Source organism: Delphinapterus leucas, chromosome 3, assembly GCF_059928025.1.
Source record: "Delphinapterus leucas isolate spDelLeu-1000000601 "Yukka" chromosome 3, BTC_Dleu_Yukka2, whole genome shotgun sequence".
NCBI classification, from domain to species: Eukaryota; Metazoa; Chordata; class Mammalia; order Artiodactyla; family Monodontidae; genus Delphinapterus; species Delphinapterus leucas.
This window is the reverse complement of record NC_143131.1, coordinates 62,253,316-62,325,404: the sequence shown is the minus strand read 5'-3', so window position 1 is coordinate 62,325,404 and position 72,089 is coordinate 62,253,316.

Below are 72,089 nucleotides of genomic sequence, written 5' to 3'. Positions count from 1 at the left end.
TCCTTTCTTTTTCTCAGCTTAGTGGCAATAAAATGTAGTAGTTGAAAACATACTCAGGATCCAGACCACCTGAGTTAGAATCCTATTTTCACCACTAACTAGTCTGTGATACTACACAAACTACCTAAACTTTCAGTGCCTCAGTTTCCTTATCTATAGGATAGGAATAATAATAATACTTACTTCCTCGTAGGGCTGTTACAGGGATAAATTAAATTAACATGTATAAATTATTTAATGAGAATATACAAATGTTGGCTATTGTTTTTCATATCATCATTTGATAGTATGATGTCATACTATCAAACTTAATCCATCAGAAATTATGTCATCTGTGTCTTCCAAATACATATGGAATCTGACCACTTCTTACCATCTCTTGCCATTACCACTCTCATCCAAGCCATGGACATTTCTCTCCTGAATTATTCCAGTGAGCTCCTAACTTGTCTCTTTCAGACTATTCTCAATGCATCAGGCAGAATGATCCTAGTAAAATAAATCACTCCTGTGGTTAGAAGGTGGTTCAAAGTAAACACCAGAGTCCTTAAGATAGATTAAACTGACACATGATGTGCCCACCGGTCATCTCTCTGACCTCACCTCCCCTACCCCTCCCTCTCACTTATTCCACTCCAAAAATACAGACCTGCTTGTGGTTCTCTCAAAATGCCAAACCCATTCCAGACTGAGGGACTCCCTCTGTCTGCATCACTCTTCCTCCAGACATCCTCATGGCTTGCCCCTTCACCTCTTTCAAGTCTTTTCTCAAAAGTCACCTTCCCAAAGACCCTCTCTGGCAATACATCACAGCAGTTAAGACCCCAGACTCCACAACCAGCCTGGGTTCCAATCCTGACTTTGCCACTTCCTTCAGTAAATTACCTTCAGTAAATTACTTAATCTCTGGGCTTTCAGTTTCCTCATCTTTAAATGGAGAATAATAGTAATACCAACCTAAATAAGGTTGTTGGGAGGATTCAACGAATTAACAAATTGCTTAGAATGGTACCTGGTACATGGTAAGGGTCATATTTATTAAGTCTAAGAAGCTATGCATTATAAGACACACCATTATTTTATCTGCCATTTTAAATACTGTCAATTAAATTAGTAAATGCTATCAATTACAAGATGCATACCAATTTTAGAGCTGCAAAAATGTTTTTTGAAAAAGTGCATCTTAACATCAGTGAAATGTGATATGAAATGTGATGTAAGTGTTGGCTATTTCAGAAGGTCATTTCCTTTCCTCTTCCCTGAATTGTTTTCCTCCCTAAGACTTATCTCTAACTAACATATTTGTCTTAGTCAATCTGGGCTGCTATAATGAAGTACCATAGACTGGGGGGCTTATAAACAAAAGAAATTTATTTCTTACAGTTCTAGAGGCTGGAAGTCCAAGATCAAGGTCCCAAGCACAGTCGAGTTCTGGTAAGAGTCCTCTTATGGGCTGCAGACTGTCAACTCCTAATTGTGTCCTCACATGGCAGAAAAGAGGGTATGAGAGTTCTCTGGGGTCCCTTTTATAAGAGCGCAGATCCCTTTCATGAAGGCTCCACCCTCATGACCATATCAATTCCCAAAGGCAAAGGCCCTATCTCCTAATACCATCACACTGGGGGTTAGGATTTCAACATATGAATTGGGAGGGAGGACACAAACATTCAGTCCATAACAATATTTACATTTCACTTACTTGTTTTTTCTATTGGTAGTCTCCCCCAACTAGAATGTAGCTCTAAGAAGACAGAAAGTTTTGCCTTTTTTTTTTTTTTTTTTTTTGCTGCTAGAACCCAGTATCTTGGACATTGCCTGACACATAATCGGCCCCCAATCAATATTTGCTCAATAGATGAATGAAAGTATAAGTGAAAAAAAAGGACATGAAAGAAATATTTCTCATTGATCAGAAGATGAACACAGAATTTCAAGATGTGCTGAATGCATGAATGAAAATGGTGACTGAATTATAGCAGAGTAAAGATCTTGTTTGTAGTCCCTGAACTGAGGACACAGTAGGTAGTCAACAAATACTTGCTGCATAACTGAATGAATGAATGCCCTGTATGCAATCTCCTGGTCCTTGATCGGCAAGAGTGAGTCCCTAAGAGGAGAGCACAAGCCTAGCCCAGAGGATCTTATTCCCATGCTGACAGGCCAAGTGCTGAGGTACACACAGGAAATGGGGAAAAAATGCTGAACATTTTACAGCAAAGGTTACTCTGAATACTTCACCAATTGAATGATGTACTAAAAGATCAATAAACACAGTCATTTTTAGTCTATACCCCCACTTTTATGTTTCCCAACTTGGAGTTCATACATGCACACACACACAGACATCACATCACAACATACAGATAAATACTGGAAGGCAGGCAGGGCCATGGGTTTACTCTGTGATACAAGAGGGGCCCTGAGGCAGCCATGGCATAGGACAATGATTATCGTAGTTATGCTGAGGCCAGGAGCACTAAGGATGGTCCTCATAGATGGGGGTTGGGGTGATGGTGGAAAATGACTAGAAGGGGAGGTCTTTGCAGTAATGTGATGATCACAAGCATTTACCAAGTGTCAGGCACTCCACTACACTTTGCATGCATACTCTCGTTTAATCCTCACTACTCCCAAAGGACAGAGGTATCACTCTTACCGCGTTAAGCAGATGAGAAAACAGCCTAAGCAAGAATCATATATTCTCAAAGATGACACATATCCTAGGAAAGTCTTAGTCTCATCTGGTCTGGACTTCAGGGGTCTAGGAATCTGGGGGAGGATTCTGGAGGAGAAAGGATAAAGGTCAAGCTGCTACGGAGGGGCCCTGGGAAGGCAAGACCAGCCTGAGGCCTCTGGTAGACTGAACAAGAGCTGCCATGGCCCGAGAGCGAACCAGAGGGTCTGGTCTCTGAGCAGCCACTCCGCTTGTTCTCTTTCATCATTCCTGAATCTTCAACCAAGTCCTCTTGAATATGACAGTCTTGTCTCATCTCCACTCTGGGGAAGCACAGACAGAACCTTAAGTGTATGGGTTGGCTAGACTCTTAAAGTGGGGAGGAGGGCCCCACTCCCACCCTGAGGCCTGCACAGAGGTGGAAGCAGTGTGGATCAAAGCAGAAGACAAAACGTCATGGTATGCAGTCAAGAGCCATGCAGTCCTTCAGGTGCTAGGTTCTGGGTGCCATTTTATCAGTAAAGGTGACATTCCCTACAGAAGGTCAATACTGGAAGGACATAAAGAAATGCTGGGCATGTGTTCCACCTTGTCATCAAGGGCTGCAGCCAAGACTCTGGAACTGGAGAAACAGCCAAAATTATAAGAAGCAAGTCATGGGAATGCAGGGACCTCAGCAAGGGGATCCCAGTACGGCTGCCAGATGGCACCCTCCTGGCTGTGGCCACTCTGGACAGGCCTTGGGCTCTGGCTAGCCTCTGCCTTCAGTTCCTCAAAGGCACCTCCTGACACCTGACAACTGTTTTGTAAAAACAATAGATGCACCGGAAGTACCCAAAACAAAGTAGGTACTCATTAAAAACATATATATGCTATATGAATGAATGAATGAATGAACAAAGGAAGGAATGAATGAAAATAGATTTGGGTCTTAAATGCCGCTCAGTGAAATACTTATTTAAATTGGCTTATTTCCATTGTCAATCTAAGGACTCATGTCAAACTTTTCCCCCTTAAATGCAAAAAACTCAAATATATTAAATTTGGAAATATTAATAAAAGATATTTTGCAAAGGTCGAAAACAAACAAGCAGATTTATTCCAATGCAACAAAAGTCTATTACACACACACACAGCTGGGGAGTGGGAAATGAAATCCCAGGAGCTCAATCTCCATGGAGGCAGGTGAACCATTAAACACAGTATAAAGTCTCTTTTCAGTTCAGTTCTCCTATCCTAAGTACTTTCATTTGAAAGTTTATCCTAATAAGCTAGTGATCAAAATATAAGCAGCATTCATCATACCTACAACACTAGAAGGTTCTGTCCTCAATATGCAGAAGAGGAGGATCTTGCTTCGTTATAGGGCCCTTGTAACAACCACAGGAGGTCAGGGCAGACTCTGCTCCAGGATCTGCTCCAGGGATGTGCAGGTATCTGAGTGCTTAGCGAAGAGCAAGTAGGGCTATCACCGTCACCCCACAGGCCTGTTCTTGGGGGAAGGGGGCTGGACAGGGTAAGGGAGATGTAAAACCAATCAACCAACCAAAGAACCAACCCTGGCAACCTCGCTGGCACTCACAGTGTGGGTGTGCTGCCTCCTACCTTGCATAAAAGCTCAGGAGCTGGAGTTGGTAATAAAACCCCACAGCAAAAAGCCACAGGGTGAAATCATGGTTTTCTTACTCTGAAGACAAGAAGGAAAACAAACTGATTAGCTCCCATCACTTCACACAGCCAAGCCCTGACCAACGTTGAATTACACTGCCAGTGAAATCTTCCGATTCAAAAGATGTGCTACTTGCAGCAGCATTCCCCCTCAAGTTACAGGTTTTAACATTTCACTTTTTTATCATTTTTAATCCCTTAACCCTGGATTACAATTTTTATCATTAAAAGATACATTAGTCAGACAAGGCAATGATGTACTTGGTTTCCATGACAACCCTTCACAAAAAAGTTCAACCTCCTGCATCACCATGAAGCACTTTGAAACCCATTTCCTAGCAACCCCATAGGCACCCAGAGACACAGACCTTCATCTGCCCTTTACTTAGACCTAGAAGAATTACATACAGGATGACAGAGAAAGCAGGTCACTAGGTTACCACCAACACTGCAAGTCAGCATATCTCATCAATGTATGAAGCAGAATAGTTCCCAGCTGGGTCTGCAGGGAGACATACGCGGCTATCTGGATGTCTTTAACACACTAGGGGTTACAAAAACGCTCAATTAAATTCCACTTTGACTCATTTGACTTGAAGACCAGTGAACACCTTAGAATAACTCACTAATATCTATGCATTCATCTGAAAAGGGAAATTTAAAAATCACCCCCTGCCAATTATGAAAGCATGGCACCCTCTGTTTTAGGCTTATCACTGTATAATGATATGCACAAATGTATTAGGAAAATAAGAAAAATGTGCAAAGTTTAAGAGACTTCATAACAAAGTTACGACCTAGAAGATAAGAAGCTTCTGCTGGAGTAAATGTAAAATAGAGTGGAATTTTTTAAAAATGAGAAACAGACGTTTTTCTATACTTGCACTATTTCTCAACGTTCTCCAAAATAACACCTTCTAAAATTAACAAAAAATAGAATGTGCTCACTGTAAAATAGTTGGTTATTGTGCAAACTGGTCTCCAACTGCAACCCACCACCCCCATCCACTGCTCCGTACCCGGGGAAGCTCACCTCTGCAGCCTGCACCCCCAGCCTCCTTTCCCAGCTGGCTTCACGCTGGCAAGGCAGTGGAGGACGAGAGGAAACTGAGGTTGGGGCATTCCTTCCCCACTCCTCCCTGCTTCAGTGCCCTGGCCTGGAAATACCTGGTGCCATCATGAGCACAGCTCCTGCCAGGGGCCCTACGGCCCGCAATGCTCTCTCCTCTCTTGGCCCCTTCGGCCCTAGATCTGGTGAGGGCTACCCACGGTTGCTAGTCGGGGCACCTCACTGTTTCCTGTCTTCACTAATCTCTGCTCACACCTTTTCTCCATTTAAGTCTTTTCATTAGAACCATGTGAGTTGAATTGTTTCCCTGACTGATGCAACTTTGACAACTGCAATCAATTCTGAATTAACATGCAGCAAAATCTTTTGTCAGAGCTCCCTTTTGACATTTTTACCATTATCATTCCTACCTTCTCTGATTATCATACAAAAGAAGCTAGAAAAGAAGGTGATTTTAAATTCCCTCCTTTTAAGCATAAATCCAATTCATTCCACTATAACCCGGGAAAAGGCAGCCTAAAGAAAGAATGTTTCCTTAGGAACTTTATTTCCTTCTACAAAGCAATGCTACTTAATCAAAATAAGAACTGGAAAAGTAGAAAGGGCAGTTTTCCACAGACCACCTCCAAGTCTTTCTTAGCTGGGTCTTCACAGCCTGGCTTGTTTAACTTGCTGTATTGGGAATTTCCACAGCCGGCAGCTGCATTCACATGAGCAGGTAGAATACGCATTCCAAAACATCTACACATGAATTTTGCATGAGCCACCATTTGGGAATTATCTTTACCTCCATTCCCTCTAAATTAGCAAAACAAATATCAAGAACCAACACACAATGTGTGGCTCATTGTGCCCAAACCGGAAACCTGGCCCTACATTTAATTCCAGTGTTCCAAAGATTTCATACTGATACTAAGCTCCTGAACCAAATCCAAACCTTAGTTTCTGCACTTGTAAAAATGGTGACTAACCCTCTCAGGTGTTACTGTGAGGTCTGAATGGCATGTACTCAATGGCGCCTCCTGTGGCAGCAAAAGAAAGTGCCACTTAACCCCAAGTTGTTTGCCTTTCCTCAAAATCCTACCAACTACTTCTCTTAGACGGGAACTGGGGCAGTGATTCAAATGTGTAGGTTTTTTCTAATGCACAGGTTGGGGCCCATTAGACTTTTTTTTTTTTTATCTGGTTTTTAAGTTTTTTTTTTTTTTTTTTTGGCTGCGTTGGGTCTTCGTTGCTGAACGCGGGCCCTCTCTAGTTGCGGCGAGCAGGGGCCACTTCACTGCGGAGGTCTCTCCCGTCGCAGAGCACGGGCTCTAGGCGCACGGGCTTCAGCAGTTGTGGCATGCAGGCTCAGTAGTTGTGGCTCACAGGTTTAGTTGCTCCACGGCATGTGGGATCTTCCCGGACCAGGGCTCAAACCCACGTCCCCTGCATTGGCAGGCAGACTCCCAACCACTGCTCCACCAGGGAAGTCCCGGCCCGTTGGATTGTGATTCTAGAGCTCTGGGATAGAATCCACATGGGATTCTGGCATACTTGGGTATATGAATATATTACATGAGCGTAAAGCCCAGTGTGGGCGTTAGGCCTGTGCTCTGCCTTCCTGAGCTAAAAGGCTACAGAGCAAATAAAAATGACAGGAAGCACTAACACAGTTATTCCGGGGGTTCCCTGAATGTAGCATAGAACTGAGACCCAAATTCGTATCAGATTTCACCTACGGTATCTTGTTTAATTCTTTAAAACAACCTTGAATTAGCCACTAGGGGAATACAAATCAAAACCGCCATAAGATCTACCTCACATCCACCTGAATGTCTCTCATAAAAAAGACAGGTAACAAGTGTTGGTGAGGATGTGGAGAAACAGAGACACCCCCCTCCATACCTGGTAGTAGAAATGTAAAATGATGTGGCTGCAATGGAAAACAGTTTGATGGTTCCTCAAAAAGTTAAACAGAGAGTTATCATATGATCCAGCAATTCTACTCCTACTATATACCCAAGAGAAATGAAAGTATATGTTCATACAAAAACCTGTACAGGATGTTCATAGCAGCATTATTCAAAATAACCAAAAAGTGGAAACATCCCAAATGTCCATCAGTGAATAAATGGATGAACAAAATGTGGTATATCCATACAATGGAATTTTATTGGGCAATAATGAGGGATAAAATATACTGATACATAGTACAACACAGAAGAACCATGAAAACATTATGCTAAGTGAAAGAAGCCAGACACAAAAGGCCACATATTGTATGAGTCCATTTATATGAAATGTCCAGAATAAGCAAATCCATAGAGACATAAAATAGATTAATGGTTGCCAAGAGTTGGGGAAATAAGGAATTGGGACTGACTGCTAATAGGCATGGAGTTCCTCTTGGGTAGGATGGAAATATTTTAGAATTAGACATTGGTGATAGTTGCACAACATAATGAATGTATTAAAAACCACTATATTGGGCTTCCCTGGTGGCACAGTGGTTGAGAGTCCGCCTGCCGATGCAGGGGACACGGGTTCGTGCCCCGGTCTGGGAAGATCCCACATGCCGCGGAGCAGCTGGGCCCGTGAGCCATGGCCGCTGAGCCTGCGCGTCCAGAGCCTGTGCTCCGCAACGGGAGAGGCCATAACGGTGAGAGGCCCGCGTACCGCAAAAAAAAAAAAAAAAAAAAACCACTATATTATACACTTTAAAGTGGTGACTTTTATGTTATATGAATTGTAACTCAATTGAAGAAAAAGTCAGTGACGTGACACTTTGTACCAAGTGTTCTGGAGTAGTACTTGTTCTGGAGTAGTAGTATTTTAAGTAACAGTACTTACAATGTTCCAAGCACTAGACAGGACTGGACAGGGGGCCCCACCTGCGGTCTAGGCTTACTAAAATTCTAACACCAACTTTTCTTTTATCAAACTGTTTGCAAGGAAAATGAATTCTGTATTTGATTCTACTTCCTATCACTGAGGCATATGGTTTGACTAGAAAGTAAATTTACATAGTTACACTGATTACGTTGAGAATATAAACATTGTAAAGAATATTTGGAGTTAAGCTCCTCTGCAGTCAGTCACTAAATCTACAAACCTACATAAATTTACAAACACACTTTATAGACCTCTTCCTTCCACCCATCCTTTCTGTCTTCCCATTTCTCTCTCCCCTGCCCCCAGCAAGGATGTTCTGACAAAACTATGCCAAAACTTGGGCATCACTCCAGATTATTCCATCTCCCACCTCTGCCTTATCCAAACATCAGATCACTTCCTGATTTAAAAAATAAAAATGTATTCCCTCCACTCTATTGCCACTACTTTAATCCAGGCCCTTTTTAATCTCTTGCCTGAATTATTGTAAAAGCTATCAAAGTCAATCTCCCACAATCTTCCCAGATCAAGAAACCACAACCCTATGTCACTACCCTGCTTCAAACCTTCCCTGTGATCCCCTTGATAAAGTCCTCACTTTTTTAGCCTGGCAAAGGAGAAACCCCCAAACTGGCCCTTGCCTTACATTTGACTCTTTTGCATGTCTTCCACCCACAGTTTACACTAAACTGTTGGATGGTAGCCCTCAGACGTACCATCCTATTTCACCCACCCAGCTCCCATGTCTGTGCACACTGTTCCTTCTGTTTTAAAATTCCCTCCTCCTCTCCCTATTACCATATACACACCAAGTTAATCCTTATTTGTCGTTCAAGGTGACACTCAAGTTTGCATTATTTGAGAGGCCATTTCCATGCCAGGCTGGGTTAGATGCTCTTCCTCTTGCTTCTGCAGAACCCTACCTCTCGCAGACATTAGCAAACTATAGTAAACACCTGTATGGCAGGCAGACTAACATCTCCCGCAACGATTCCCACCTCCTAGTATTCATAACCCTCTGAATCCCGTCCTCTTGAGTGTGGGCTGGCCTAGCGACTTGCTTCTAATCAATAGAATACAGCAGAGATGACTGGCTATCACACCTGTAATTAAGATACACAAGATTGTGACTGACATCTTACTAAAAGACGGTCTCTCTTGGGACTTCTTTGATGGTCCAGTGGCTAAGACTCCATGCTCCCAATGCAGGGGGCCCGGGTTCAATCCCCGGTCAGGGAACTAGATCCCACATGCCGCAACTAAAAGTTTGCGTGCTGCAACTAAGAGTTCACATGCTGCAACTAAGGATCCTGCACGATACAACTGAAGATCTCACATGACGCAACTGAAGATCCTGCACATGGATCCTGCACGTGGCAACAGAGATCTCACATGCTGCAACTAAGACTGGTACAGCCAAATACATAAATTAATTAATTTAATAAAATAAAAGACGGTCCCTCTTGCTGGTTTTGATGAAGCATGCTGCCATATCTGACCGGTCCATGTGGCAAGGAACTGAGGGTAGCCTATGGCCAACAGCCTGCAAGGAACAGAGTCTCTCAGTGTAAGACGCACTGAAGAACTGAATCCTGCCAACAACCATGTCAGTAAGCCAATCAAACCTTCAGATGAGACCTAGCCCTAGCCAACACCTTACAGGCTTGTAAGAGACCCTGAAGTAGAGGACACAGATGAGCTGTGCCTGGATTCCTGACCCACAGAAACTAAAAACAAATTTGTGTATCTTAAGCCACTTAATCTGTGGTATTTTTACACAGCAATAAATACAGGCATACCTCATTTTACTGTGCTTCACTTTACTGTACTTCACAGATATTGTGTTCTTTACAAATTGAAAGTTTGTGGCAACCCTACACTGAGCAAGTCTATCAGTGCATTTGTTCACTTCACGTCTCTTGTCACACTTTGTTAATCCTCGCGCTATTTCAAACTTTACGTTGTATTTGTTATGGTGATCTGTGATCAGAGATCGTCAATGTTATAACTGCAAAATGATTATGACTTGAACGCTCAGCTGATGGTTAGCACGCTTTTAGCAATTAAGTGTTTTGTTTTTTTAGACATAATGCTTTTGCACACTTACTAGACTACAGTATAGTGTAAACATAACTTTTATATGTACTAGGAAACAAAAAAATTCATGTGACTTGCTTTATTGCAATAGTTACTTTATTTCAGTGGTGTGGAACTGAACTTGAGATATCTCCAAGGTATGCCTGTACCTGTTCCCCATCCCAACTAGAATATAAACTCCCCTAAGGAAGGGATCATCTTATTCATCTTTGTATCCTAAATCTAACACAGAGCCTTGATGCTCAGTTAGACTCTCAATAAATATTTATGAACTGTTGTTGAATTGCCCCAATCTACCCTAATGCTTCTGCATGTTTGACAACCAAGCTGCCCTAGTTTGATAGCACCACCTGATGGCCCGCAGAAGGAACCATGACCCAACCTTGCTTCTCTCTCCTAAACTGAGGCAGGTAAACAACTCTGTCTTCCTTCTTTCGTGACACACAATAAAGTTACCCTACCTTCAAGAGTATCTCTTCTGGACATGCACAGGCACACAGCCACTTTTTATATCACTTTCTCCATCTTTCAGTTTCTAATCTGCACCCCCAAAATCTGTCTCATTCTGACACGTTTGCTCTCTCTCTTGATAGCGCCCCTGCTTCTCTCTTTCTTCCCCTGTGCCACTCCAACTTCATCACACTTTCTCATTCACTCATATACAACTCAGGAGCCACCCTAAGCATTGCTCACTGATAAAGCTGATACATCTGTATAAGGAAAAAAAACAAGATCAATTTACAAATGACATTAACATAAGAAAGCACTTCAGTAAAAGTATCTGTAGATCAGATATGTGATTCTAGCACAGAAAAGAGAATCACATTTTTAAACATACGAAAGAATACACATCTGTGCATTCAATTTCTAAAATGGAAAAAAACAACCTTGATTTTAGGTCTCGATGACTAAAAATTAAGATAAGGTATTAATTATGTTCTAAGTCCTCATGAAGATGCAAGGGAATTCTTTAAAACAATCAGTGATGCTCAGCCGCCTGTGGGTGTATTCTGTGGGTGTTGACAGGGTTAATGATAATGTAACTGCTGAACTTTAAGGTAAGTGGAGAGACAGAAGTGAAGGTGAAAAGGCAGTCGCGACTCTTCCAAAACCATTTTGCTGCCATGAAAAGGTGAGGAGAATTACAGTGTCCAACAGACATTTACCATTGAGAGGACCAACCTCCTCTAAATTTTTCTCAAAGATCTCACACCTCCATGAAAGCGAAACTATAGCTGGGGTAAAAACAGAAAAAAGCAGGTTTTACTCACAAAGAACCCTCTGCTAGAGATTTTACGCTTGAGAAAAACTACATTACGGGCTTCCCTGGTGGCGCAGTGGTTGGGAATCCGCCTGCCGATGCAGGGGACACGGGTTCGTGCCCCGGTCCGGGAGGATCCCACATGCCACAGAGCAGCTGGGCAAGCTGCGCCATGGCCGCTGAGCCTGCGCGTCCAGAGCCTGTGCTCCGCAAGGGGAGAGGCCACAACAGTGAGAGGCCCGCGTACCACAAAAAAAAAAAAACTACATTACTATTTTACAATTTCTAGAGAACTAAAGGGCCCAAAGAAATTCTCTATATGATGGGCAGAAGTTAACGTCCCAGATTAGATAAATAAGCCCTTTCTGGAAAAAAATTATTTCATTATTGCACTAAAAATAAGATATCATAATATGAAAAGATATCAGCATAGGACCATTCTCTTCAGCAACAGTTATAATAGCAAAAAATAATTCAAAAATTATCAATAGCAGACTGGATGAATAAGCTATTGTACAACCATACAATGGAATATTATACAGCTATAAAAAGGAATGAGGAACATCTTTATGAATTATGGTGGAGTGATCTCTAGGATATATTGTTAAATGAAAGAAGCAAAATGCAGAAAAGTGAGTTAGTATGCTACCATTTATCTAAGAAATGGAGGATACAAACATGGTTGTATGTAATTAAAACAATATTATAAAAAGCACAAACATTTTAAATACAGTTACTTTTTGATGGAGGGCATACTATGTAGAAGACAGGGATAAAATCTAAACTTCTCTGAATATACCACATCATAAAGATTTTACTTTGTAACATGTAAATAATTTACATTATTATTAAAAAATCAAATTTTTAAAAAGAGCAAATCAAAAGTAAAATGAAACAAATGAATATAACTGTATTGAATTAATCACCATTCCACTGTTAATAGGATTGCTACATAAAAAGGAACATTCAAATGACTTAAAACACAATAATTTGCCTGTTCATCCCTAGTAGGATATACTCTAATGTAAAAAATTACTGGGAAAAAATACTAAACTGTTTTCAGCGATGATTCTGAGACTGTTGCATGTGTGTTGTGGGATACAACAAATGAGGAATTATCTTGGTGTTGTTAAGAACCAGGATTTATGTTATGGGAAGACGAAATAATGTTAAGACTGATGAGGTCAAAGTAAAGGTCCTAAATCTGAACTGGAAGTGTTAGTATAAACTCATGATGCATTTTATCTTTAAAAACATTTATCTTCTGTCTATGTCCACTTAAAAAGCAAGAAGACAATGACCCGTCCATTAGCAATGATCACTCCACTGCCCAGATCATGTCTCTAAGTACCATCTTTCAATAAGAAGAATTAGGGTCCTGAGAGAAATGACTAACTCCATAGCAGGGAATGAACATGATGAAACTGGAATATCCTGTCACACCATCAGGCAAACGACCTATCAGAGATAACTAGGAGACAACATGGCTATTTCCAGTTGCCAAAGATAGATGAGTTGAGCATCAGTAGGAACAATAACTGGAACTGACTGGGACACAGCTGACATTTATAAACTGATAAGTTTGTAACAATACTAAGAACATCACTGGTTATCTTTGGAGGATGCTGGGGAATCAAACCACTATTTTGAAAATTGCTAGGTAAAAGAGAAGTCTCAAGCATTTACCCCATCTTTCCCATATGAACTGTACCTCAGGACAGTCAAATCGTTGATGAGGGGAGTTTCTCTTTATAGAAGCATTCCAGAAGTTTTGTAGAAAGAATGGACCACAGACTTCTGCAACGCTAATAAATTAATGGATCTAGGCATCAATCATGAAACATCACAAAAACAGAAAACCAGACATTATATGCCTCCTAATGGACGTACACAACACTACCTATAAAGAAGTCTGAATAAATAAGCCTGAATCCAACCAAGCAATATACCTCTGGATCTAACTAACAATATACAGAGAATATAGGTCCAGAAGAATGGGGTACATGATACCACAGGGCTGTAATCAGCCAAATCCAGACTATGGGAAACTCTGCCAGACAAATGACCCGATTTCCTCAACCAACAAATCTTAAGGGGAAAAAAGAGAAAGGGGCACCTACAGATTAAAAGATACTTAAGAAACATATCAACCAATTGCAATCGGTGGGTCTTATTTCAACCATGATTCAAACAACATTTTTTAAACACAAAAACATTTATGAGCTAATTAGGGAAATTTGAGCATTGTCTTGGTATCTGATGAAATCAAGCAATTATCTTAATTTTTATATATGCTAATAGTATTATGGTTGTTTTTCCAACAGTCCTTCACTCAAAGTTACGTGCTGAAATAGTTACGGCTGAAATAAGATGATGTTTTAGATTTGCTTTAAAATAATCCCAGAGTAGGGGGAAGAGTGGGTGGTATATATAAAAGAATAGCCTTAATTTTATAACTGTTGAAACTGGGTAATGTTTGCATGAAGTTTCATTATACTCTTCTATTTTTGTATATATTTGAACTTTTCCATAATAAAAAAATGTTAAATGACGAGCCTTCAAAAATTGGTCTGTGTCTTGCAGACACGTATTAAGAGTTATGTTCAAAGCTAACAACATGTGTCTGTGTGTGTGTGTGTGTGTGTGTGTGTGAGTGTATAATATATTCATACAACTCTGTGAGGCAGTTACTTCTACGATTCTCCTTAGACAGAGGAAGAAACTGAAAATTAAAGAAGTTAAGCCACAGAACAAAGTTAAGTGGCACAGAGATTATAACCTAGCTCTCTCTGACCTGAGACTCCAAGTGTCCAGTGGGAGAAACGGAAATTCCTCTACATATGTAGAAGGAGATCCTCTACATATGTAGAAGGAGATTGGTGTAGAGAATTGTTTACGAGGTGCTGGAAGGTATAGAAGAGCAAAAAGGAGGTGGAGATAAAAACTGGAGAAACAGAAGATGAAAGGGTAACATCCAGAGACCAGAAACTGTTAACACCCTGGGCTGGTACCCACAAGCCCATACTTGTACTCATCAGTGATGATGGCACCATCACTGTGAAAGTTGTACCACTGCCACTTAGAAGTAGCCACTGCTATTGTCTCCTCCTTTCTCCCACATCCCAATTTCCTACCAGTACCTCCTACTTGCAGAATCTAAGAGTAGACCAGCTGGCAAAGAAGTCTGGAAGATGCAGTTTGCAGGCTTCTAGCCCCCCATAATACAAAGGAAAATATGGAAAAGCAGGAATGGAGCTGAGACCCAAGAGACAAATAACCAGCACAACTACTGGTTGTGTACTTCTTGTGAACTACTGTGCTGTACTTCTTGTCGAGTTACAATGTCAAATTGTAATTTTTTGATTTAGAACTCACGTGTAGGTGAAATAGGTGAAGGGAATTAAAAGGTACAGACTTCCAGTTGTAAAAAAAATAAGTCATGGGGATGTAATGTACAGCACAGGGAATGCAGTTAATAATATTGTAATAACTTTGTATGGTGACAGATGGTTATGAGACTTATTGTGGTGATCAATTCATAATGTATATAAATATTGAATCACTATGTTGTACACCTAAAACTAATACAATATTGTATGCCAACTATACTTCAATTAAAAAAAAAGAAAATGGAAAAGAAAGAACTCTAATGGGAAGTTTTACTTTCTTCCTTGCTTCTTCCATTTTAATAGCTGCCATGTGGCCATTAAGCACTTGAAATGTGCTGATCCATATTGAGATGCCCTGTTAAGTGTAAAATACATTCTGAGTTTCAAAGACTTAGACTCACACACACATATTCATGAGAACCTAGAAGGTTTACAGGGACCGTACGTCTGTTATAGCTGTACCAATCCTTTTGACAGTGTATTATTCCCACCATACAAACAGTTCGGCAGCATCTCCAAGGCCACAAAGCTTGTGTAGGGCAGAGTTGGAACTCAAGCCTGGGTCAGTGAGTATCTTTCCATCACACCAGGTTGCCTTTTTATAGCCACCAAGATTAGGAGCTGGAGCCTAGGAAAGGAGCTGCAGCCAGGCCCTGTGCAATGGCTCCCCTCAAAATCTCCATGATGTTTGAGGCTTGGTATGACTAGGGATGGCTAGGCAGGCACCAAGTCATGCCTCCACCTCCAGGTGGTCAGCAAGCCTCATCTACAAAGAATGTTTATAAAAGAAGAACATAACTTAGTCAACTTGGCTGGAACTATTTCTTCAAGAAAAATGCCTCGGGTGTCCCTGGTGGTGCAGTGGTTGAGAATCTGCCTGCCAATGCAAGGGACACGGGTTCGAGCCCTGGTCCGGGAAGATCCCACGTGCCGTGGAGCATCTAAGCCTGTGCGCCACAACTACTGAGCCTGTGCTCTAGAGCCCGCGAGCCACAAGTTCTGAGCCCATGTGCTGCAACTACTGAAGCCCACGTGCCTAGAGCCCGTGCTCCGCAACAAGAGAAGCCACCACAATGAGAAGCCCGCGCACCGCAACGAAGAGTAGCCCCCGCTCACTGCAACTAGAGAAAGCGTGCAAGCAGCAACGAAGACCCAATGCAGCCAAAAATAAATCAATTAAATAAATTTATAAAAAAAGAAAAATGCCTCACCAACTTGAAAAAGCTCCCTCCAGCCAAAAATGGACAACTTGAGCATCCAAGTATAAGAACTGCAATGGGTTGACACACATCGATTATATGTGTTAAAATAAGCTACAAGGATATATTGTACAACACAGGGAATATGGCCAATATTTTATAACAACTATAAATGGAGTATAACCCTTAAAACTTGTGAATCACTATATTGTATACCTGCAACGTATATGATTAGTACATCAACTATACTTCAATTTAAAAAAAGTATGTGTGAGCCAAACTGATTCATAATGTTACTAAGCAAGCAAACAGAGGAACAAGTGAAACATCCTTGTTACCTTAGGAGGATGGTAGAGAATCAACTCATTATTTTGATAACTGGAAATAAGAGGGAAGACTGACGCATTTAACCTGCCTTTCGCATATAAATTGTATCCCAGGGAAACCAACTAACTGATGAGGGGAAGTTTTTCTTCTTAGAGATGTTGCAGCTCATAAGTGAAGGAAAGGATGCAACAGGAATATCACCATTTGACACCCCCAATGATAAATGGATGTAAACAAAGATCGTTAATACTGGTTAGCATCACAGCAAAAAGACAGGCACAGTGAAAACAAACAAAACAAACAAACAACCCAAGAAGCAAAAAAAGCAAACATTGTATATTTCCTGCTGTAAGAACATGGTATCACTGAAAATGTATTCTCGCCCCACTTCCACCCCTCAAAATTGAGCATAATTGAACCAAAACTCTAAAAATAACTGCAAGTTTCTAACAAACAGAGAAGACAGGGAAACATGTTAGACACATGCCACAGGAATGCAAAAAGCAAAGTGCAGACTGGGGGAATATCCACAGGACAAACAACCCAAGGTCCTGAACAAAGTAACCGCAAGTGGAAAAAGAGAGAGCGATGGGGAACCTATAGATTAAGAGAGACTTAAGAAATAAACCAACCAATCGCGATGAATGAGTCTTATTTGGATAGCAACAAATTGTAAAAAATAATAAGACAATTAGAGACAATTAGAAAAATGTAATTGATATTAAATGTAATTGACTGAATGTTTGTGCCCCTCCCCAGTTCATATGTTGAAATCCTAACCCGCAATGTGATATTAGGAGGTAGGACCTTTGGGAGGTGATTGGATCATGAGGGCAGATGCCCTTATAAAAGTGACCCCAGAGAGCTCCTTCACCCCTTCCTCCATGTGAGGACACAATGAGGTGATGGCTGTCTGTGAACTAGGAAGCAGTTCCTCACCAGACGCCGAATCTGCTGGCACCTTGACGTTGGACTTCCCAGCCTCCAGATGTAAATTTCTGTTGTCCATAAGCCACACAGTCTATGGGATTTTTGTTATAGCAGCCAGAACTAAGACAGTAGCTATTAAATTTTTTGGTGTAGAGTGGTTTTATGACTTTTTAAAACAAAGAATTCTTAGATTTTAAAGATACAGACTGAAATATTTGTAGATGAAACAGAAAATAAGTACCTAAAAGAAACGAGACAATTCAGTGCCTTTGGAGGTGAAACAGCACAATGAGGAGTACTGGCAGTAGCTCTGAGTCCCTAGTTGCGGGGTCCTGGTCAAGTCACTAGAGCCCCCGGCACCCCAGCTCTCTCCCTACCAATGTGGGGCAAAAACACCACCTGAGCCCCTCACCTCCTCAGAACACCGAGGATCACTTAGGATAACGACTCCCTGAGGGAACTGCACAGGTTCTTCCTCATCTGCTTCATCACCTTCTAATTAAACCCACTTCTCCCAAAGGACATGCGTACAAACGAAACGCTAGTTCTAATTCAATTTTGTTTCTCTCACAACACTGTAAATATATTCCAGCCACATAATGGGCTAACTACTTTTTTTGAGCTAACCTAGAAACCTAAATGCCATGTATAACACTGTTTCTATATGAAAACCCTTTCCCAATACCAACTGGATTCTTTACAAAGTATGTTTGTCATATAATCTGCATATAAGAGTGAGCGTTACATTTTACATTAATCCAAAGCATTTCCTGATTCTTTTTTCAGATTCAACTTTCTCACCTTTGACACACAGAATTGGTTCTAGTCTTGGGCTCCTCCTCCATTTCCCTTCTTGAAAATCTCAACCAACAAAGGGGAGAGAATTGTGCCTGCAATACTCCTCCCAGCCATGGCCACCCCCGGGAGGTGAGGGGAGTGGACAAAGCTCCCTTCCCCTCACCAGCTCCTCCCAAAGGGATGAAGAGGAAGCCTCCACGATCAGAGTCAGCCAGTCCTGACATCTCACTGTCCTAGTGGGCCAGATCACTGCAGGCAAAGGTGCTGGGCTTTCACCCAGGTGGCAGCTCACCTGGGTTCCGCGTATGGCGGAGTACATGGGCAGAGAGGCCGACCACAGGGACAGAGGGCCTGCGGTGGTCCAGTGTGTAAGGAGTCCCGGAATTGGCTTTGCGGACCCTGCCTTATAGATTTGGGTGGAAGAGGGCAGGAAGCCTCATGCAACCCTGTCTGCCTAAGCCTCCGATACAGAGCAAAGCCACCACTTCCCAGAGCACGCCCCAGGCAATTTCACCTGTGCTTGCCCAGCCACTGACAAAGCTGATCCTTTGCTCTGTTCTCTCTTTATTTGGCCATCACTGTCTTGAGAACCACGCTCTCGAGGGAACTGTGCAAAGGAGATATCGTAGACAGAGTTTGTATCAGATCGTGGGGAAAAGAGAAACTTTCAGCTCCAGCTGCCGCTCAGTTCAAAGTGCTACTTATCCTTCTAAAACATCACCCAGTGGAACACCTTTTGCTTTCCTCACAGTCACCCAGCTTATAGGCCAAGACTGTCAATCAGTTTCTTAAGCTGAAAATGAAAATGCCTCATAGGACCCAAAGACCACTTGTGGGTGAGGGGTTTGGGCCGTTGGGTCATTACTGGCCTTCATAAACTGGTACCTTCCTCTCCATCTGGCCACTGCTTTTGAAGCTTCCTCAGCAGGAACTCGGAAGAGGACAAAAGCCCCATCAACCCTGAAGTCATCACCTTCCAGGTCCAGAGCTTTAACGTTATTTATGGATCTGATGTCAGAAAACGGCACTTTTCTTTCTATCCATATTAACCTGTGTGATAGGTTACTAAGAAGTTTTCCTATAAAAATTTCCAAAATTTGGGGTCTTCCCTCCTTTTTGTGACTCACACAGGCAACTGGATCCCTGTAGCTAATCATTATACCTTCTCTAAGAGGAAAAGGTGTTAGATTTACAGTGTATCATTTTTCCAACAATATACTACATGTGACAGCACCTGAAATGCCACAACATAAAAACCAACAGAGCTTTTCCAAAATGGATTTAAGCCCAATTATAGACTAAGATTTCAGGTTACATGTTTACACCAAAGAAGAATTCCACATGGAACCACCCCAAGATAACACCAAGGCCCTGAGCTTTCAAGGCAGAAGCCTGATGCAGGTCCAACAGTCATGGAACCCAAATGCCAGCTTGGGCCTTTGACTGCCTAGATTCTACTGTGTCATCTCCTTTGGAAATCCAATTGACTCAGACCACACCCAGCGGTTTCCAAAGCTTCAGAGTAGCATGTCTATATATAAATCCAGTTAGTCACCTACATTGGCCAAATCAATCTACTTGAAAGTGGGATACATTTTCCAATAAAAAACAACTCTGTGGGCTTCCCTGGTGGCACAGTGGTTGGGAGTCCGCCTGCCGATGCGGGCGGCGCGGGTTCGTGCCCCGGTCCGGGAGGATCCCGCGTGCCGCAGAGCGGCTGGGCCTGTGGGCCATGGCCACTGAGCCTGGGAGTCCGGAGCCTGTGCTCTGCAAAGGGAGAGGCCACAGCGGTGAGAGGCCCGCGTACCGCAAAAAAAAAAAAAAAAAAAAAAAACAACTCTGTGTTTCAAAAATACCTAAATCTAAATAAGCAAACTTTCATTTTAATTTACCAAAACAGAAATCACAGCAACCACAAGATTAATAGCAGCTAATATTTGTACAGTACTTAACAAAGTGCCAAGTACTGGGCAATATGTTCTACCAAAGCTTTCTCCATTTTACATTCTCCACTCATCTCAAAACAACACTCCAGTGTGAGCTAATAGAGAGGGTGACGGTGAATCTATAACAGGAAAAGCCTCACCCGCAAGGCCCTCTGATTGCTCCCCACCTCCCGTCCTACTACTCTATTCTAAATAACTGTGATTCCAGTACCAGCTACGCTTGGGCCTTCAGGCCTGTGTAAAAGGCAATAAAGCTCAGTGGTTAAGAACTTGGGAGTTGGATTCAGACAACCTTGTATTCAAATTTCAGCCCCCACCTTGAGCAATGTATTGTACCTCTGCAGCCTTGTTTTCCTCCTCTGTAAAATGGGAATGATAATTTGTGGCTCACATATATAAAGTACTCCACAAATAGCAAGACTTTAATAGCTAATGTTACTACATCTACTCTACACAACTTGTTGCAAAATGTACAAACCACACATGAAAACTGGAATCTCCTTGGAAATATGAGACAACCACGACAAGTTTTCTTTCAGTGATGGATTATCTGAAAGCAAAATCATCTCTTGATTTTCATTAAACCAATCACAAGCTTCTAAACTATTTTTCTGTGACCTGTCCCTGAGAAAGCAGAAAAGAGAAGCTGAAAAAAGTTGATGGTAAAGAATAAAGCATCAAAATCCTGAATAAAGCCTGGCTTTTATCTGCCAGTGGGAGAAGAGAGAAAATGGGGGAAAAGCTATTAGCAACCAAATCTAAACTAATCTATATTGCAACTTATTAAAAAGTGGTGTTTTCAAAAAAAAAAGTGGTGTTTTCCATTAAAACATAAGTATCCAGACTTCCACTGTAAGATAATGGTGACACCTATTTTTTTTTAATTTTTAATTTAATTTTTACTTTAGATTGGTATATAGTTGATTTACAATGTTGTGTGAGTTCCAGGTGTACAGCAAAGTGATTCAGCTATACATATACATATATCCATTATTTTTCAGATTCTTTTCCCACATAGGTTATTAAAGAATATTGAGTAGAGTTCCGGTCCTTGTTGATTATCTATTTTATACATAGTAAGGTAACATCTATTTTTAAAAATGAACTCCTGAACACATTTGAATATTTTTAAATGTTTTAAATATACATATTCTTGAGTGAAAATATCAGCTTATAAACACATAGTGAAACTCATTTATTAATGTTTTGAGGCTGTGGAGAGAAGGTGTAGAGAGCAAGAAAGTAAAAACTGAGCAAAAATAGAATAAATTGGCTAATCTAGGTTCCTACTTAAGGAACTTCTCACCTAGAAAGAGTGCTATCACCCCCAACCCCTATCTCTGGGCTCTGAGATCGTGGGGAGAGGGGTCAGTGGGCAAAGAACAGAGGAAATGATAGAAACATGCCTGTTATGCACTGAATGTTTGTGTCCTCCAAAATTCCTATGCTGCAGCCCTAAACCCTGACAATATTTGGAGGCAGGACTTTTGGAAGGTAATTAGGTTTAGATGAGGTCATGAGGGTGGGGTCCCCATGATGGGATTAGTGTCCTTCTAAGAGGAAGAAGAGAGAACAGAGCTTGCTTGCTTTCTGCCATGTGAGGACACAACAAGGAGATAGCTATCTGGAAGCCAGGAAGATTGCTCTCACAAAGCACCTTAATCTCGGACTTCCCAGCCTCCAGAACAGGCAGAAGGAAATGTCTGGAGTTTAAGTTGCCCTGTTTATGGTATTTTGTTATAGCACCCCAAGCTGACAAAGAAAATGTCTAAGCAGAGTCAGGGTAGAGAGTGAACTGAAAAGAGGAGGAGATGTTTTCAGCAATATCTTGGAGGTCTCCACACAAGACAAGTGGGCATTCTTTAACATCATTAGTCATCAGACAGGAAATATAAACAATAAATTAAGTGGCTATTTTAAAAATGCCATTATTTTAGAAAATGATCAAAATTACTCATCTCAATTTGAGCTTCCCAGGGTATCTCTAACGATGTTGACCCTCTTTTAACACTGGTTACAGAGGGCCTTCTGGGGGATGGTCAGGATATTCTCCCCTGTTCTGTAAAACCTCGATCAATGGGCTCCCTTGCCCTCTGGTTTCCAAGTGTGTTTGGACAAAGATGATACCTCCTGAAAAGGAGAACAGTAGCATGGAGGTATTTACTCCCTTGGCTCCCCCTGCCAGGCCATAGGCCTCCGGTCACTGCATTCTTCCTTAAGACCACAGCTTAGGGGGGCTTCCCTGTCCTAGAGGCCTGGTTTCTCAGGTTCCCATAACCATTCCCTCCTGTGGCTTCTTTTAGGTGGTAACAGCACCCTCTTTTTCTAGTCTTAGGGTGCTTCATCATCATTTGCTGATTTCCTTTCATCTTGCCAACACATCTGAATCAATCCCTTCATTAGATTACTTTTCTTAAACTTTTGTGGATATGCAATCTGTTTCCTGTCCAGATACCATCTTATCGGGTGTCAGGAAGGCCTGGTTGGTTGGTCTTGCCTCACCTAGGTGCAGGGTTTACTTACAGCCCTTTGATTGGTCATCAGCATCTCCCTTTTTTTTCCCCAACCAGAAGTCTCAACCCAGTTCAACAGCTGTCATCTTTCTGAGCCCCTGAATTCTCGATTTTACTTGCCCACTTGGCCCCTAAGTACTCACGTGCTCCTCTCCAACCCTGCTGGTTTCCCAGACCCTGGACTCTGTCTTCACACCTGGTGCTACAGGGCTCACTCCCTCCCTCCTATTCTGATTCCTGGCCTTCGCCCATCATAATCTGGTACCACAGGAGCTGTCTGGCCCTCACCAGCATGTCCTGTCCTGCTGCAGCCCAAGTCCTGCCTTGTGTCCACCAGGGTGGGACTCAGTAGAAAAGCATCACCTCTGAAAAGTAGCAGCTTGCTGTGTTACTTTCTGATTTGAGAACTGATTTACCAAAGTCCAAAGGAAGAATTATCTGATAGTTCTTAAAAATTAGTGTGACTACTGAAGAAAGCAGTGAAAATTAGGAAAATTTGCTCAATGACTATAGTTCATGTGTTGGAAGAAAGGGAGGGCACTAAATTGTGATGAAATGAGCTATGGCAGAAAATAAACTAGGGCTTTACTAAAATTAAAACAAATAAACATGGTGAAAACGACTAGCAAGAACTCCAAGAGCTGAGAACTGAATAAGCCTATGGCGTCACATCAGCCCCTGTTTTAAGCTCCTCCCTTGGCTTGCAATTTCCCAGCATGCAGGACACAGCTCCAGCAGGGTAGAGGCATGTGAGGGATTGTGATGACAAAGGAAGACATCAGGACCTGCAAATCCCAACAGATCCTGAGGAGAATTTGAACCTCAAGAAACAAGAGTGGGCTACGTGGTCCAGCCCTCTCTCCACTTACAGACTTTCCAGCCAACCTTCCAGGCAGACTTCATGGATAGAGATGACAGGTGGCACATTACAAAAGTAAACTAAGATGACAGCAGGGCTGTGACTAGTAGTCCAAATACATGCAACGTGGTACCATATACTCTGCTGGAGGTAGCCACACCTAATTCATCTGGCCCACAGACAGTCAATTTAATTAATTTAAAAGCAGTGATTCTCAAACTGTGGTCCCCAGATCAGCAGAACTAGCGTCTCCTAGAAGCCTGTTAGAAATCCAAATTCTCAGGCCCCACCCAAGACCTACTAAATTAGAAACTCTGGGAGTGGGACCCACCAATCTGTACTTTAACAAGCCTTCCAGGTAATTCTGTTGTACACTAAAGCTTGAGGATATTGAATTAGAGAACAAAAATGATTTTTTTTTCCAAAATACCTCTGCCCCTCCCCGAAATAAAATCTCATTCATTATTTACCATAAGGTCAGAAAATTATCTATTTATTTTCCCTTTATATATAGTCAACTTGAGATTATCCTCACTGATTCAGAAAACCATGGAAAGAATAATACAGAAGTAATGAATCACTGGCTTAGGCACACCCTTTTGCAATAGATTGACCATCCTCACTAGGCTTTGCTTACCAAACTTCGTGGATATTCCCTGAACCCCTAGTACAACAGAGTCTGGTACAAATACTGACTGCGTGAATAAATGAGCACAATGAATGGAGGAGATGGGGAACTGGTGAGGCTGCCTACCAGCACAAAATCACTTGGAAACTGAGAACGTCCTGCGTCTGATCCACAGAACAGTTAAACTACACAGAGATGGCTGCAAGTTGACTGAACTGTCAACAAAGACTCTTTTCTACAACTGGCTGCCTAGTCCCGGATGCCTCTTCAGCCACAACAGCTGGGATGAGAAAAGAAGACTTGTAAGAATCCCCAGATTTTCCCGGGGAGAGGTTCAACCATCTCTTCTGAGGATTTCTGAACAAGAAGTACAAAACTGGCACAATATCAGGAGTGAGCATTCTGCAGGATTCTCCTGTTGGGGTTACTATTTTTAAAAAGGCAAACAAGAGGAAGACAAATTGCTAGGAACCTGCATTTTTTACAGCAACTGGAAGACAAATCTAACTTCTTACCAGAAATGGAAATCCACATGATATCACTGTACTGCACATGAATTATTAATGTTTATCATTTTTTTTTGTAAATTAGGTATTCAGGAAGGTTCCTGTCGACATCATGTTTGACATCATAATGCTTCATCATTCTAAAAGCCTAATGAGATGAATTCTTGCTAGAAAAGAGAGAGAGAAATCAAGTACACATTTCTGCACTCTGGGGAACACCAGAGACAAAGGAGATAATGAAGATATGGTTTATAATTGATGTACAAAGAGAAAGTTTTAAAAAATCTATTACAACCCCATCACCACTGTAAACAAGACCAAAAGGCAAAGACTTTACTTTTCCACCTGAGCATTTTGGAAAAGGGAGGGTGGGGGGGGGGGCGGGGCATGACTAGCAACTATCTCAAACTCTTAAGGTAGAAGAATTCTTCTAAAAAGAAATGAAAGTAATGTCTTTATAAAATTACCTTATCCACAAAAGAACATGGAACATGTGAAAACCGAAAAAGATACTATAACACTGAGTCACACGTCCTAAAAGGATACTATTAAATATATTAAAATAATTCTGTGATAATAATTCTGTGTGGTTTGTATAAATAAGAATTCTGGTCTCAAATCTATAGTTTCTGAGCTCTACACATGCAAATTAGTGTTGAATAAACTGAACCAGCAGTTTTAGTCCAACATTTCCAGCAATGGGTTGGAATGAAATAAGCTCTTATTTGGAAATCTGGTTGATAAAGCAAAGTACGTTAAATTCGTACCCTGGTCAAGCCTTTTAACACTTCAGCCAAGTAGCAATGATATTTATACAACTTCATACTAGCTGCTAATAATTGGGACTTATTTTCCCTCCAGTTTTTATTTCATTTGGTCTCTAAGTAGCCTCTTGAGAGAAGTACTAAAACATAGAGAATGAGTTCATTCATTATTCTTTCTTTCACTGAACAAACATGGAGTAGCTAGAGGTGCCAGGTACTAAATTGGGATTCTTGCTACTCTGAAAGGCAAAAATACACAATTTCTCTTAAGCAAACCAAAAAGAGTATCACAGAGTTCATAAGTTGTCACCATTCTGAACTACTGCTTAATGTTTGCAAATTTCCTTTTCAACAAGAAGGCAAAGGATAGTCTTTATTGATAAAATTCCAATTTAATTATTTCACCAAATATAACATTTTAATCCCCTGAAATTACTCCTAGTGGTAACTTTATGTGAACTGGTGGGGGTGGGAGGGAGGGGAAACTTAACAAAAGAAAGTGTTCAGCACATACCTTTATAACAAATGTTCAATTAGTAGGTTGTACTGTCATGAGTCCAGGTCTCTAGTTCTTGGTTATTCGATCAATACACAGTTAACATTCAAAAGCTAGAAGAGAAAGCTTATACCTGGTACATAGTAGGTGCTCAATAAATGGTATTTGTATTATAATGAGTACATTATCATACTATATTACATGATTATTACCAGAGAAACTCTACAACTATAAGTAAACATCAGTTAAGCTTCATGTTACAAAATCAGATGCTGTTAAAGTAAGCTCACTAAAAGAACCTTTTGCTCTTCCAGACTGAGGTAAGCACATGTCATCCTTCTCTTAACCCCTCCACTGAGAGCTGACTTTATCCAATGAAGACTAGGAGCCTCCTCACACTAGCCGCCTCCAGTTGTTGAATAACTTTTCAAGTATTAACTATACAACCGTGCCTTTACCAAATAATCAATGGAATGATCCCCGGTAATTTACTGACCACGTAAAAACTGTGATTCTACCTCACATTAACAGTCATAGAGACATACTTCTTTTCCTCTGTACTGTGGGATGTGCCATTGTCCTTCTGTTTGCTATATAAGGATAAAAGGCCCAGTGGCCACATTTACACAATGAAAAACCTCTTGGATTTAATAGTATTTTGAGAACACACAGGAAGGCACTATTAAAATAATCATTTTTCTTCTGGCATTAAGAAATAAGTAGTGACTGCTTTAATCACTTAATTTTTTCTAGTTCTTCAAAATTCCACTCTCCTGAAAGATGAGATGTATGTGCAGAATGAATCATCTTAAGACAGCTACACTGCACGGAAACCACTTCCCCTCACTGTAGCTCGGCCGACCCTCCTCACTCACGACCCGATTCTCTCAATTATGTCCAAGACGCAGCCAACCCAAAGAAGTGATAAACAACAGGTTCCACTCAGGTCCTCTTCCTCCATCCCTCCGGAAAACAGAAACACCCTCATTCATTCACAAATCCCACACTCGGTCCCTGTGGCTGAGACTTCATGCAACCTGGCTGGTGTCTCCAGGTGAAAACCTGAACACGAGGGCACTATAGTACCGTTGCACCGAGTCTGCACCATTCACCTACGAGCCACGCAAATCCAACCCGGAGCTCAAATTTCATTCAATGGGACTCGCCACCGAACACTCTCAATGATGCCCACCCCTCCTCCTGAGTTGACCCAGCCCAGCCTTCTCCACCTCAGTGAGAAACGGGCCAGCCCACCCGCTTCCCTTCTCCACCTGGTGCCCCAGAACCAGCGCCCTGGACCCCTCCAGGGGTCTTTAATGCTCACATTTCCTGGGCCCTCATCACCCCCATAAATGAAAAGTAAACTCCTCCTTAGTGACAACCTCCCCAAACCAACCACGTCACGGCCACTCAACTCCGCCGGAGCCCCCTACCCGCCGGACGGGGCAGGCGGCCCCCTTCCAGCCCGGGCCGGAGCCCGGCGTTTACCTTGACGCTGGTGTAGCTGGTCTGGGTCTCGGCCTCCGCGCTGCTGCAGCAGTGGCGACTCCGGCCCCTGCAGGTGGTCGCCGCGGGGGCCGTGGAGCCCGCGCTGCTGCCGCTGCCCAGCTCACCGCGGGCCCTGCGGCCGCGGGCGGCACCGGGGGGCCAGGACGCGCGGCTCGGGGGGATGGCGTCGGCGGCGTCGGTCTGGACGAAGAGGCCGTGCAGTGGGGCCGCGGGGCCCTGCGACACGCTGGTGGTCTGGCGGGGCGAGTTGGACTCGTCCGAGTCCCGGCAGTAGATCACGCCGCTCTGCGAGACGTGGATGCTGGGGGCGCAGCCCATCCCTCGGCCGGGGTCCCTCGAGCGCCCGCCCGTGCCCCCGGCCGCCGGGCCCCAGCGCCGCGGCGGCCACCTGCAGTGAGGGGGCGGGCGCCTTGGTGGCGGCGCCCGGACCGCTCGCCCCCCGGCCTGTCTGGCCGCCGCTCCGTCGGGCTCGCCGCGGCACCCCTCGCCGAGCCTCCTGGGGCTGCGCGCGTCACCCCAACTTTCCCTTCTGGGCCATCTTCCTCCCCGAGCGGGAGAGCGCGCACACACAGCGCCCCGCGCGCACGGGTGGCCGCCACCCTCCCCGCCGCGGCGCCCCAAACAAGCTCGCTGCGCCTCCGCCCTCCCCTCCGCCCTCGGCCCGCGCCGCCGCCCAGCTCGACCTCGCCGGGCTCCCGCGGCCCCTGGGCCAGAGCACCGCCCGCCCGCCCGCCTGAACCTCTTTCCCTACTTTCGGTCCGCGCGCGCGTCTCCCTCCCTCCTTCCTCCCTCCCGCCCGCCTTCCTCTGCGGCGCCCTCACTCCGCAGCCGCCGCCACTCGGGCCCCGCTGCGCCCCTCGGCCCCGCCCGCCGCTCCCCGCGCTCTCCAGGGCTGAGCAGAGAGTGCCCGCCGCCCGGCTCGGCCCCCGGGGCCCCAGGGCGCGGCAGCGTGCACCACGCCTCGGCGCCGTCCCCTCCTCCGCTGTCCAAAGGCCTCATCCCTCCTGCACCCGTCCCGGGGCCGCCCCCCGGTTCCCCAGCCCCTCTTCCCCTCACGGCACACACCCCGGGCCGGCCCCGAAGGGCGGTGTAGCCTGGGGAGCCCCGCAACAAGCTTCTGGCCTTTCACGAACACGTTGCAACATCCCAGTAAAACACCACGATGCCCTGTAGGGACCCTCCAGACCATGCCCACCCATCTGACTTGCTCGCCTCCCAGTACTCTCAGAGCATTAAGGAGAGAATTCATGCCTCCATAGTCCCCCGCTTCCCCACGCACTCTGAAGGCTGAGCTGGATGGCTGGCGACCCAGTCTTCAAACGAAGTCCATTCCATGTCTACTCATCATCTGGAGGTCAAGCCAAGGGACGAGAGGCCCTGCAGAGGACCAAGCACTTGAACACACAAATTCTAAGATCCAAAGAAAGAACAGAAAGAAGCTGTTCGCGTGGTTCTTGGATTTCTCCTCCAGAGTTTTCACCTCTTCCTTGGGTGTCACTAAATGTTCACCCTGGCTTCTACTCCATCCAGCCTCCCGTTGTCCACTGCTCTGCCTGACACCCCAGGCTGGGCTGTCAAAACTGCCTCCCCTCACTCCCCTGAGTGAGGCTACACAGCTTCACACGAGGGGAGCAAGAATACCTTCAGAAGAAGGCTGCTTATCATCGTCTCCGCTGTGCAATCTGGGTTAGCGTTTCGAGGCACCTCTGCTCATTTATTCATTGGTTTTTTGAGTGGATCCTGCCTGCTGCCACAGCATCACATGGACAGTCCAAGGAAGGACTCAACAGTAGAGTTGCTTATAAGGTTAAAGGCAAGAACACAGAGTCCTGATGCAAAGCACAAAGAAGTATCAAATTTAAAATAATTTTTTTGGTTCCTCCCTCCCTTTCTCTCCCCCTAACATCAAATTTGGGAATAACTGGATCAAGACTTTATCTTACAGCTTCTAACCTTCATAGAGAAGCAAATCTCAAATTCAGATATACAGAGGAGAAAGAACTAACCTAACCTAGTCTAACTAACCTAAGCTAACCTAAGTCTTCTGTTTCTCTTCTCAGTTTAACCCTAGAACTTTCCAACTTTTGGTCTCTTTAAAAATATATATATTTGATGACATGAAAAAGTGTATCTCTAGTTAATGCAGAGAAAGTCTATATTTTCTAATGGACAGACAAATTGCTCATAAAATTTCTGTGCAGGTTGGGTTCCCCAAGAAGCAGATCCTGAAATGGTGTTTAGCAAGCATAAGGTTTATGAGTAAATACTCTAGGACCCTAATCAACATCTGGAAGGAAAGGAGGGAGGGAGGGAAGTAGGAGGGGGGAGTGGAGATTGAGCAGGGAGAAACTGAGCTAGAATACAGCCTCACTAAAAGCCTCAGGCAGCCCTGCAGGGAAAATTCTGAAACGGGATGATGCATCAGAGTTGTCCTGAATTGGGTCTAGGATAAGCCTTTATACTCTTACATGGATCAGCAGTTACTTGCAGGCCACCACAGTAGCCTCAGGCCAGGTGGCTCTCTTCAGCTGAGGCAATCCCCTCATGAGACTGACAGCTGAGCAGAGGGCGATCTGCTGGCAGCACTCCTCCAGCTGAAGGAGTAAGTCCTTCTTTCCTGGCATCGTAGCTTCCACCACAGTTCCCTTCCATGCTCCCTTGTCCCTATCCATGCCTGTAAGAATACCACATTAAATGGTCAAGACTGAGATATAGGGACAGTCATCCATTTGAAATAGGCCTAAGCCTGATGGCTGACATCTGCTCTACTTCCAAGGGACCATTCAGAATCTGGGCAAACATCATTAGAGTTAAATTACAAAAGCACTAGTCTCCATACCAATCCCTGATGCAATGTTAGGTCAGGAGTTACTGGTTCCTAAAGTTTCTCTATGATTCTCTCATATACTCCCATTTCAGTCATTATCCTTCACAGAGCTACCAGTCAATGTCAGCCTTTTTTGACATTTAGAGCCATGCTAATTCTCAGGCCATATGTCTACTTCTTCAGAGTTTTCTCTAGGAATGTGGTTACTATGATGAAAGCTCCCAGAGAAGAGAAAAGGGCCAGTCACTCACTGAGGCTTTGAAGGCAAGAAGATTATGATAAAACAGAAATTACAACCAATCTTCTGGTGGAGAACATTAGGAGCTGAGTCATGAAGGGACAAGTCACCCAGAAGCAAATTTAGGAAAAAAAAAAAATTAGAAGCAAAATTAAAAAAAAAAAAAAGATTAAGACTTGAGAGAAGTAAATAACCCCTAGGTGGCTATTGAACAGGACTGAGCTGCTTTAGTATGTTAACTGACCATTACTTATTGGGTTGGGACCGGAGCCTTTCACTGAATGTGAGTTTTTGCAGGAGCAGAAGAGGGAATGGGGGAAATGCACTAGCTATAAATTCTTCCTCCCATTCCCAGAGCAGCCAATAGCTTCAGTATCTTTCTCAGACCTAGCTTCCACTGCCAATTCTGGCTTAGTGAAAGGAAAAAAATAATGTATCCCTATAATCTCCACCAAGTGTTCTCAGTGGGAATGTGTAACCTGCCCCCATCGCTGGCACAAATCTGGTCACTGAAACATGCAGAAGCGTGCAAGCGGAGGAAAAATGGTTTAACTGAAATCGTTCCCTAGCTAAGCTCTGAGGCCTGAGTTCTTGCTCCTGTAAGTGATTTCTGGACCAATTCCCATGTCACAATTTCAGTGCATTCCACAATAACCGCGAAGTCTACAAGTTCAGACATTGCAGATAAAATTTAGGCTCAAGTTACAGAATAAGGCCAGAAAAACCAACATTATAAAAAAATTTGAGTTAAGAAAATTTAGCTACAGCCAATGTCCAAGAAAGAAATCAAACAGCGAAGTAAATCAGAAATTTCTTCTAAACCTCAAAAATGTCCAGGGTCAGCTGAACGGCTTGTATGTTTTATACTGATGTCAAACAAGAGCTGATTTCAGAATTATGACCCAGAAGCACTGCAAGACCCTGAACAATTAAGGTCCCTTCCCATTCTAAATTGGTATAACTCTTCCAGAATTCCTCTGAAGAAGAATAAAATGTGACTAATACATTTTGAGTGATTCTTAACCATAAAGGTTAAAACAATTGCAGCTTTCAGATTAATCTTTAGGTAATCAAACATTTAATCAACCAATCAACCTTACAGAACTCTGAATTCAAACTTTATTCCTAATGGTGGAGCTTACTGGAAGTCTAACCACCTGATAAGTGAAACGATACAGTTTATTAGGTAGCCTGGCACAGTGGAAGGTTCACTGAACTCAGAGTGAGAAGGGCGAACTTGAAACTTGTGCTGCTTCTTGTAGCTGTGTAACCTCCAGCAAGTCACTTAACCTCTGGGCCTCAATTTCCTACATCATCTTCAAAGTCTCTAAATCACCAACATTTGGGGATGCTGTGAATTTTTTACTTTCTTTTATTAAATTATTTTAAATTTAGAACAGTGGAATTTTTGACCTGAAAGAGTAGTCCTCAACCTAACTGCTCATCAGAATCACCCTGAGGAATTTGCCAGAAACACAGCAGCTTCCTGATCCCATCCCAGAGACTTGGAGGCAGGCGTCAAGGGCAGGTCCAAAGAAGGTGAGTCCAGTGTAGCCTCTCCACAGCCTCCTTTGGGGGACTAGAATAGAAGCTGAAGTCCTTACAAGAGCCTACAGAATCCTACCTGATGTGGCCCCTGCCCGGCCTTTCTCAGCTCTCTCCCCTCTCACCAGCACTCTCTCTTCTCCAGCCACATTGACCTCTTTGCTCTTTCCCCAAGACACCTAACAATATTAGCCAGGAGCCCTTCCCTCTGCCAATTACGCTGTCAAAAAGGACAGGGCTACCTTCCTCACTTCCCTTAAGTCTCTTCTCAGACGCTGCCTTCTGAGCATCTGAGTAACTCTTATTTATCCCTCCATTGTCCCCCCACCACTCCTGATTTCCCACCCCCCGCTCTGTTTTTCTTATTCCATAGCACTTATCACTTTCCAATTTATTATATAATTAGCTCATTTATTATTATGTTCATTTTCTATCTTCCCCCACTAGAGAGTAGCCTTCGCTACGGCAGGGATTTTTTGGTTTCCTATTCACTGATGGACCAAATTCCTAGTGTCTGGCATATAGTACATGCTGAAATATTTGTTGAATGAATGAATGATTTTTTCTCATTTCTTCCTTTTCTGTCTTTCTCTTCTCTTAACTGTTATATCTCAAAATGGAAGAGGTTTGGGTTTTTTCTTTATTGAGTAGAGGGTTATGTTCTTTGTTTTTGGTTTTTAAAGCCAGTGAATGCCTTGACCTGATAATCCTCCTTTTGGCAATATACATCAGAAAAAGTCAAAAGAATAAAACAATAACTTATACAAAGATGTTGCAACACTATTTACAATAATGAAAATGGAGATAATCTAAACATCAAACACTTAGGGAATAGCTCAACAAATTACACTAGCAGTCAGAATACCGCTATTTAAATGTGTATGGATTAAATATTTATATATAGTATATGTAGATTGATTACAACTATGGGAAATGCATGTCTATCTGTTGAGGTTCATAAGTGAATGTAAAGTGATATAGATAAGAAGTTGGAGAACGACAAATTTCTTTTTGTGAAAAACTATTTTACTGGGACTTCCCTGGTGGCGCAGTGGTTAAGAATCTGCCTGCCAATGCAGGGGACACGGGCTCAAGCCCTGGTGTGGGAAGATCCCACATGTCGCGGAGCAACTAAGCCCGTGCACCACAGCTACTGAACCTGCGCTCTAGAGCCCGCGAACCACAACTACTGAGCCCACATGCCACAACTACTGAAGCCCGCGCACCTAGAGCCCGTGCTCCGCAACAAGAGAAGCCACCGCAGTGAGAAGCCCACGCACCACAACAAAGACTAGCCCCCGCTCACCGCAACTAGAGGAAGCCCGCGCACGGCAACAAAGACCCAACACAGCCAAAAATAAATAAATAAATGAATGAATAAATTGATTAATTAATTAAAAAAAAACTATTTCACCAAATACACAAATAATGTACATGAATGAGCATCATGTTTCTTAATTCTCTCCTCAAAAATATTTTAGCTAAGTATTTTTTTAAATATTTAGTAGTTATTTATTTGGCTGCACCAGATCATAGTTGCGGCACGCAGGATCTTCGTTGCTGAGTGTGGGACAATTAGTTACGTCATGTGGGCTCTTAGTTGTGGCATGCATGCAGGATCTAGTTCCCTGACCAGGGATGGAACCCGGGCCCCCTGCATTGGGAGCATGGAGTCAACCGCTGGACCACCAGGGAACTCCCTAGCTAACTATATTTTCTTTTATGGACTCCCACTGATTTTTTTTCTTTCAGACAGAAGGTAGAAGATGGAAAAAATTAAAGAAGGAAAAGGATCAGACATAAATGGAGACAGAAATAATTTCTCTATCTTTTACAAATTTCTCTGTAATTTACAAAGGAAATACAAAACCAGAGGCACAGAGACACAAAGGTACAGAGGCTAAAAGAAAGTGAGAGTTAAAAAAAGACATGGGAACCACTTTCATGGTGAAATATTCCTACCAAGTGGACTTACAGCTCTTTTAAGGAAGTAAAAATAAGTTGTAAGTTGTATGTTTAACTGTAAGTGTATCACTTTTGGGACCTTTTACCACAGACCAAGTGAAATTTAGGAGACGGTTTGGCCCATAGGATGGTTTTTCCAAGCCAGTTGTAGAATATGCAAAAAGAGATGCAGGAAGGTGATTCAGCCAACATCTGACTTTTTTAGGTTAACGTCATCAAACATGGAATCCACTGAACACTGGGCCCTGAATCCATGTACTCAAAAGTGATCTGACCATTACCAAGAACACCACAGCGGGGGGCCTGGGGGGTGGGCAGCGGCAGGCTGCATCAGCCCTGGAGAGGGGCCTCCAGAGCCTTCTTGTTATTCATCTTCAGAATTCTCCTGGACTCAAATAGTTAGGCTATGAAAAATGAAATATTCATTTCCAAAAATCTTGTGAATACATTTCACAAGAGCATCAGGCATAAAAGAATATACAAATGAAGCACGAGGTACAGTCTTACTCCAAAGGAGCTTCCAGAGCAATCAGGGAGATGAGACTTACACACAAGAAGTGACAGAGCATAATATATGAGCTGACACTCAAGGCATAAGAGCAAAAATGAGCAGTACCGGCAATTCTTTTTAGTAATTATGACAATTGTGGAAGGCTTGCTGGAGAAGGGGACATGTCAGTTGGACCTCAACCAGAGGTTGAGGACTTTTCAAGCAAGGGAAAGAGCATGAGCAAAGGCACAGAGGTAGAATTTACCTTGGTGGATCCAGAAGACAGTGAGCAGATGAGATAACTAGACAGTGTCTCCTGAGGTGGGGATGGTGAGGTTGGAAGGGGAAGAAAGAAGACAGAAAATGGAAGACTGAAAATTCTCCTATATGTAGTGGAAGTCAATGTAGGTCCTACCACCCTTAAGTAAACTCCCCATGTGAAAATCTAGATTTAGAAACAAATTCTTGTCTTGCAAAATAAGTTTGTGTTTGCCAAATGATTAAACATTGGCTTTCTAAAAAAAATAGTAGACTGCATGGCTTCAATGAATACTTTTCTACAGCACTATAATTTTGGGGGGTATTAAGTCAGGGTTTAAATTATTAATTCACTCTGATTTGACTTAAGCTATATAATATATAAAGCAAAGCACATTTGTTTCTAAATTAGTGTGACATTTCCTCAATGGTTCATGGCTAATAAAATAAAAAAAGGTTCAGGATTTTAAGCAGGTCCTCCTCTATGTGTACACACACTTTGCTAAGCTCTAAAAGATTCCATTACACTATGTGATGCTAATGTCATTCATTCACTCATTCATTCCATCAAATATTAACTGAGGGGCTACCATGTATCAGACACTAACTAGGCACTGGGAAACAAGACAGAAACAGTCTCTTCTATAGAGTTAGAATACGATGGGGGGATTGGAAGGACAAACAAACACTACAATTCTCTGGTAGTGGTGAAGCTTGTACAGGGATTCAAAATACATTGATGTGATAGAGAGGGGGTAGGTTATGGATGTTTTCTCAGAGGAGATGACATTTAAGATTCTCAAAAAACCTTACCAAAGGAGTATCGGTCTTGTCATCTATCCATCCACCAATCCACGCAATAAGAACACTGAGCACCCACCACTGTGCCAGGTCCTGAGAGGGACGCAAAGAAGGAACATCCTCAGTACCCACTCTCAGACAGTTCTATCAGGAACACAGACACACACCCAGAGAAGTGTGTTAACACTTGCTTTGGAAAAATAATCCAAGCGCAGAGAGAAAGATCACTGTGGGTGGAGTGATGCAGAAGATGTCACTGAGGAGTGTGGCACTTGGAAGAAAGGGCGGTATTTGAATAAGTGGAAAAGAGGCCATTCCAGAGAGAATAATGTGAGCAAAGGCCTAGAGGTGGGCACACAAACTGAATGCTTGAAGAACAATGAAGTAGGTTATTCAAAAGGTGTGTGGTGTGGGGGAAGAGGATAGCATTATTTTGGCTGACAAGGTAGGCTCGGACCTACCAGGGAACCAAATGCCAGAGTAAGGAGTTTGGCAAAATTCTAGTCATTGGGAATCACTGAGGTTTTTTCAGTAAGACTGTACCTTAAAAGTGCGAATTTACTGAGGTGAATCTGGTTGCATTTTCAAGAAGGACTGGTGAAGGGAGTCTGGAATGAGGATCAGTAAGGCGCTATAATAATCCAGGCATGGGATAATAGGGACTGTTCTGGATTTGGAGATAGGGCCATTAGGGAGGTAATTACCGTAAAATGAGGTCATAAGGGTGAGGCCCTAATCCAATAGAACCCATATCCTTATAAGAAGAGGAAGCGACACCAGAGCGCTTTCTCTCTCTCTCCAGGCCCACACACAGAGAAAAGGCCATATCAGCACACAGTGAGAAGGCATGTCAGCTTCTAGGTCCTCCACACTAACAAGGTCATGGCCCTCCTTTCGCAGTGTAGCTAAGAATACAGTCTCTTTGCCAAGACGTCCTTGGGTTTCCCTACAGTCTGGTCTACACAGGGATATGAGTTTCTTGCTTCATGTCCAGATTGTTAAATTCGGTCTTTTGATACTTCTGCTTTGAGGACAGCTTTTGAGCCCTGGGATTTTCCCTCTTAACTAGCTAAAGGTGCCTCAAGGCTGCAGATCAGCCCAAGGGCCCTACATTAACACCTTCTGTGGTTCTGATGTCTTAATCCTCTCCCTTGGGCTGCTAGGGCTGTGAAAGGAGGTGTTCTAGAAGGGATTTTGGCAGAAAGGCTCTTCCTTCTCGGAGTCTGACATTTGCTCAGCAGCGTGGCACTTCCCGTGTTACACCATTAAACATCTCCTAGGCAACAGTAGCTGGGGGCATGACTGATTACTTCTTCATACCTCATATGATGTGGCTTATAATAAATTAAGTCTGCTATAGGAGCCTTTCCAGGGTTCGCCACACCAGCAGCTGTCAAACTTTAGCATACATCAAAATTGCCTAAAACAGAGCGCAGGGTCTGAGAATTTTTATTTGTAACTAGTTCCCAGACGATGCAGATGCTCCTGATGCCAGGTCACACTTTGAAAACCACTGCTATACATAAAATAACAATATTACAAAACAAAAACAATGACAAAAAAAAAAACCCTTTACCTGTGATGTTTTATTTTCTGAAGCATAATATAACTTGTGCATAAACCTGAATGTTTAATTATACAAAGCAATGTAACAAAGCACTATCATCCGGCAATTTATAACAACCGTAAAGTTGTGGGTTTCAGTGATGCCCCTCCAAGCCAGGGACTTAGGACAGGTTCTCAAGACATGGCAGCATGCTGTGGCATGGGCGGGGGGCAGGGGAACTTACAGAAGTAAACTTTATGTTTAAATGCACACCAGCAGAGCTATATAAATTTCCAGTAGAATACCTGGTTTTCTTTTTCTTGATATATAGTGCTGAAGCCTAGGAAGACAAACGTTCACTAACTTTTAGGAACAATAAGTAAAGTTCTGGAAAGCAGTGTCCTAGGGAATAGGAGGAGGAAGATAGTGTGAATTCAAGCCAGTGTAACTACACAAAGCAAATAAAATTCGTTTCAGAACACTGGCTGAATAACAATAATACCAATGGCTACTACTTAGGAGGTGGCTTACTATGTAAGTGTTGTACTTTACATGTTTTGTCTCTGTACACAATTTCTGCATGTATGATGTATCTCTGTATACTTCTCTTCTTCTGCCTTTGGATATGAAATCTTTCAACATCTCCTTTCTGTTTACCATTAACCTGAAGCCCCACCCAGCATGGCTAAATAATTGCTTGCTTTCTGTTGAGCGTGGAGTCATAAAATTTTATAAGTTATAAAAATCTTACATAGCCCTTAAATATATATGTGTGTGTGTGTGTGTGTGTGTGTGTGTGTGTGTATATATATATATATATATATATATATATATATATATGGCTTAGGCAATATGTACTGTATTTCTCACTGAGATCTAAAAGATAAGATTCAGATCCTTCTTAATGGGGGATTTTTTTGAAATCACCAACAAAAACATCAACTTCAAAAGGAAAAAACAACCCTAGATTTTAGAAATGAAAATGACACATTAGGAGAAATATAGTATGAGAATTGTCTCATGTTGTTAAATTAAGGAATCAAGCCAGGCTTTAAGATTTTCCCTTTCTTAACACTTTTGAGAGACATACAGCCCAGCCACAAAGTCTATACATTTATAAGACATTTTAAGCACTAAACTGTAGAAAGTTTTGTAAGAAATTCATAGCTTATTATAATTCAGATGGCATAAATTTCCACATTAATTGTACTTTTAATATGTTCTCCTGTATGTACAAGTATAAAACATATATAATAATGAGTTAGAGATGCCGCAACTTCAAGTAACCTCTATTCTTAGGAAATGTAGGAAGCAAGACATGAATGGCCATTATTAGAACTCCAGCTATCAGGTGCTTAGAAATTTCCCCTGAGAAAGGTCTGAGAGTCGTTTCAGAGCCTAAATACTGTATCAGAAAGTCATATGAGCTCTATTTGGAGTGGATGTGTGGGAAAAGGAAAATAGGCATAGAAGCCATTGTGGGACAGACAATTTCACAATTATAAACAATGTAGTGCAGTTCTTCCAAATTTCTTTGCAATATCCATTGTTTATATTTTAAATTATAGAAGAATGAAGAAAAAAGAACACAAAATATCTCAGAGTATATCTTCAAATAGAATTGCATTCAAGATGGCAACCTTAAAAAAAAAAAAAGATGGCAACCTTTTGTGTAGGATCATGAATAAATATTTGTAGCGTGGACTTACTTCTGGCTGTGATGAAGAAACAGGGACCAAATTTACCCTTCTTCCATTAACAACTAAAAAAACAGATAAAATATACAAAACAATTATTTTCAGATATTGGACAATAGGTAGCTCAGGACTGTCATCCCTGAGAGAAAGAAAACAGATGAGGTATACAATATTACCTTACCTTTTATCCTGGAGACACATTCCATACCTTGGGGCAGGGAAGGAGTCCCAGCCAGAGTCCAGTGGTGTCACTGACTTGAGGTAACAGAAATCAGAGTTTGGAGAGGCTTTTGCAGATGGAATTTATGAGACAGAGTTTCAGAAAGAGGAAACTATATATACAAAGAGTACTGAGGGATACTTGAAAGTTTACTAAATACTCAGACAAGCATGAGTAGGGTAAAATTCCACAGACCAGGAAGAGAGTGACTGGAAAGCTGTAAGCTGAACAATTCAGAGCTCACAAAGAACTGGAAGCCATCCAAGTTCTCACCAGCCAGAATAGAAAGTCCTTGCTGATCACTCAAAAATTTACTGGAAAATCCAGTGAGTCGTGCTTTAAGAATAAGGTTAAAGAATGCTTGGAAAAGACTACTCCAGATATACATTTAAAATTTTAAAAACAATCCTTTAAAGGGTCAAACTGAACCAAAATTAACTTAATTGTCTGCCAAAACAAAATCCAACATTCTTTAAAGAAAACAAAATCTAAACACTCAACAATGTAACATTCAAAATGTCTAACACACAATTGAAATTACTAGGTATGCTAAGTAGGAAATATGGCCAATAACCATAAGACCAGCAAATGGAAACAGAAATAAGAGAAATATTGGAATTTACAGATAAGAACATTAAAAGAGCCACTATAACTATTGTCCAATTATTGAAAGGAAAACATAAACAATGTAAGAAGATAATTTTTTTTAAAAGAAGAGATTTTAAAAAGGAATCAAGTTCTAAAAATGAAAAATACAAGTTCTGAAATCAAACAGTCACTAGATAGGACTAAGAGCATATTAGACACTGTAGTAGAAAAGATTGGTGAACAGGAAAACATGCTAATCAAAACTATTCAAATTAAAGCAAAGAGAGAGAGAAAGCTAAAAGAAAACTAAAAGAGCCTTGGCGACTCAACAAATATAAGAAATTCAACAAACCTCAAGCAGAATAAACCAAAAGAGAACTATACCAAGACACAATATAATATAATTCTGGAAAAACTGATAAAAAGAAAAACTTTAAAACCCAGAGAAAAGGGGCATAATAAATACAGAGGAAAAAAGATAAGAATGAAAGACTTCTCATTAGAAACTAAAAAATCCAGAAGAATATGGAGGGATATTTTAAAGTGCTGAAAGAAGAAACTGCCAACCTGGAAGAAATGGACAACTTCTTAGAAATGCACAACCTTCCGAGATTGAACCAGGAAGAAAGAGAAAATATGAACAGACCAATCACAAGCACTGAAATTGAAACTATGATTAAAAATCTTCCAACGAACAAAAGCCCCAGACCAGATGGCTTCACAGGTGAACTCTATGAAAAGAGCCAACACCTATCCTTCTCAAACTCTTCCAAAATATAGCAGAGGGAGGAACATTCCCAAACTCATTCTACAAGGCGACCATCACCCTGATACCAAAACCAGACAAGGATGTCACAAAGAAAGAAAACTACAGGCCAATATCACTGATGAACATAGATGCAAAAATCCTCAACAAAATACTAGCAAACAGAATCCAATAGCACATTAAAAGGATCATACACCACGATCAAGTGGGGTTAATCCCAGGATTGCAAGGATTCTTCAATATACGCAAATGAATCAATGTGATACACCATATTAACAAATTGAAGGAGAAAAACCATATGATCATCTCAATACATGCAGAGAAAGCTTTCAACAAAATTCAACATCCATTTATGATAAAAATCCTCCAGAAAGTAGGCATAGAGGGAACTTTCCTCAACATAATAAAGGCCATATATGACAAACCCACAGCCAACATTGTCATCAATGGTGAAAAACTGAAACCATTTCCACTAAGATCAGGAACAAGACAAGGTTGCCCACTCTCACCACCATTATTCAACACAGTTTTGGAAGTTTTAGCCACAGCAATCAGAGAAGAAAAAGAAATAAAAGGAATCCAAATCAGAAAAGAAGAAGTAAAGCTGTCACTGTTTGTAGATGACATGATACTATACATAGAGAATCCTGAACATGCTACCAGAAAACTACTAGAGCTAATCAATGAATTTGGTAAAGTAGCAGGATACAAAATTAATGCACAGAAATCTCTTGCATTCCTATACACTAATGATGAAAAATCTGAAAGTGAAATTAAGAAAACACTCCCATTTACCATTGCAACAAAAAGAATAAAATACCTAGGAATAAACCTACCTAAGGAGACAAAAGACCTGTATACAGAAAATTATAAGACACTGATGAAAGAAATTGAAAATGATACAAATAGATGGAGAGATATACCATGTTCTTGGATTGGAAGAATCAACATTGTGAAAATGACTATACTACTCAAAGCAATCTACAGATTCAATGCAATCCCTATCAGACTAACACTGGAATTTTTCACAGAACTAGAACAAAAAATTTCACAATTTGTATGCAAACACAAAGGACCCCAAACAGCCAAAGCAATGTTGAGAAAGATAAATGGAGCTGGAGGAATCAGGCTCCTGGACTCAGACTATACTACAAAGCTACAGCAATCAAGACAGTATGGCATTGGCACAAAAACAGAAATATAGATCAATGGAACAGGTTAGAAAGCCCAGAGATAAACCCACACACATATGGTCACCTTATCTTTAATAAAGAGGCAAGAATATACAGTGGAGAAAAGACAGCCTCTTCGATAAGTGCTGTTGGGAAAACTGGACAGCTACATGTAAAAGAATGAAATTAGAACACTTCCTAACACCATACACAAAAATAAACTCAAAATGGATTAAAGACCTAAATGTAAGGCCAGACAGTATCAAACTCTTAGAGGAAAACATAGGCAGAACACTCTATGACATAAATCACAGCAAATCCTTTTTGATCCACCTCCTAGAGAAATGGAAATAAAAACAAAAATAAACAAGTGGGACCTAATGAAACTTAAAAGCTTTTGTACAGCAAAGGAAACCATAAACAAGACCAAAAGACAACCCTCAGAATGGAAGAAAATATTTGCAAATGAAGCAACTGACAAAGGATTAATCTCCAAAATTTACAAGCAGCTCATGCAGCTCAATATCAAAAAAACAAACAACCCAATCCAAAAATGGGCAGAAGACCTAAGTAGACATTTCTCCAAAGAAGATATACAGATTGCCAACAAACACATGAGAGGGTGCTCAACATCACTGATCATTAGAGAAATGCAAATCAAAACTATAATGAGGTACCACCTCATGCCAGTCAGAATGGCCATCAGCAAAAAATCTACAAACAACAAATGCTGGAGAGGGTGTGGAGAAAAGGGAACCCTCTTACACTGTTGGTGGGAATGTAAATTGATACAGCCACTATGGAGAACAGTATGGAGGTGCCTTAAAAAACTAAAAATAGAACTACCATATGACCCAGCAATCCCACTACTGCACACATACCCTTAGAAAACTATAATTCAAAAAGAGTCATGTACCAAAATATTCATTGCAGCTCTATTCTCAATTGCCAGGACACGGAAGCAACCTAAGTGTCCATCAACAGATGAATGGATAAAGAAGATGTGGTTCATATATACAATGGAATATTACTCAGCCATAAAAAGAAACGAAATTGAGCTACTTGTAGTGAGGTGGATGTACCTAGAGTCTGTCATACAGAGTGAAGTAAGTCAGAAAGAGAAAAACAAATACCGTATGCTTACACATATATATGGAATCCTAAAAAAAAAAATTGGTCATGAAGAACCTAGGGGCAAGACGTGAATAAAGGCACAGACCTACTAGAGAATGAACTTGAGGATATGGGGCGGGGGAAGGGTAAGCTGGGACAAAGTGAGAGAGTGGCATGGACATATATACACTACCAAACGTAAAATAGATAGCTAGTGGGAAGGAGCCGCATAGCACAGGGAGATCAGCTCGGTGCTTTGTGACCACCTAGAGGGGTGGGATTGGGAGGGTGGGAGGGAGGGAGATGCAAGAGGGACGAGATATGGGGACACATGTATATGTATAACTGATTCACTTTGTTATAAAGCAGAAACTAACACAGTCTTGTAAAGCAATTATACTCCAATAAAGATGTTTAAAAAAAAGAAGAAGAAACTGTCAACTTGTGCAGAAAAAATATGCAAAAAAATGAAGGTAAATGAAGACTTTTTCAGACAAATAACAATTGAGAGAATTCATCACCAGCAATTATGCATTACAAGAAAAGTTTTAAAAGTTCTTTAAGCAGAAGGAAAATGAGACCAGTTAGAAAGTTGAATACACACAAATAAATGAATATCATTAAAATGATACAGGCACCCTTTGCTTTACTGCACTTTGCAGATAGTGAATTTTTACAAATTGAAGGTTTCTAGCTACCCTGCAACAAGCAAATCTATCAGTGTCAATTTTCCAGTTTGCTCATTTTGTGTCTCTGTGTCACAATTTAGTAATTTTAGCAATATTTCAAATGTTTTCATTAGTATTATATTTGTTATGCTGATCTGTGATCAGTGATCTTGGATGTTACTATTACAACTCACTGTAGGCTCATCTGATGGTTAGCAATTTTTAGCAACAAAATATTTTTAAATTAAAGTATGTACATTGTTTTCAGACATAGTGCTATTGCACACTTACTAGACTACAGTATAGTGTAAACAGAAATTTTATAGGCACTGGGAAACAAAACAATTCATGTGATTCGTGTTATTGCAATATTCGCTTTATTGCAGTGGTCTGGAACCAAACCCACAATATCTCCAAGGAATGTCTGTAAATATGAGGGTAAATATAAAATACTTTTTTAAAATTTTTATTGCTTTTAAAAGATAATTAACTTTATAGCAAAAATAATAGCAATATATTGTGGTATTTATAAAATATGTAGGAGTAAAATGCAAAACTAGCACAAAGAATGGGAGGGAGTACATGGAAGTATACTGTAGGATTCTTGAATTAAACACTAAGGAGCATAATATTATTTGAAAGTACATTATGATAACTTTAAAAGTATATACTATAAATGTAAGAGCAATTACTAAGAAAAGAAGCAAAGAAGTAACTAATATGAAATAAAATCATTAAAATTACTCAACACAAAAGAATGCAGAGAAAGAGGGGAAAAGAAAGAGCAGATGCAAAAAATAGAAAACAAATATTAATGTGATAGCCTTATATCATACCATAGAGATATTTTAATTAAATTATTGTGATTACTAATTACATTAAATGTAAATGATCCAAGCACAATAATTAAACCAAGTATATATTATCTTAAAAAATCTACTTTAAATATAAAGACACAGATTAGTTAAAAGTAATAGGATAGAATAAGACATACCATGCAAATACTAAATATAAGAAAGCTGGAGTGTCTGTAATGATATCACATAAAGTAGATTTCAGAACAAGCTATACTCAGGAATACAAAGGGCATTTCATTATGATAAAGGGGTCAGTTCATCCAGAAGACATAACAATCCTAAATATGAAAGCACTCAATAACAGAGCTTCAATATACATTAATAAGAAACTGATAAAACTGAAAAGAGGAATAAACAAATCCACAATTATACTTGGAAACTTCCTCTTGCAGAAGCTGATATAACAAATAGAAAAAGAATCAGTAAGTATATAAAAATACCATTAGTCAACTTGGCATAATTTATATTTATCTCACTACTCAGTAAGAGTAGAATGCACATTTTTTTAAGGTACACATGTAACATTCACCAAGATATACTATAGGCTAATCCATAAAAAAGTCTCAATATATTTAAAATATTGAACTCATACACAGAATGTTCTCTGATCACAGTGGATTTAAAGTAGAACTCAATAACAAAATTATCTGAAAAATCCAGATATATTTGGAAATTAAACAACATACTTCTAAGTAACCCATAAGTCAAATAAGCACATGGGAAATTAGAAAATATTTGAACTGAATAAAAATGAAAAGAAATCGAACCTTGTAGATGCAGCTAAAGTGGTACTTAAAGGGAAATATATGCTTTAAAAGCTTTTGTTAGAAGAAGGGTCCAAATCCAGTGAGCTAAGATTCCACTTAAGAGTCTAGGAAAAAAGAAAGAGCAAATTAGATCTAAACTTAGAAGAAAGAAGGACATAATAAATATAAAAGCAGAAATTAACATGTAGGTGACAAATAAACAATAGACAAACTCAATGTATAAAAAAGCTGGTTTTTAGAAAGATCAACAAAATTAATAAACCTCTAGCAAGATTGGCCAATAAAAAAAGACAGACAACACCAGTTATTGACATCAGTCACCCTATAGGCATTAAAAGGGTAAGAAGAGAATATTGCAAACAAATTTATGTGAATAAATTAATAATTTAGATAAAATGGACATATTCCTATAAATACTCAAAGAACCAAAACTCACTCAAGAAAAATTATTTTTAAATCTAAATTTCCCTAAAGGAACTGAATTTGTGTTTAAAATTTGCTTACAAAGAAAACTCCAGTCTCAGAAACATTCTCTGGTAAAGCCTATAAAACTCACAAGGAATAAATAATACCAACATTACACAAACATTTTCATAAAATTGAGCAATAGGAAGCCCTTCATAATTCATATTATATGGCTCGAATTATCCAGATACCAAAGCAAAAAAAAATTAAAAACATAGACATTATAAGAAAAAAAGATTGCAAATATATCCCTGAACATAGATGCAAAAACCCTAACAAAATTTAGCAAATTAAATCCAGCAATATATTTTAAAAACTAGTATACCATGACCAAGTTGTATTTATCCCAGGAATGCAAAGTTAGTTTCACATTCAAAAGTCAATCAGTGTGCAAAAGAATGAAGCTGGACTCTTTCCTCACACCATATATAAAAACTGAAAATGCATCATAGACAAATTTAAAAGCTAAAATTATTCTTAGAAGAAAGCATAGAGACAAATCTTCATGATCTTGGATTTGGCAAAGGTTTTTTAAATACAATACCAAAAGTACAAGCAACAAAAGAAAAACTGATAAATTGGACTTCATCAAAATTAAAAACTTTCGTACATCAAAGGACACTATCAAGGAAGTGAAAAGACACTCCACAGAATGGGAGAAACTATTTGAAAATCATATACCTAATTAGGGTTAATGATCCAGAATATATAAAGAACTCTACAACTCAACTACATAAAGACAAACAACCCAATGGAAAAGGGGGCAAAGGACTTGAATAGAAATTTCTCCAAAGAAGACATACAAATGACCAACAAGCGTATTAGGGAAATGCAATTCAAAACCACAATAAGGTGTCACTTCATACGAACTAGGATAGCTAAAACTTTTTTAAAAAGAAAAATAACAAGTGTTAGTAATGATGTGGAGAAACTGGAACCCTTATACATTGTTGCTGGTGGGAATGTAAAATGGTGAAACTGCTAAGGAAACAGTTTGTCAGTTCCTCAAAAAGTTAAACACAGAGTTACCATATGACTCAGAAATTCTACTCCTAGGTATACATCCCAAAGAATTGACAGCAGATGTTCTAAAACCTTTTCATGAATGTTGACAGCAGCACTAGTCACAATAGCCAAAAGGTGGAAACAACCCAAATATTCATCAACAGATGAATGGATAAACAAAACGTGGTATATCTATACAATCGAAATTTATTCAGCCATAAAAAAAATGAAGTGCAGATACATACTACAACATGGATGAACCCTGACGACATTATGCTAAGTAAAAGAAGCCAAACACAAGGCCACATACTATTTTTCTATTTATATGAAATATCCAGAGACAGAAAGCAGATTAGTGGTTGCCAGGGGCTGGAGGAAGATGTGAATAGGGAGTGACTGCCTAATGGGCATGGGCTTTCCTTTTAGAGAGAGCAAAATGTTCTGGACCTAGAGAGTAGAGGTGGTTGCACAACATTGTAAACATAATTAACAGCACTGAATTGTATACTTTAAAATGGTTTAAATGGTGAATATTATGTTATGTGCATTTACCACAATAAAAAAAATCAATCAATATAATTCACTACTTTAATAGAATAAAAGAAAAAACATACCATCATCTCAATAGATGTAGGAAAAGCATTTGAAAATTTGCTACATATTCATGATAAGAACTCTCAATAAATCACGTGTAGAAAGGAAATTTTTCAATCTGATTTTAAAAAATCTATGAAAAACTGACGGCAATCATCCTACTTAAAAGTGAAATGAGGAACAGAGGATCAGGAACAAGGCACAGGTGTGCACTATCACCAAATCTATACTGGAGGCCTTATCCAGCACAATAAAGAGATACAAAAAAAAGAAAAATACTCAGATTGGAAAGGAAGAAGTAAAACTTTATTTATTCACAGACAACATAGTTGTGCACATAAAAAATCCTAAAGACTCTACAGAAAAAGGTACTAGAACTAACAAGTGAATTTAGCAAAATTACAGGATACAGGTCAACAATCAAAAATCAATTGTATTCTATATACTAACAATGAACAATTGGAAATTGAAATTTAAAATACTATTTACAATGATATTAAAAAGTATAAAAGTTTCTCTCTAGATCTCCACATTGAAAGCTATAAAACACTGCTGAGAGAAATTAAGAAGTCCTTAATAAACAGATACATATAATATTCTTGTATCAGAAGACTTTATATTGCTGAGATGGCAATTCTCTCTCAATTGATCAATAGATTCAATACAATTCTAATCAAAACCCCAGCAGGTTTTGTTGTTGTTGTTGTTGTTAGAAACTGTCAAGGTGATTCTAAAATTTATGTAGAAATACAAAAGACCCAAAATAGCCAATGAATTCTGAAAAAGAACAAAGTTGGAAGATAAACAATACTTGATTTTGAGATTTAATATAAAGCTATAGTAATCAAGACAGAGTGGTATTGTCATAAGGATAGTGTCCACATACAGACTCAGGTTATGAGAGTCAATTAATTTGCAATGAAAGTGTCAAGACACTTCAATGGAGAAAATACAACCTTTTCAACAAATGGTGGTGGAATGACTGGATATCCATATACAAAAACAAAACACAAACAAGCAACCCTCATCCCTTACCTTACACCAAACACAAATATTAACTAGAAATAGATCATAGAACTAAAGAAGCTAAACCTAAACACAGGAGAAAATCTTTACGAACTTCAGGGAGGCAAAGATTACTTAGAAAGAATGTAAAATGCATAACCCATAAAAGAAAAAAAACTTGATAAACTGGAATTCAACAAAAGTGTAAAAGTGTGCTCCTTTGAAGATAATTTTAAGAAAATAAAAAGGCAAGCCACAGACTGGAAGAACTATATATTCAAAGATGTATCCAGAATATATAAAGAATTCTTACAATCAATAACCAAAAGACAACTCAATTAACAATTGGGCAAAAAGTTTGGAAAAGACACTTCACAATACAAGACATTAAAATAGCCAGTAAGCACGTGAAAAAAAATGCTCAGCATCATTATTAGTCGTTAGTGAAATGCAAATAAAGCCACAATGAGATATCACTATACATCCTCTAAAATAGCTAAAAATGGAAGAGGTTGACAATACCAAGTGACAACAAGGATGTGGAACAATTGGAACTCTCATACATTGCTGTTGGGAAGGTAAACAGTCTGACAGTTTCTTATTAAACATACACTTACCTTACAACCATGAGATTTCAATTCTAGGCACTCACCCAAGAGAAATGAAAATATATGCCCAGAAGCTTGTCTAGAGCAGCGCTTAAAATAATAGCTCCAAACTGGAAATGACCCAAATGTTCATTACCAGGTGAGTAAATAAATTGTAGTACATCCATAAAACAGAATACAACTCAATGAAAAAATGTGACAAACGAATTGATATACACAGTAATATGGACAAATCTCAAAATCATTACACTGGGTGAAAGAAGACAGACACAGAAGGCTCATGTATGATTTTCTTGATATTAAATTCAAAAAAAGATAAATCTAGTCTACTGGAATAAAAAGAAGACAAGTGACTACTTGAGGTCTATGGTGGGGTTGAGAACTGACTGGGCAGGAGCACAAGGGATGGGATGACAGAACTGTTCTGTATCTAGACTGCGGTAACGATTCATGGGCATATTCTGTGATTGCATACTTTGCCCAAACCAGCAAGCTGTACACTTCAAAGGTATATATTTATTTTTTTAAAAAACTTGCAATATTTGCCTGATGTTATAGACTGAAGTGTGCCCCCCAAAATTCAAAGGTTGAAGTCTTAACCCTCAATGACTATACTTGGAGATAGGGCTTTTAAGGAGGTAATTAAGATTAATGAGGTTATAAGGGTGGGGCCCTAATCTGATAGGACTGGTGCGCTTAGAAGAAGAAGAGACACCATAGAGCTCTCCATGAGCACACAGAGAAAAGGCCCTATAAAGACATAGCAAGGGCTTCCCTGGTGGCGCAGTGGTTAAGAATCCGCCTGCCAATGCAGGGGACACAGGTTCAAACCCTGGTCTGGGAAGATCCCACATGCTGAGGAGCAACTAAGCCCACGAGCCACAACTACTGAGCCTGCGCTGTAGAGCCTGAGAGCCACAACTACTGAAGCCTGTGAACCTAGAGCCTGTGCTCCACAACAAGAGAAACCACCGCAATGAGAAGCACCGTAACTAGAGAAAGCTCGCGCGCCGCAACGAAGACCCAACGCAGACAAAAATAAAAAAATAAGTTAAATAAATAAAAAAAAAAAAAAAAAAAAAGACACAGCAAGAAGGCAGCCATCTACAAGCCATGGAGAGAAGCCTCCCAGAAACTAACCCTGATGGCACCTTGGTCTTGGACTTCTAGCCTTCAGAGTTGTGAGAAAATAAACATCTGTTGTTTAAACCACTCAGCCTATGGTATGAGAAATATACCTGAGTATCGAGCACAAGAAAATAAACTCACCAATCCTTACTAATCATGTTATTCTTGAGCCTATTTTGCCTTTAGCTGATTGAAAATTTTCTGGAATATGTATGGAGAGGCCAGCAGTTGTTTTAATTCTGTAGAAGGCCTTGGCCAACAGATCAGACAGCTGATGCATATGTTAGACCCAAAGTGATGGCGGGATTTTCAGACCTGGGAAAGCAGTCATCGAAACGACTGATATCATTGGGACCAAGTGAAAGGAAGCTCACAAGAGCACCTCTGTCACACCCAGGTGTGTGTCAGGTCATGTATCAGTGAAAGACTTGCTTTCTCTTGGCTTTTGGTTGTGACTCATTTGGCAATGGCACCAAATCCATGGATGGTGGGCTTCTCTTTTTCTCTCTACCATCCCATTTATCAGATACATTTCTGCAACCAATGATTCCATCAGTTCTCATCTGTCCACTGATTAGGTTCATTTATTTAGAGTGATATTTTTCAGCTAACAAACTATGATCCACCTTTCTCCTTTAAAACTATCTTAGGGGCCCTCAAAGGTTGGTTATGAGGAAAGGCTTCCAAGTGGAGGTGCACCTTTATTAGGACCAAGGCTTCACCCTGGCTCCCCTCAGCCTATTCTCAATACAGCAGCCAGCATGATCCTCCTACAGCTTAAGTCAGGCTCCATCACTCCCACCTGGCTCAGAGCCTTTACAGCAGAGGACAAGGCCCTCAGCGGCCTGACCCTCTGTGACCTCTCTGACCTCAGCTTCTACCTGCCACACTGGCCTCCTTGCTGTACCTTGAACATGTGGATGCTCCCTCAAGGCCTTTGCACCTGCTATTTCTCCTGCTTGGAACGCGTTTCCTCACTATCCACGCGGCTCACTCCCCATTTCCTTCGGGTCTCGGCTCAAATGTTCCCTTTCCAGGGAGGCCTTCTCTGACCTCCCTAGTGAATAAACCAACATTCCCCACCCCACCTCAGGGAGTCCTTTCCGGCTTTACCTTCGCCCTGGTGCTCTTTCTCCCTAGCATATACTGCCCTCTGACGTGCTTGCTTTCTCTTGATTCGCTCTCTCATTCTTTACCAACTCCCCACACCAGAAGGTAAGCACCAAGGGAGAGAAACTTTGTCTGGCACATGCGGGAGGCTCAGTAATAACATCGCGTGGACAGTGGAAACCTGCTCCTTTTATAGAATAGGAGTCAGAGGAAAGAAGCTACCATCCCCGGCTGCCTTCATCCTCCTCCGCCACCCACAGCTCTCTCTGGCCTCCAGATCTCGCTCAGGCAGAAACTGAGAAAAGTCCTGCAGACAAGCATATGAGGCAGGGCTTCGGGATGAAATAAGAATGTCAGCTACGGGCTTCCCTGGTGGTGCAGTGGTTGGGAGTCCGCCTGCTGAGGCAGGGGACGCGGGTTCGTGCCCCGGTCCGGGAAGATCGCACATGCCGCGGAGCGGCTGGGCCCGTGAGCCATGGCTGCTGAGCCTGCGCGTCCGGAGCCTGTGCTCCGCAACGGGAGAGGCCGCAACGGTGAGAGGCCCGCGTACCGCAAAAAAAAAAAAAAAGAATGTCAGCTACATGCAGGCCGAGGCAAGAGGCCATCCGGTGTTTGAGGCAGGTGGGTAGGATAATCCAGTGGCCCCTGGGCTCCCTCCTTCCCTCCTCCTGAGGGCTACACTTTCCACCAGGGCTTTCTCAGATGGACTGACCGAACTGGAATAGCCTGACAAGAGACTGGTTCTCTCAGCCCTCAGGCCACCCATGCAGGGCCTGGAGCAGACAGAGCCTTGTCCACCACCTCCAGCATCCCGGACAACATCATCATTGCTCTCTGTGTGCTGTGTTGCAAAAGGGTTGGGACACAGAGCTTTTCCCTTCCTCCAGACGCCTTCCCTCTCCTCCTTCCACTCTCCTCTCCCATGCTCCTGCTTGTTTTCCTTTCTTGTGCAATCCCTGCAGCTGTGCCATATTTTCTGCTATTGTAGAGATCAATGGGGGAGCTATGGCCCTTCCAACAGAATGGATTCCCACAATGTGAGTGACAGCATGTTGAGAACTTCCATGCCTGCCGCATTAAAAGATCTGAAATGCCCTTCCTTAAACAGAAAAACCTGCTCAACAAAAGACAGTGAAAACACCTCAGTGGCCACTGTCCCTCGGAAAATGCCATTCTGAGATAAAACTGCGCTTTTCCTCTTTGAAACATAAAAATGTGTATTGCAAAACGATGCTCTTTAAGCACATATGCCATTCAATGGGTTGTTTGACAAAGAGGCTCATAGTAAATGCTTTGTCGATATTATTTATCTTAGTCTTCCTCATATCACCACCATCAGCCAGGACAGGATCTAGAACTCCCCAGCCTTCTAAAGCACTCTTGGGTTACTAAGAAGATCTTTGTGCAGTTTTCAAAATAGAGGAGACTTGATGAGGAATTGAATTTTCCTCTTCACATTCCATTCCTTTGCAAGAAAAATGGCCTTGAATTTTCCTTTTAAAAATGCTAAATGGGGGCTTCCCTGGTGGTGCAGTGGTTGAGAGTCCGCCTGCTGATGCAGGGGACACGCGTTCGTGCCCCGGTCCGGGAAGATCCCACATGCCGCAGAGCGGCTGGGCCCGTGAGCCATGGCCGCTGAGCCTGTGCGTCCGGAGCCCGTGCTCTGCAATGGGAGAGGCCACAACAGTGAGAGGCCCACATACCGCAAAAAACAAACAAACAAAAAATGCTAAATGGAACTAGAACGAAAGATCCTAAAAACTTAGAAAAATCATTTGTTTTCCTATTATTTAATCAGCCATGGCCTCCTAACACATGTACAAGGGTAAGGAACTCATGCAGTGTTAATGCATTTATGAGGTCACCTTCTTAGCAACATCCCAACCACTCTTGGTAATGCTCTCCATAGATCTCACTCAGGAGCACTCATATTTGCAATGCAGGATATTGGCTGGCCATGTGTTTTCGATGATTGCCTTTTCATCCATTTATACTTCCATTTAATTTTCCTAATCATCTAGGGAAAAGTTTGAAATCCCTTTCAAAGATCAGAACCGGGGCTGGGACTAGGACAAGGCAGCTAGACTGCAATTTTTTTTTGCGGTACGCGGGCCTCTCACTGTTGTTGTGGCCTCTCCCATTGCGGAGCACAGGCTCCGGATGCGCAGGCTCAGCGGCCATGGCTCAAGGGCCCAGCCGCTCCGCGGCATGTGGGATCCTCCTGGACCGGGGCACGAACCCGTGTCCCCTGCATCGGCAGGCGGACTCTCAACCACTGCGCCACCAGGGAAGCCCTAGACCACAATTTTAAGGAGGCGCTCACTCTCAGATGCTGGCCCTGCCCTTGAAGACCTCCTTAAAGTTTGCAGCCTAGGCTTCTCACTCTCAGGGTCATGCAAGTGACTCTGTCACCAATCTGGAAGCTGGGGTCAGACAATACCTTGGTCAGGGAATGTGTGTGCAGGGGAAATTAAACTGCTTGGGGGGGCAGGAGACCTATGTTCCAGTCCCCTCTTTACCACTTTTGCCATATTCCATCAAATCTAAGATACCACTGATTGTACAAACACCATCGCTTGATGTACCATTACGAAAAAAAAATGCTGCCCATTAAACTATGACATAATGGCATAATGACAATTGTGTAAGATACAAGAATTGGCCTCACTAGGCTCTCATAGCCTTGAATTTTTTCATCTGTACTGAGGGATTAGACAATTTCTCCTGCCTTCAGTTTAGTTACTTGATGTGATAGGTAATACTTTTGCACATATCTCAATAATAAAACATAAATCTAGCTCTATGTACTTGTGGGTATATTTTCTTTATTAAAATCATTTGGCTGCTACTTTGCAAAAAAAAAAAAACCGCAAAGAAAACAGAACTGAAATTGCATCATTCCTCCAATGACAAATATTTGCTTTATCAATATCAAATTTATACCCCACGCTCTACTTCCCTGACTCTCTTTGTAACCATGTAAACAATAACTTTTTGTTTCAGTGCCAAATCACAGTGTAACCTTTTTGAAGTCATCTTAATCAGTGATTAAACTCAAGACATGTATTACCAACAATGTACCTATCTCATTGAAAAGTTGAAAACATCAGAAGCTGAAACTCAGTAGATGAATTCACAGGCAATGACAAATACATCACCATCACTGTCAGGCCAACAGCAATTGATAAGGTGCTGCCCCACCAGCAGTAGTCACAGATCCAGGTGGGTAACCAATTCACAACACACTTGACTTTAATCCAGCACTGCCCTTCCTTATCTTCACAGTAGGAAAAAGGATGGGAAATACAGTATGTATCTGCTGTCTCGTAGGAAGGCCAGCAACTACGCCCGATGCAGAGTCTTGGCCTCCCTCTACCACGGCAGGGATGAACACAGTTGCTAGGGATGACGTGTATGGTTCACCCTGCCCCAAAGAAACCACAGCCTTCGTTTCCTATTGGCCTCTATATCGCTCTAGTCCTGCAGGCCTAAGGCCACGTGACCGCTCCACGTTCTCCCAGTCCCAGGGCAGTCCCAGGAATCTAGAGTTTCACAATAATCAAGACAGATAATCCACCCCAGGTATAGAGCAATCCACACTTACCTTAACCCCTTATGTCTCCAAGGAAAAGTTGCTGTGAGAAGGTAAGTCTGCGGTCATCTTCCCAGGCAGGTTAATGGGAAAGGTTTCTAACTCTCAGGTGCCATTGACTGCAAAACACACCCTGATTCCAAGGGCATTAAAATTGGCAAGTGTACATCTTAGAAAAACTGAAATGCTGCTTTTACATATCATTTTAATTGCCAACCCTAGTTGCCACAACTGAAATGGGGATGATCATTTTAATGAGCTATTTAAGAGAATATCTCTTGTGTTCCCTTTTCAGCTTTCAAATCGAATTATGAGCCCATGACTTTAATGTGTGTGAGCTGTTGGATTCTGACAATGGTCATGCAATGACTATCATACTAGGGCACACATGGAAGCCCTGGGAGCTCCAGGAACAGAGCCTCTGGGTTGTCTGTGCCTCTGGGGTGCAGCCTGGGGCAGGGCACACTGAGCCTGAAAGGCTCCGTGAGCTTCTGAAGTTGCAAAATAATAATAGTCAACCATTTTTGACTCCCCTAGTATATGCCAAGCACTTTACATACATCATCTCATTTAATTGGCACAATAACCCAGTGAGGTAAGTATTACTCTTCCCATTTTACAGATGAAGAAATTCTGCTGGTGAGTGACGGAGCTGGGATTAGAAGTCAGGCAGCCTGCTTCAAGATGCAGGCTCTTAACCACAATGCTTACCACCTCTCACCTACAGTCACCCTGTCTCACATGAGATTCACTGTCACTGATGAAAGGTTACTTGATACAAGTAGTAATATTGAGCCCCTTTAAAGGACACCCAGGGAATTAAAAAAAAAACACTTTTTTTTAGGCAATGGGGGACATGCAATAGGAAGAGAGAGAAGATTCCATGATGTAGCTTCAGAAACATATTGCCCTCAAATAAAAACAGGGTGCCTACACCTCAGTATGTGCCATCTGACAGAGACAGTGTATTATGGGCTGAATTTTGTCCCCCCAAATTCACGGGCTGTGTCCCCCCAAATTCACAAGTCCTAGACCCTACTACCTCTGCGTGTAACAGTATTTGCAGAGAAGGCCTTTTAAAAGATAATTAACATTAAATGAGGTCATTAGGATAGGTCCTAATCCAGTACAACTGGTACCTTTATAAAAAGAGAGCAGGACACAGATTTGCATGTGAGATAAGGCCACATACAAATCAATCTCAGAAACCTGGGGTACCAAAAATAGGTATTTTAGGAGTTCACGTGTCATTAGGTGAACCCATATTAAACTTCTGTTTGTGTAGGTAAAAAAATGGTCAAATACGGACAATTTTATTTGTTCATCTTCTAATTATACATATTTGCAGAAAAGACCTTGGAACCAACAAGTCCGACCACCCCTAGTTTATAAATGATAGACCTGAGACCCATTCAGATGCACTGATTTATCAAAAGCCCAGAAACGTGTTAGCAGAAGAACTGGACCCCAAACCAGAAATTATATTTCCTTTTGTGAAGGCAAGTTGGCAGTATCTATTAAAAAGTACACATCAAATAGTAACCATGCTCTTTCACATAACAATTCCACCCCTAGGAACTGATCTACCAGAAACATCTGAATAGGTGTGCAGAAATATATAGGTAAGAAGACCCACAATGCCAGCCCCATATATGGTGTGAAAATTTAGAAAGAATCCAAATGCCGACTCACAGGGAATTGGTTAAATCGATGATGGTTGATCCATCTGCACTCAAATCTATGTACCAGGGACTTCCCTGGTGGCGCAGTGGTTAAGAATCCGCCTGCCAATGCAGGGGTCACGGGCTGATCCCTGGTCCAGGAAGATCCCACATGCCATGGAGCAACTAAGCCCCTGCACCACAACTACTGAGCCTGTGCTCTAGGGCCTGCGTGCTGCAACTACTGAGCCCACATGCTGCAACTACTGAAGCCCATGCACCTAGAGCCTGTGCTCCACAACAAGAGAAGCCACTGCAAGGAGAAGCCCACGCACAGCAACAAAGAGTATCCCCCGCTTGCCTCACCTGGAGAAAGCCCGGGTGCAGCAACAAAGACACAAATGCAGCCAATAAATTAATTAATTAAAGTAAGAGTAGTAATTAAAAAAAAAAAATCTATGTACCATAGTTAAAAAGAAAGAGGTCACTCTCTTTGCTCATGTTAAAAGATGCCCAAATCATATTAAAAGCAAGAAAGGATACCTAGAAAAAGAAAATAAAAATACAACTCACAAAAGATGTATTAATATCCATGCACTGAGGGGTATAAAGTACCCAACACTCAGTAGGCACTTTTGACCCTCCCCACCTCCTCCATCTTGCATATCGTTTGAATTATCGCAATGAGCTCAAGGAGCTGGTCCGTTCTACCGCCTACCAGCTAGGTGATCGCGGGCAAGAAGCTTCAGTTCCCCCGCCTGCAAGGTTAAAAGAAATTATAGCACTTCCTTCAGAAGTTGTTGATAGGATTTCGTGAGACTAGGTACATAAAGTGCTTAGAACAATGCTTGGTAGATAGTAATTGCTTCATAGACAGGCACCATTATGGTAATGATGATGTTATTCATCCCTGGAACCTGAAGAAACAAGGTTTCTTTAGTTCGTATTGTATTTACTCTGCTTTTTTTAATCTCCTTTAAAAAATTATCTTGTAAGAAAACATAATAAATCATCCTGCTTATTTCCCTGCCTGAAATTAAATAAAAAGGCAGTGCTTTTTAAAGCAGTGCTTACCCCAATAAACTCTAGCAATATTAGGCATTCTGATACTTAATGTAGCCTCTAAAGACAATTTCATTATTTCATTACTAAACTGATAAACTGCTTTTCTGAGAAGTTAATATTAACAGCGTCATTCCCAGGTAAATAAATTGTTTATCAGGTATAACCCAAGATGCCTCCACGAAGTATGCAGCATACCCAGCCCTCTTCTGTTGAGGGATCAGTTTGGGCCTTCTCCTCTACTCATTTAGGTAACAGGATGGCTATGGCACAGGTCTTTCAAATGCACAGAAAGAACCCTTTATGTAACCATACTCCAACTTAAAACAGGACTTTCTATTTGAGGTCCTTCCCGGGGCATTCTAAGTATTAACTGAGCCAGCCAGGCTTATTTCCACAGACCTTAAACCTGAAAGATTTGTGCAGCCCTATAAACACACTGGAATTAAAATACAGTTCACCCACATTCTGATTCTGATCTAGTATTTCTTTGGTCCATGGATGCTCTGTGGAAGCAAGCACAATTTAGACTCCAAAGAGCCACTGAGCATGGGAAGGCTATGTAAGCTTGGCAAATTACTGTTACAGAAGCTCCCAGAATTAAAGGGTCTTTTCGAGCTTTTTGTGCCAGCTGAGGCCCAGACAGGTTGTGTGTCTTGCCCAAAGTTTCACAGCTGGTCAGTGGTACAGGTAGGGCTGGAACCCAGGTAGTAGCTTTCCAATAGAGATGCTCCTTCCACTGCTGGTAAATTATCATTCTTCCGTTTTTGCTTCTTGGAAAACCGAGCAAAGTTAAAACAGTTCATTCAGTGTCAGAGGGGCAGTCAGGTAGAACTGGCGATGCTAACCAGCAGATTATAAAATCCTAGAGGGCGGGTCCTCTGCCCCTCATCTACCCCCACGGGCCCTGTGTAAATGTTTTTGCTGATTGTCTCCCAACACACAGTTTAGAGGAAGTTTCTCTTCTAGGTTAGCACTATGCGTTTAACTTCAGGTTCTGACACACGCGTCTGTGATTATCAGAGCAGGCACGCCCCCCAGTGCCCCGACCTGGCGGCCCGCAAAGGTTTGCGGGGGCCATAGCCACCACCCAACCGCGGTGGTCTTGCAGCCCTAGCAACTCGAAGCTCGCCCATAGCAACTCGTCAGCGACGTTTCTCTGGTTTTGGCAACCTGGAGACGGTAAACTGGTATCAGATTGAGCCGGAAGCAGAATGGTTGGGCACGACTAGTCTTGGGGGTACAGAGCGCCTTCTGAAGGCGAAGACCTCTCGGCAAGCCTTTATAAATGCGAGTGCAAGCCTCCCCTCCCGCAACAGTCCAGGGACCGCGTCTACTTGATTCTGGTAACTGAGTGCGCTTCAGGTGACACTCGGACGCCCAGCAGGTCACCCCCAAGTTCAGAGAGGCAGCTCTCCTGCGCAGCTTCCGCCTTGGTCGAAACGCCTCTCCTGCACAGAAGACCTTTCTCACCCGCACTTTCCTACGCCCCACAGCGTGAGCCCCTTCTCTGCACCCACATTCCCTCTCCCCCACCGAAGGAGGGTGGTATAAACCTCATGCTCCGTCTGGGTGCCCAGCGAGCGCGGTCTGGGGAGCTGCGCACGCGGGTGGGAGCGGGTCCCCCGGATCGCGGAGTCCCGGGCACCGAAGCGCCCTGCCCTCCACCCACGCCAGAGGGCTGGGGCGGTGGGCTGTTCGCTCTCCGGAAGGGGAGGCAGCTCCGCAGCCACGGCAAGCCCGGAGGAAGGCAGGGGCACCGCGATCGCGCGGAGACGGCGTGGGAAACTCGGGGCGCAACAGGAGTCAGTGCAGCTGGCCCGACGTAGCAGCAGGTCGGCTAGTGCCAGGGAAAGCGCCACACATATGCCGACCGCGCTGTTGGTGGGCGATTGGTATTATTTGGAATTATAATTATAATACAGCAGACACTCGAGGTGCTCCCCTCCTGGGAAGGAAAAAAGAAGTTGGGCACCAGGACACGGAGAGACCGGGGGTGGGGGGAGCCTCTCCCTGGCTGCGGGGTATCCTAAAGGGGTGTGGGGACAGCTCTGGGCACGGGGGTGGGAGGGGGCGGCGCGCAGGACATGCGGACCCCAAGCGCTGGGCTCACCTGGCGCGCACTCGGCGGGTCCATGCCGGCGGCGGGCGGCTGCTGGGCGCCCCGGCGGTGCCCTTGGTCTGCGCCGCAGCCCCGCACAGAGGGCACAGGGCGACCGCACCCCGCGCCGAGGGGCTGGTAGTTCCGCGGGACTCTGGCCGCGAGCCTGAGCCTCTTTGCGCCTTCACTCCCCAGGCGCGTCCCGAGCCAGCGAGTGCCTGGGTCCTAGCGCCCCTCTCAGGGTGTGAGCCCCGACTTTGAGCCCGCTTAGCGCCCCCCCACCCCTACCCCCCTCCTTTAGCTATTCCGATCCCCGCAGCGCCCCTCCCGCCCCTCGAGGGAAATCGAGTCTAGCCTGCTCTGCCCCGTCTGGCGTTTCTTGGGACTCGGAATCTGGACACGGAGCTTCCACCTCACTATGCCCATCCTTTCCACTCTCTTCTCCGTGCGCCTCTACCCCCAAGAAAACACTGAAGGATCAGATTTGCCTCATTCCTCAACTCAAATTCGTATACACTATCATTTTAAAGAGATTCTAATGTCAGAGACATTAGTCATAGATAGATAAATGATAGATAGATAGATAGATAGATAGATAGATAGATAGGGATCGTTCTTCCTCAAAGTTAAAGGAGGACTTTTGTATTCAAATGAATTTGTAAAGGACACGTGATTATGTGCCTGTTGCGGGGCGGGATAGGCTGGTGAGGGGGTGTTGTCCCTCAGCCTTAATTGTGCGGCCAATTTACCAACGCGAGTCAAACGTGGATCAAGCTAAAGTTACTGCTACCCTTACCGCCCCTCCCAATGTATTTTGGGAGCTGGAATCAAAGGCCTGGGCAGATACTCTTAAGCTTTCAGGCACTTTGAAAAAGTGATGAATCGGGCCCAATTAAATCCTTCAGCTGTGAATAAGCCTGGCATCCAGCTGTGGTTATTATCACACCTGCCCCATACCTGGCTCCTCTAGGGGGACGGATTTCTAACAAAGACCTAGGGAGCATTTACAAAGGCCTTTCCTCTCTCAACTGCCCACAGGGCTGAGTCAGTCCAGCCAAAACCAAGATCAACAACAGCAATCTTTTCTGGCTGACTTTCTCATCCAGAGAGGCTGATGCGATTTCTAATGGTAGAAAAGGGAAACAAGTCATTTTTAGAAGTAAAACCTAGTGCATAGGACACGGAGAGAGACATGGAAAAACATTATTATTTTAGTGTTAGCCATAATCTATAAAGGCCAACCATAAGGCGTGAGGGCAGTATGAATATAGCCTTTATTGTCTTTTTCTAAGGAGCTCAAAGCCTTTTCCCTCAACAGCACTCCTCTCTGTGTGAACAGACTCTGAGATGGCCTCCAGTTATCCCTACCTCCGGGCGTTCATGCCTTTGTGGACTCCCCTCCCCTTGAGTGTCGGGGAACCTGTGGCTTGCTTCCTATACATAAAGTATGGTAAAGGTGATGGGGATGTCACTTCAGTGATTATGGTACACGGTCTCGCTAGGAAACGCTCTCTCTTGCTGGTTTTGATGAAGCAAACAGCCATGTTGGGGAGGCCCTTTGTGACAAGGAACCGAGGGGGCCTCTGGCCTAGAGCCAATAAGAAACTGAGGCCCTTAGTCCAACAAACTGAAAAGAACTAAGTCCTGCCAACAACCAGGAGAGCCCCAAACTGAACCCTTCCCTAGTTGAGCCTTGAGATGAGACTGTAGCCCCAGCTAACACAGAGGACCTGTATATCCATGCTCAACTTCTGACCCACAGAAAGTGTGAGATAATTTATGTGTGTGTTTAAGCCACTAAATTTGTGGTAATGTGTTATGTACAACAGCAAAACTAATACACTTCCTCCTTCCACAGACGGAAAAGTAAGGCAAAGAAGATTAGGTATAAGGGTTAAGGTCATTGAAATCAGAAGCATAATCTATCATTATTTCACAATAATAGCCTTTTAAGGCCCTGTATAGACAAGGAAAAGCAGAACAGCAAAGACATCAGAAGGTGAAAAATCAAGTTCAGGTTGAGACTTGGGGGTGAAGCAACACAACTTTAAGAAAGTCTGAAAATAACCCAGCAGCTAAAAGGACAGTTTGAAGAACTCAGGGTAAGTCAACCCAAGAAAAAGTACAAATATTTTCAGAAAGGAAACGAAAAGGAAAACGAGAAAAACAATAATAACACCAAATCCTCTCAATCCCTTTTCTCATTATCTATAAAAGAAAAACAAAAGCCATATTATTCACTCCTGGAAGTGCGGGGATTTTCCAGAAGAGCTGCTCAAGAAGTACTAGGAGGCTAGCTGTGCACAGTACATGCCTGTGGCAACCAGCAGGTTGTCTACTGTTCCCGAGATACTGTATGAAAACAGATGGTGTCTCAAGACTATTAGCCAGAGTTCTGAGGGTCTGAGTGTATTTGTTAGCTTCTCAGTGTCTTTGGATGCCTACTGTTTAAAAGTTTTCTATTCCATCCCTGCTATAATACAGCAAAATCAAGCCCAACACTTAACCCTGTTGTGTACCTTGAAGGGGATTATGGAGGGATGCATGATTTTTAAAGTGAGGAAGAGAGGGAAGGGGAAAAGGAAAGAAAGAAGGAAAGGGAACTAAAGCAAAGGGAAGGAAACCAAGAAGGGAGAGAACAAAGGGAAAAGAACCCAGAGCACAGAGTTCCCAGTCTAGTGGGGGAGTGGCTGGAAAGTCTACATAATGAAGCACTGTTCTCACACTTCCTGTTGCTTACTGGACATCTCTACGAGAGTCCCACCAATATTTCACAATGAAAGTTTCTGAACCAGGAAGCATCATCTCCCTACCAAATCTGATTCCTGGTGGTTAATGCCGCTAACAACTCTCCCAATTCAAACCACAGCCATCTGGCTTCCCTCCTTCTCCGTTGCTCTCTGAACCAACCAGCCATCTCTTCCAGTGTAGTGTCACTGGCCTGTCCCTCCCTTTGCACCCCTATTGCCAGGAGTGAAACAGCACCCATGTCTCTCCCTGGACTAAGCCCAGTAAGTAGCAATAGCCAACACGGGATGATTTAACTCAGAGGGGCTAGAGTCCGGCCCACCCCTGCTCATGCCCATAACGTCTCCTCCACCCAGATTTTACATGCCTTATAATTTCCTTGGAGTGTTTTGTCGTTGTTGTTGTTGTTTTGGTCCTAATTGGTTCAGCATTGCTCTATCCTAAAATTTCAAACTGTAAATATTTCTATCTGTGGCAACTCTTTGTGCCTTTAAAACCTTCATAAGACTGTGTACTGTGTATCTGATGCTCTCTTCTTTGAAGAGCAACTCAACACAATGCTTACTTAGGAAGAGTAAACATTTCTGGGGTAAAAGGAAATGGGCAGCAAAAACCAACTTCACCCATTCCACAGCTTTGCCTATGGCCCTATGTGTCTAGCTGTTTGGAATATGAGAGGGAGTAAGGCAGCTCATGGTTGGTTGTTGGCTGTTGGCTTTTGGTGGCACCAGACGTGCACTGGCATCTACCTGTTTCAGGTTCATAACCCAACAAGAAGAATATGTAGGGGGGTGGCGGGGGGGTTGTTTTCTCATAGCGAATAAATAGAAGCCTGACCAGGACTTCCCTGGTGGTGCAGTGGTTAAGAATCCGCCTGCGATTGCAGGGGACACGGGTTCCATCCCTGGTCCGGGAAGATCCCACATGCCGCGGAGCAACTAAGCCCGTGCGCCACAACTACTGAGCCTGCGCTCTAGAGCCTGCGAGCCACAACTACTTAGCCTGTGTGCCACAACTACTGAAGCCCCAGCTCCGCAACAAGAGAAGCCACCGCAATGAGAAGCCCGCGCAGCACAACGAAGAGCAGACCCCACTTGCCGCAACTAGAGAAAGCCCACACGCAGCAATGAAGACCCAAAGCAGCCAAAAATAAATTAATTAATTAATTAATTAAAAAAAAAAAAAGAAGAAGAAGCAGCCTGACCACTCAGGGCTGGAAGAGCAGCAGTTATGTATCGATAACAAGACTTTGGTTCCACTGATGAGGTTAAAACAAATGGGGTGCACCATTTAGGCTCCTCTGAACATAGCACTGGTCATTGTTTGAAGACTGAAGATGTTGCTAGCGCTGACAAGCTGGTACTTACATGATGGCCGCAATATGAAAGACCAGTACCTTCAAGTGCTACCAGCATGTGGCAATTTCTGGAGAAATTAAGTCCATGGTTTACCTTCTATGGCAATATGTGCATTAAACTCCTCTTGTAATTCTTCCATCCATTTGGTATAGCATGATCCCATTTCCACCATCCCTATCCCGAACCAAAGGAATACACAGTAACATTACCGGCCTTCTGACAACAGACTTTGAGAGGCCACTTAGTGTCACCTGTGGCCTCCCTTACTCTAAATATGTGAGTACATTCAGGATCCTAGCCCCAGTCTTCCCTAATCATATTGAAATCTCAGTCCAACTAGCAAAGCCACCCTAAGGAAACCCAACACACCTCCTACAGAATTCTAGATCAGACATTCTCCAACCTGGATCCCTCTCCTCAGGAGGGCTCAAGTCAAAGAGACAGAGGTATAGAGAGTTTTGAGTAAACCGGTCTTGTCACACGGATGGGCATTAGCCCTGTGGCTTGGAGTTACAGATCTGCAAAGATTAATTGTGGACTGGGAAGTTTAGCATTACCAATAAAATCTCTCTCATCATTATTTCTCAGCAGGAGGCCAGAAGCATAAACTTGCACTTGTATCTGAAGAGAGCCCACTGTGCCCAAGTATTCCTTCGAGTGCGTTTGAGAGCCTAACCCCTCCCCCACTCACTGACACTTATACCCAATATATATAAAAAACAGATTGGAAACAAGATGAATCCGTACTGCTTACATTCTAGTGGAGGGAAGAGAGACAATTAACATGAAAAAATAAAAGAAAGAAGAAGATCATTTTAGCATGAGCTGAAGATAATAAAACAAATGATTGCAATAGAAAGAGATGGAGAGAGGTGACTTTGGAAGGTCAGAGAGGGCTTCTCCGGGAGGGAATGTTTGTACTGACACATGGATTGTCCCAAGGAGCTGGGAATGCAAAGATCTGAGGGAAGAGGGTCCCAGAGAGGGGAATGGCAACTGCAAAATCCTTAAGGCTGCACAAGCTTGGTAAGATCCAGGAAAAGACAGGAGGCCAGCGTGGGTATGGCTGGGTGCAACAAGAAGCCTGGTGACAGTGTTAGGCAGAGAAGAAACATGATACAATTGGCTTTTTGAAAAGATCACTCTGGCTACTGCGTGGAGGATCCATGCTAGGGATTCATAGGGCAGCAGGAGGCTGTTGCCACAATCCAGGGGGAGGTGGTGATGACTAGGGAGAAAGCGGCGGAGACGGTAGAAATGATCAGGTTGGGGATGCATGGTTTTGAAAGTAAGGCTGACAGGACTCATGATGGAGTGCATGTGGGGAGTGGAGTGAGGAGAGAGAAGAAACAGCAAAAACCCCTAGGTTTTTGGCCTGAGCAGCTGGGTGGATGGCGGTGCCATTTACTGAGATGGGGAAGGGTGAGGAAGGAGCAGGAAAAGAATAGGCGGGAAATCAAGAGCCCTGCTTTGGCCTTGTTCAGTCTGAGTCTCTATTAGACATCCAAGTGAAGATGGCAAGGAAGCAGCTGGATCTGTGTCTGGAGCTCAGTAGAAAGGTCAGGACTGGAGCCATACATTTGGGAGTCATCAGTGTGTAGATGCTTCTGTAAGCCATGGGGTGTGTAATCAGAAAGGGCGGTGAACCGCGTGCTGGGCCTGCCAACCTTTCGAGGTTCAGCAGAGGAGATACCAGCAAAGCGAGGAAGGAGCTGGGGCCCATATGATAGGAGGAAAACCCACATAAAGAGAAGGAAACTACTTAAACAACTTGTCCACTGATATAAAGAGCTAGGAAATGAAGAACTTCTGAAAGATTTTGCACAAGGACTACACAACATGGAGATTTGTACATTATAAAGATAAATTTGGTGGTGGAGGCAAGCATGGGTTGGAGAAGGCTAACAGAGGCAGGGAGACAACTAATAATCATCCAGAAGAGTGGAGGAGAGCCTGAAAAACAGCACTGGCATCAGGAATGGTAAGGGGGGAAAAACGAGAAAGAAATCCAGGGACAGAATAGGATTTGGAAACCAATGGGCTGTGAGTGGGCAACTCTTGGATGCCGGTATTTCCCACTAAGACAGGCACTGGTTGGGCAAAAGCAAGCACTCTGGTGAGCAGTTTTGAGTCAATGGGGTCTGAGGTACCTGGGGAACACACAGGAGAGATGTCTAGACAGTAAGAGGAAACAGGTCTGCAGGTGATGGGAAACGTTTCGGTTGGAGCTAAAAAGTTGGGCATCATCAACATAAAGATACCGGAGGAAGCTCTGAGCAGGGGAGCTAAGGATCTAGCCTCGAAGGCTTTCAAGAGGTGAACAGAGAGGGCTGGACAAAGGAGACTTCAGTAGAAGTCCAGAAGGTAAGTAATCTGCTCTCTGGCTAGAGGTCTGTCCCACTCTAACATCTTCCAGGCCAAGGACAACAAAACTCTCAACACCTGAAAGACTACAAATGGAGAGAGTTACTCCCTAACAGAACTCGTATTCTTATCGAAAATGAAATATAGCCTTACACACACACACACACACACACACACACACACACACATCCTCTTAAACCAACAAAACTTTCTGGGGCTAGATGTTTTATCCTCCGTTAAAAAAATCAGTGGAAGTAGGAGGAAGTAAATTAAAAAAACACTTCTATTTTCCAAATTTATCTAAGAATTAAAATGCATTTTAATCAAATTCTCAAACTCTAGCAGGCTTTCTTGAAAAATGAGGGCAATATAGATAAATTAAGACATCCAGGGACTTCCCTGGTGGTCCAGTGTTAAGACTTCGCCTTCCAATGCAGGGGTGCGGGTTCGATCCCTGGATGGGGAGCTAAGATCCCACATGCCTCTGGCCAAAAACCCAAAACACAGAACAGAAACAATATTGTAAAAAATTCAATAAAGACTTTAAAATGGTTCACATCAAAAAAATCTTTAAAAACAAATCCTTGCCCATTAGATTTTGACCAACACTCTATTTCTTTTTTCCCCCTCTGCTCCTTGTCCCCAACTTATTTTTTTCCTCCCATTCCTAGTCATAATACTCAAGGGAAAGACAAGAATGTACTGATTAACAAAACGTCTGGGAATAAAGCAAGTTTGTAACAAAATTGCCCATGTTTTTTGGTTTTTGTTTTTTGTTTTTGCGGTACGTGGGCCTCTCACCGTTGTGGCCTCTCCCGTTGCGGAGCACAGGCTCCGGACGCGCAGGCTCAGCGGCCATGGCTCAGGGCCCAGCCACTCCACGGCATGTGGGATCTTCCCAGACCGGGGCACGAACACGTGTCCCCTGCATCGGCAGGCGGACTCTTAACCACTGCGCCACCAGGGAAGCCCCCAAAATTGCCCATGTTTTAAAACCAGCCAACCACCTTCATAAATCAGGTGGATCTGCGTTAACACACATCGCGTGGGTCCATAACAACATTTCTGAGACCTTGGACCCTATGTTCAGTTGCTAGGGGCTAAGAAAAAAAAAAAAAAGCAAACAAATGAGCATGGCTAAACAAAGAACCCTCCGCACACACCTTCCATTTGTTTGCAGAGTTAAAGGTAAATAGTACTTGATCCTCCAAAAACAATCCTGCAATCAATGACGTTTGTCTAGACATCCCCCAGCCTCCCTTGCTGCACCTGTTCTCTCCTCTCTCCTGTCCAGACACCGGCTTTGTGCCCTCCTGACCTTTTGCTCCTCTTCTCTAGGGTGAGGAAGGGATGAACCCTCCACCTGAGTTCACTGATTGGCTGATGGCACTTTGGTGTGAATGCTTCTGAGTCCAAGTGTTACCTTAGCCAGTAATTTGCGTCTCAAGACATTTACTTACTTACTTACTTATCTACTTACTGATACTTTCTTACTTCTTTATTCTGCGGTTGAGGGAGAAGGCATGGGTGGATGCCAGCAATAAACAGGTGGGATAGTCCTTCAGGACCCAACTTTCCTACTGGAAGACCTCCAGCCCGTGTAGGGTGCCCCCCTATTGCTCTCACAGTGGCCTGCATTCTGTGTAGCCAGCAGTAGCACTGCAGTTTCCTATGTCATGTCTGTGGCTCCTTCCAGACTAAGCTCCTTGAGGGCTAAGTCACTAAATGAATAAATGAATGAATGAATTGAGATCGGAATGCAGGAGTTATAATGCTGCCCTTTTAAGCTGCTGAAAAAGATTGAAAGGAAAGATTATCCTTTATCTCCCCAACACCATTAAATGGCCTTTGTTCCTGGGAGGTCCTTTGACCTAAAAAGTACTAGAAGCAGAAAGATAAACACTGTCATTACCTGCTTCTCCTGGGTCTGAGAATGTTAGGTCCTGACCCTAACTTTGGGTTCCCCTGACCTAAGACCCCAGACTCACATTTATGTTGCTTGGTGTTCTTGATGTTTCATCCATCACGTTATTCCAATAAACAGTTATTGGGGTCTACTAAGCTCCAGGCACAGTACTAGGCATCGAGGATTCAACAATGAAGAAACCCAGCCCAATCCCTGTATTCACCAACCTCGCAATCTAGCTGAGTTACTATTTAGTGAATTGTCCCAGCCAAAGACTCCTTCGCCAACCATGCATTCATCTATCCATCCAATCTATTTTCTGTGTTTCTTAATTCTTTTAAATTCCTGAGAACAATAGGGGTGTTTGGAACATATTTGTTAAATGAAGGCTTATCGTAGTTTGGGTTGTTTTGGAATCATATTACTAAAGCTAAAAATATCCAAAAGCTAAAAAGGATTGTGCTGGATAGTCTCTGTTTGCCCCTCCAGATGGGTTCTCCATCCTTCCTCCCCAACCCTGTGCCCTGGGAGGCTGACCTGTAAGGAATACATCATGGGCCCCTTGGTCTCTGGCTCGCAAGAGCTGGGTTCAGCAATGGGAGGTACCAGCAGAGGATGGGAGCAGGGCAGTAGCTGTGTGTCTCCAGAGCAGCACAGAGCTTTCTCAGTCCCAGCATCTGCTGCACCGCCGAGCCCGTTACCACCCTCCTAGTGGCGTGCTACTACTGGCCTCTGGGTGGTAATAGCTTCTCAGCTCACTAGCCCATGGAAACTGCACCATCCCTTGTTGGTTTCCCGGAAGCCTGCCCACACCCATCCACACCTTTGTAGGGCAAGCCTTCACAGTTTCCTGAAGGGACTCCAATGCAGAACCCATTTCTTTCAACCTCCAGAGGTAGAGTCACAAATTCCTAAAGAAAAGGGTCTACTTTCAATCTGTGGCCTTTACAGCTATTTGGAGCCACATTGTGATTTTACTACTATCAGCCTACACAGACTGATTTTTTTTGTTTTTTTTTGTGGCTCGTGGGCCTCTCACTGTTGTGGCCTCTCCCGTCGCGGAGCACAGGCTCCGGACGCGCAGGCTCAGCGGCCATGGCTCACGGGCCCAGCCGCTCCGCGGCATGTGGGATCTTCCCAGACCGGAGCACGAACCCGTGTCCCCTGCATCGGCAGGCGGACTCTCAACCACTGCGCCACCAGGGAAGCCCCACAGACTGATTTTTTAAAATATATCCTATGGGTTGGACAAAATTATGCCAAGACAAAGGTCAGGCCTGAGATGCCAACTAAAACAAGCACACAAGGAAACAAGTGACAAATGCTTGGCATTTCAAATTCCAAGAAGTCACAGCCAGTGGAATCAAGTTCAAACTTTGGTTGTGAGGCTGACATCTACCAATTCTAGCTCTTTCCCCAGGTCACACCCTAAATGGGACAAAGTGCCGCTTCCAAGTGACCTCCTTCTCCTTTTGATCACAAACCTGCCTCTGCCTGGAATACCTCTCCCCCTGCCTCGGTTCTGTATGTCCAATCCCTTCCCACCCTACTAGGTCTAGTGCAAATGGCTTCTCCATAAATGGTCAAGCTTTCTATGATTTTCCTGATCAGAAAATAGCTTTTTTTCCTCTAGATACTTGGAGCATTTTGTCTGTACTCATTCGTACCACTTACTACTCACTTGTGTTAGAATAAAAACACTACTCAGGTGTTTTTCTCACTCCTAAGGCTTGAAGAGTCCTGAGGGCAGGACAATGTCTTACATATCTTTGTTGCCTCCACTGCAGTGCTCCAAAAACTGAAATTTCTGGGGCTTCCCTGGTGGCACAGTGGCTGAGAGTCTGCCTGCTGATGCAGGGGACACGTATTCGTGCCCCGGTCTGGGAGGATCCCACATGCCGCAGAGCGGCTGGGCCCGTGAGCCGTGGCCGCTGGGCCTGCGCGTCTGGAGCCTGTGCTCCGCAATGGGAGAGGCCACAACAGTGAGAGGCCCGCGTACCGCAAAAAAAAAAACAAAAACTGAAATTTCTAACTAAATGTTTGTCGACTGACTAAATAAATGTATGAATTAACCACCAAAATTATTTTCACTTGGAATAGTGATATAATTTCTTCTGAGTCTCAGAAGACCAGACCATATTTCACATTTTCATCCAGAAATAGCAAATTCATAAAAGCAAATGGCACTATATTTGAGGAGAAATATTTTCAGATTGTTTCCATATGTGTTTCTATATATAACGGTTTATGCAATATTTTAAATCAAACTCAACACCATGTGGCCATGTATCTCAGTAGCTCATAATGACGACTTAGGTCAGAGCATAAGACAATAACAAAAAAGTTCTTAAAGATTTGTTCATTTATCCTTCAGTTCTGCTCATTCTCTAGATATTTCCTCTCCAGGCTTGGCTCTGATGTCACTTACTGTCTGTGACCTCCGTCTTACCCAGGAAGAACTGCTCTCTCTCCTGAGTTTTTATTGCCCTTTGTACAGAACTTTGTTATGGCTTTTATCCCACCGCTCTGCGTTATTTTTGTGTCCGTGTCCCAGTGAGACTAGGAGCTCCTCAGGAGCAGGGACCCAGCCTTGATCACCTACCTCTGTCTTCCCAGCTCCTAGCATGGCACCTGGCACAGAGTGAGGACTCGAAAAATGTACTCAGAATTGAATTGGCCTAATGCTAACTGTGCACTTTGGCTCCAGAAACCCAGCCCATGCTTTCCTTGGCTTAAAATCCTGCGACATTTATAAATTGCATGAGATGTAGGAAAACACACACATACACCTGCCCTTTGGAAGTGGTATCCAGATTCCTTATCTATAGTCATTGAACCAGATCCCAGTTGAGGTACCACGGATTCCTTCCACATGAACTCTTTTTGCTTGCATCTCCAGGACAGCACCAATTTAGCAACATGTCCCTCTAGCTAAAATAGGGAACTTGAGACAGGGCCATGTTTCAAACCAGGGAATAGAGGGAGGAAAGAATACTAGAATGGACTGGGCATTTGATCTGTGCTCAGCCCTTTGCATACATTATCACCTTAGTCTCACAGTATCTCAGGGCCAGCACAGCTCCACTAGCCCCACGTGGCAGCAGGACATCTCCAAGGGTCAATGGAACCATCATCCTTAGAAATGCTACCACTGGCAGTAGCTCTGTTAGGGTGAGTTTCAGGATGGGGATGAGGGTCAGGTTCATCTCTAACATCACCTCAAGCCACTGGTCCATTAATACACTGCCTTGAGGGCACTGACTGTTCCATTACCTGAAGCTCCCAGATCTTTCCCACATCAGGGTGCTGGCACACACTTCTCCCTCTGCTCACCGGTCTTCTCCTCCACGCTCTTCACCTGGCTAATTCCTATAGATCTTCCAGGCCAGTGGTTCTCAGAGCTTGGTCTCCAAACCAGCAGTCTCAGCATCACCTAGGAACTTATTAGAAAGGCAAATTCTTGGGACCCACCTCAGACCTACTGAATCAGAAACTCTGGGGGTGGGACCCAGAAACCTGTTTTGTAACAAACTCTCCAGGTGATTCTGATGCACATTAAAATTTGAGCAGCACTGTTCTAGGCTTTATCTTTACTGTCACTTCCTCAGAGAGACCTTCCTTGACCCCAGCTCCCCAGTCTCTATTATATCCCCACGGTTATTCTCTCTCATGAGAGCTATTCATTTATCACAATCTGCAAATTATATAACTGTTAGCGTGTTTCTTTGTTTAAAATCTATCTTCCTCACCAGACTCTGAGCTCCATGAAGGCGGGGACCATGTCTACCCAAAGCTTTACACTGTGCGTGCCACATAGCATGTACTCGAGCGATGCTTATCCATTTGTCAGTTTTTTCTAACCATAGCCCGCCCACGAGCCAACCTGCCTGTGAGGCTCCAGAGTCCTTCTTGAGCCCACCATGTGGGCTTTTGCCTCTAGTCACGAACGACACAGCATAAAAGACAGGCAGGCTTCACTTGCTCACCACATAGAGTGAAGAGGACCCATGACCCCCTGTGTCTCAGCCTCTCTTTTCTTTCCATTGCTGAGAAGCCACATGGATGAGAGGATGTGTGTGGCAGTGGAGGGGGTGGGGGTGGATCCAGAGATTTAGGCAGTTGTTGTTTATCAGTAGCTTGGGAAGAGAACAAAATTTTTAACTATGTGAGATTTTCAGGGTCTCGGTAGACTTTGACCACTCTTGCTTTTTGCTTGGAGTCACTGAAGCTAGCACAGATGCCTCAGCGTCTCTGTTAACCCAAAAATTCACTCTTTCAGGTCTAATGCGTATAATATGGAATCAAGGTTCACTTTCCACCTTGGCTCGGTTAGATACGTATGATGTTTGGATTTCAA